This window comes from Oryx dammah, unplaced genomic scaffold (genome assembly GCF_014754425.2).
Source record: "Oryx dammah isolate SB20612 unplaced genomic scaffold, SCBI_Odam_1.1 HiC_scaffold_29, whole genome shotgun sequence".
Taxonomy (NCBI): Eukaryota; Metazoa; Chordata; class Mammalia; order Artiodactyla; family Bovidae; genus Oryx; species Oryx dammah.
This window is the reverse complement of record NW_024070213.1, coordinates 21,899,750-21,971,512: the sequence shown is the minus strand read 5'-3', so window position 1 is coordinate 21,971,512 and position 71,763 is coordinate 21,899,750. Positions and strand designations below refer to the sequence as shown.

The 71,763-nt window shown below is 46.2% G+C and overlaps 2 protein-coding genes across 3 annotated transcripts; one reads left to right on the top strand and one right to left on the bottom strand.

The window, feature by feature from the left end:
* The first annotated feature begins 20,617 nt into the window (after positions 1–20,617).
* GSG1 (germ cell associated 1) lies at positions 20,618–27,175 on the top strand. Its single transcript, XM_040235227.1, has 5 exons — positions 20,618–20,936; positions 22,354–22,524; positions 23,343–23,495; positions 24,308–24,419; positions 26,836–27,175. The coding sequence occupies exons 1-5, from the start codon at positions 20,618–20,620 to the stop codon at positions 27,173–27,175; spliced, it is 1,095 nt and encodes a 364-aa protein (XP_040091161.1).
* Positions 27,176–28,069: 894 nt separating this feature from the next.
* FAM234B (family with sequence similarity 234 member B) lies at positions 28,070–67,814 on the bottom strand. Of its 2 annotated transcripts, none has more exons than XM_040235226.1 (13): positions 67,711–67,814; positions 56,084–56,482; positions 52,182–52,280; positions 48,435–48,623; positions 47,256–47,386; positions 42,101–42,245; positions 41,633–41,774; positions 39,609–39,752; positions 39,384–39,465; positions 37,687–37,842; positions 34,552–34,669; positions 32,041–32,261; positions 28,070–31,151 (listed from the first exon to the last, which is right to left on the bottom strand). In XM_040235226.1, exons 1-13 carry the CDS (start codon positions 67,745–67,747, stop codon positions 31,146–31,148), a joined length of 1,869 nt encoding a protein of 622 aa, XP_040091160.1. In that variant the 5' UTR covers positions 67,748–67,814; the 3' UTR covers positions 28,070–31,145. The 2 variants fall into 2 exon arrangements, with proteins under 2 accessions (XP_040091160.1, XP_040091159.1); XM_040235225.1 differs by having other exon boundaries at positions 42,101–42,248; positions 67,711–67,813.
* Positions 67,815–71,763: the final 3,949 nt, after the last annotated feature.

Here is a 71,763-nt window from a genome sequence, read left to right as displayed (position 1 = left end):
CAGATCCAAAGGGGAGATCTTAGAGCTGCTGCTGACTAGACAACTCTGCTCGACCTTCAGGGGGTTTTGCTCCAGACCACTCCACAAAATTGTCAGATACTAATACTACTGGGTTGGCCAACAAGTCTGTTCAGACTGTCCCTAAGATGTTACAGAAAAACCCAAACGAACTTTTTGGCTAGCTCAATAGACCAGTATGGGCTCATTCAATTAATTTCAAGTCAGCAAATGATAATTGAATAAGTACACTGTGGGGATTTCAGAGACAACTAAGGTTTTGTTCTTTGCCCCCAAGAAGGTAAACTAGAAGGTAAACCAGGTAAACTAGAGGAAACCATGATTCCACTTTCCTTTGAACAATAACACGATAAATGAGAGATCAATAAGGATGAAGACCAGGAGTCACAGAGGGACAAATGCCCTCATTCCAAAGAGGTCTAATGGCAACTCTAGATGAATTCCCAAAGCATAGCCAAGAACTGTTTAGGAGTCTCTAGAACTTTTAATATTTTTTGGAGGGGTGAGAAGGGGACAGAAATAATTTAACATTCATGGGGAAACTGCAATATAAATAATACAAAAAATAGTCATCTTTCCCCAAATTTATCTATTGGTATAATTTTATCTTATTTGCTTTATCATGTGTCCTCTCTCTCATAGATAAATAAATTTTTCTAAACCTTCTGGTAATAAATTGCTTACATCAGGACCTGTTCCTCCTGAACACTTTATTGTTTATTTTGCAAGAACAGGAATATTTTTTCACACAACTGGCAATGCAATGAACAACTTTACTGCATTTAGCACTAATATAATACTTGTATTTAATCAGTTATCAGATTTTTCAATTATACTATTGGCTCAATAAAGTTGTTTATCATTAGTTTTTTTTTTTTTTTCCTCCTTCAGAATAGAATCCAGCCTAGGATCAGAGATTGCATTTGATTGTCATGTCTCTTTAATTCCCTTAATCTGAAATATTTCCCTAGATTTTCTTTCACTTTTGTTAACTCTGAAGTTTTTAAGGAACATACTCCAACTTTTTAAAATAGAATGTTCTTTTTTTTTTTTTTGGCCATGTCTTGCATCACGTGGGATGTTAGTTCCCCAACCAGGAATTGAACCCACATCCCATCCCATACACTGGAAGGCAAAGTCTTAACCACTGGACTGCCAAGGAAATCCGAAAATAGAATGTCATTTATTTATCTATTTGCCTATGTTTTTATCAGTGGGCACTTATTAATTCCTGTTTTTTCAATGGTTTATCATGCAATGCTATGCTTAAATCATTTTGGCCTCCAATTGTACCAGATTTAACTGGTAGGAATCCCTTCAAGGTCCTTCCTGTGTCCTTGTGAATACCCCTCATCATTTTTTGTTTTTCAAGAATTTCTTTGCTTTCTGGCAAAATGTTCCAAGTTCATCATGTACCTACCTTGTCCCAGCTCTGGAATTGGCCATTTCTTCGAGGAACTCTTGGAATCAGAGACCAAGGTTTGAGTGTCAGGCGCTCGTTGTTACCGGGGAGTCTTTGCTCCTAGGACATTTCAGTAGACAAAGCTAGAAAATATACATGTATTTACATACATACATGGGCTTCCCTGCTGGCTCAGAAGTAAAGAATCTGCCTGCCAATGAAGGAGACATGGGTTTGATCCCTGGGTCGGAAAGATCCCCTGGAGAAGGAAATGGCAACCCACTCCAGTATTCTTGCCTGGAAAATCCCATGGACAGAGAAGAATGCCCACGAGAATGGATAGGCTACAGTCCCTGGGGCCACAAAAGAGTTGGTCAAGACTTGACGACTAAACAACAAATGTACATACATACAAACGTAACACCCATATACCTAGTATATATACATATGTATGCGTGCATGTTCAGTCGCTTAGTTGTGTCCAACTCTTTGCAATCCCATGGACTGTAGCACTCTAGGCTCCTCTGTCCATGGAATTTTTCAGGCAAGAATACTGGAGTGCTTGCCATTTTCTCCTCCAGGGGATCTTCCCAACCTGGAGCTGGAACCTGCATCCCCCGCATTAGCAGGTGGATGCTTCACCACTGCACCACCTGACAAGCCTATACACACATGTACACAGATACATACACATGTGTGTATATTCATGCACACGTGCATATACATGTATGTGTATACATACGTGTGCATGTGTGTGTGGGTGCATAACATCATAAGTTAACCTGATGTCTCTAATTTCAATCCACCCCCGTAGGGTTCCTTCCTGACTTTCCCAGTTCACATTTTGATGTCTGTTGACTGAGCAGCATCCCTGGTAGCTCAGATGGTAAAGTGTTTGCCTAAAATGTGGGGGACCCGGGTTCGATCCCTAGGTCAGGAAGTTCCCCTGGAGAAGGAAATGGCAACCCACTCCAGTATTCTTGCCTGGAGAATCCCCATGGACAGAGGAACCTGGCGGGCTACAGTCCATGGGGTCACAAAGAGTCAGACACAACTGAGTGACTTCACTTTCCCGTATAGAATTTCTCACTCCCAACTACATTAGCACATTCCTTCATTTGCCCAACACCACAGAACATCTAAAATAGTTTCAAAATTGCTTGACATATCTTCCCACTAGATAATTAAGAAATATATACTAAAACAAGTTCAAGAGTTGGTTGCAGTTCTACCTCAGTCAAGATAGAAGGTAAATAGTCAAGCAACCTTTTCATGAATTACTAGATTCTTTCTTTCTTGTGCTTTTTTCCCCTTCAGTGTGATTGAAATACAACCGGATTCATTTGTTTTCAGTTTAGATTCTTCTTTCCCTTCCCGTCTTGCTCTAACTTTATTTTTTAATATGTAGAAGATTAGCATGCTTCCAGAAGTCAAACTATACAAACAATATTATTCACAGAGAAGTGTCTCTCCCTCCTGAATCACTTCCAACCCCACCCTCCAGTAAGTAATCAAGCTGATTGTTCTCTGATTTATCTTTCCTGCGTTTCTTTTGGTAACAATAAGGTATACGTATGTTTTATTTCCGCTCCCTTTTTACACAAAAGATGGTGTACTATGTATCCTCTATTGTACTTTCCATGCTTTCAGTTAGTATTTCCTAGAAATCATTTGATATTAATAGTTCAGAGTAATCGCCCTTATTTTGTGGGTTTTTTTTTTTTCAAATACAGATCACAGTATTTCATTGTGTGTATATACCATAGTTTATTCAACCCGTCTCCTATGCTTGGAGATATAGGTAGTTTCCAGTATTTTACAATTACAAATAACACTGCAGTGAACAACTTTGTGTATATTTATTTTCATACCTTTGAGGTGCAGCTTCAATGGGGAATTCCTAGAAGTTGAATTTCTGTGATCAAGGGAGGAAGCACTCATCAGTTCAGTTCAGTTCAGTCACTCAGTCGTGTCCAGCTCTTCGCAACCCTATGGATCGCAGCACACCAGGCCTCCCTGTCCATCACCAACTCCCAGAGTTCACTCACACTCATGTCCATCAAGTCGGTGATGCCATCCAGCCATCTCATTCTCTGTTGTCCCCTTCTCCTCCTGCCCCCAATCCCTCCCAGCATCAGAGTCTTTTCCAATGAGTCAACTCTTCGCATGAGGTGGCCAAAGTACTGGAGTTTCAGCTTTATCATCAGTCCTTCCAATGAACACCCAGGACTGATCTCCTTTAGGATGGACTGGTTGGATCTCCTTGCAGTCCAAGGGACTCTCAAGAGTCTTCTCCAACACCTCAGTTCAAAAGCATCAATTCTTTGGCGCTCAGCCTTCTTCACAGTCCAACTCTCACATCCATACATGACCACTGGAAAAACCATAGCCTTGACTAGACAGACCTTATTTGGCAAAGTAATGTCTCTGCTTTTGAATATGCTATCTAGGTTGGTCATAACTTTCCTTCCAAGGAGTAAGCATCTTTTAATTTCATGGCTGCAATCACCATCTGCAGTGATTTTGGAGCCTCCAAAATTAAAGTCTGACACTGTTTCCCCATCCATTTCCCATGAAGTGATGGCACCAGATGCCATGATCTTCGTTTTCTGAATGTTGAGCTTTAAGCCAACTTTTTCACTCTCCTCTTTCACTTTCATCAAGAGGCTTTTTAGTTCCTCTTCACTTTCTGCCATAAGGGTGGTGTCATCTGCAGATCTGAGGTTATTGATATTTCTCCCGGCAATCTTGATTCCAGCTTGTGCTTCTTCCAGCCCAGCATTTCTCATGATATACTCTGCATATAAGTTAAATAAGCAGGGTGACAATATACAGCCTTGACATACTCCTATTCCTATTTGGAACCAGTCTGTTGTTCCATGTCCAGTTCTAACTGTTGCTTCCTGACCTGCATATAGGTTTCTCAAGAGGCAGGTTAGGTGGTCTGGTATTCCCATCTCTTTCAGAATTTTCCACAGTTTATTGTGATTCACACAGTCAAAGGCTTTGGCATAGTCAATAAAGCAGAAATAGATGTTTTTCTGGAACTCTTGCTTTTTCAATGATCTAGCGGATGTTGGCAATTTGATCTCTGGTTCCTCTGCCTTTTCTAAATCCAGCTTAAACATCTGGAAGATCACAGTTCACATATTGCTGAAGCCTGGCTTGGAGAATTTTGAGCATTACTTTACTAGCATGTGAGATGAGTGCAATTGTGCGGTAGTTTGAGTATTCTTCGGAGAAGGCAATGGCACCCCACTCCAGTACTCTTGCCTGGCAAATCCCATGGACGGAGGAGCCTGGTAGGCTGCAGTCCATGAGGTTGCTAAGAGTCTGACACGACTGAGAGACTTCACTTTCACTTTTCACTTTCATGCATTGAAGAAGGAAATGGCAACCCACTCCAGTGTTCTTGCCTGGAGAACCCCAGGGATGGGGGAGCCTGGTGGGCTGCCGTCTATGGGGTCGCACGGAGTTGGACACGACTGAAGCGACTTAGCAGCAGTAGCAGCAGTTGAGCATTCTTTGGCATTGCCTTTCTTTGGGATTGGAATGAAACCTGACCTTTTCCAGTCCTGTGGCCACTACTGAGTTTTCCAAATTTGCTGGCATATTGACTGCAGCACTTTCACAGCATCATCTTTCAGGATTTGAAATAGCTCAACTGGAATTCCATCACCTCCACTAGCTTTGTTCGTAGTGATGCTTTCTAAGGCCCACTTGACTTCACATTCCAGGATATCTGGCTCTAGATGAGTGATCACACTATCGTGACTATTTGGGTCATGAAGATCTTCTTTGTATAGTTCTTCTGTGTATTCTTGCCACCTGTTCTTAATATCTTCTGCTTCTTTTAGGTCCATACCATCTCTGTCCTTTATTGAGCCCATCTTTGCATGAAATGTTCCCTTGGTATCTCTCATTTTCTTGAAGAGATCTCTGGTCTTTCCCATTGTGTTGTTTTCCTCTATTTCTTTGCATTGATCGCTGAAGAAGGCTTTCTTATCTCTCTTTGCTATTCTTTGGAACTCTGTATTCAGATGCTTATATCTTTCCTTTTCTCCTTTGCTTTTCACTTCTCTTCTTTTCACAGCTATTTGTAAGGCCTCCCCAGACAGCCATTTTGCTTTTTTGCATTTCTTTTCCATGGGGATGGTCTTGATCCCTGTCTCCTGTACAATGTCACAAACCTCCGTCCATAGTTCATCAGGCACTCTATCAGATCTAGTCCCTTAAATCTATTTCTCACTTCCACTGTATAATATAAGGGATTTATTGTCAGGCTTTTCAGTTTTGCCAATCTGACAAATAAGAAATGATTTTCTTGTCATTTTAATCTACATGACTCTCACAATAAATGAAGTTGGACATCTTTTCATGTATGTAGGGCCATTTATATGTCTCTTTTTGTGCCTTGCCTGTTTCTGAATTTTGCCAGTTTTTCTATAGGAATTTTGGCCATTTTCCTTCCTTAATTTTTATAAATTTTTCTATATATTAGGGTTATTAATCTCTTATCTGTCATATGTATTACAGATATCTTCTCCCAGTTTGTTTTTTATTTTGTTTATGGTGATTTTTGCCATGAAGTTTGTTTTGTTTTTCAGTGTAGTCAAATCCATCTTTTATCTAATAGCTGTATTTTTAGACATAGTTAGAAAGCCTGGTGGCTCAGGCAGTAAAGAATCTGTATGCAATGCAGGAGACCCAGGTTAGATCCCTGGGTCAAGAAGATTCCCCTGGAGGAGGAAATGGTAACCCACTCCAGTATTCTTTCCCAGAGAATCCATGGACAGAAGAGCCCGGTGGGTTCACAAAGTCCATGGAGTCACAAAGAGTCAGACAGGACTGAGCAACTAACACTTTCACTTTTCAGAAAGCCTTTATTTACATCTAAGTTGTAGAGAAATTTACCCATGCTTTCTTCTGGTATTTGTATAATTCATTTTTTGCATTCAGATTTCTAGTTCATTTGGAGTTTGTTTTTATATATGGTATAAAAATGGATATAATTTATATTTTTCTAAATGGCTATCAGTTTGTGGCAACACTATTTGTTAGAAGATCGTCTTTGCCCTGGTGATTACAGACATCAGCCTTGTCAGATGCTGGGTGTTTATTTGGAGCTGTGCTCATTTCTGGACTTTCTCTTCTCTTCCACTGGTCTGTTTATCTAGCCATGCACCAGTCAGTACCATGTTATTTTAAGTGTAGAAGCTTTATAGCATGCCATATGTTCGGGCTAATCCCCCTCTGACACATTAAAACATGCTATAAAGTCTAATGGCAAGGTAGTAGAGAATCCGCCTGCCACTGCGACGCAGGAGATGCAGAAGACATAGGTTCAGTCCTCGGTCAGGAAAATCCCCTGGAGGAGGAATTGGCAGCCCATCCCAATATTCTTGCCTGGAGAACTCCATGGACAGAGGAGGCTGGCGGGCTACCGTCTAAGGAGTCACAAAGAGTTGGACACAACTGAACACACACACACACAATCCCCCCCGCCACCACCGCCGAGCTCTTTCTTTCTAGTGTTTTCCTAGCTAGTCTCGTGTATTTATTTTTCAATAGGAATTTAATATCAATCTGTCTTGCTCTTTTTAAATGCTCCTTGGTATTTGTATCAGGGTTCCACTAAATTTATAAATTAACTTACGGTGACCTGACATCTTGATCAAACTGAGATGTGCCAAGAACAAGGCGTGTTATTCCTTTTGTTCAAGTTATTGCTACTTTTAGATCTGATGTTTTCTCTTGGACATTTCCTTAGGTATCAGTCCATTCAACAAAATAATATTTGTTGAGCAGCTATTACACCCTTAGCACTATATTAAGCACAATAGAAATAAAGAAGCAGGTTCTGTCCTCCAACAGCTTAGAATTTCATAAGCGAGATGGGCTAACATTCCTGAAACAAAGCAAGCAGTGTAAGAGCCCGTGGAAGAAAGCCCCCCACAGCACAGCGAGACCATCCATCCAGTGCAGGCGCAGAGGGCAGGCAGAGAAATGGCTAGAATAACAGGGCAAGACTTTGGATGGAATTTAGGGTGGAATCATATGCCCTGAAGGTCATGTAGGACTTAGGTGGGATGACAGGAAGAAGGAGGAATCTCAGTGAGGGGTACCTAGGTAAAAGCTCAGAGGTGGACTAAGCATGGCACTGCAAAGGGCAGAAAGCCCCCAGTCGGACCCTTGATTGGAAAACGCTCTTCAAACCTCAGTGTTAACAGCTCCAATCCTCATTATGTACTTATTAAAATAACATTAGTGAACATCTACTAGTTTCTTAGTTCTTTAGAGTGCTAATTTCTGTCCATCACGACCTTCTCTGGGGATGCTCCAGAGCTGAGCTGTCCAGTAGCTACCAAGCTCTTTAAGCCCTTGGAGGAGTGCAAATGAGGCACTGGATTTCTAATTGTATTTCATTTTAATTTACGTTTTAAAAATGGAAGCAGGACTTCCATGGAGGTCCAGTGGTTAAGAATCTGCTTGCCAATGGAGGGGACCCAGTTTCCACGCCTGGTCCCAGAAGATCCCACATGGCGCAGAGCACCTAAGCCTGTGCGACACAACTACCAAGCCGGAGCTCTGGAACCCACAAGCCACAGCTACTAAGCCATGTGTCCTAGAGCCTGTGCTCTGCAACAAGAGAAGCCATGGCAATGAGAAACCCACGTACTGCAACTAGAGAGGAGCCCTACTCGCCACAACTAGAGAAAGCCCACCAGCAGCAACAAACCCCCAACACAACCATAGATAAAATAATATTTTTTAATAAAAGCTCTTAAATCCTCATTATGTACTTATTAAAATAGCGAACTAGTCTAAATGAACTAGAACCTTTACTAGTGTAGATGACTTTTCCATTGGACTCAACTTTATTGTTTGAGGGAGGCCTGCGTTTGACATCAACAACAGCACTGCATAAAATATCATTGTTAGATTGCAGTGTGTGTCTCAATTTTACTTTGTTTTTTAATGTGGCTACTGGGAAAGTTTAAATTACATCTGTGGCTCATATCGCGTTTCTCTTGGACAGCACTGGTCTAGGGTCTTACAACCCTGTGAGGGCTGGTCAAGTGTCCCATGGGAGCCATTCCCGACGTTCAGAAGCTGATAGTTTACTAAGATGCCCAGGTGATTCTTACGCACAGCAATAAAAGCATAAGATCTGGAGGACACAAAAGACATGCTGGCCTCTGGGCAGTAACCCCAGAGTGGCCCCAGTCCTTCTGAGGGTGGGGGCAGGAGGCAGAGTGAGCGGCAGGGAGACCCCTGCCTGCCACTGTGATGTCACAGAAGCAGCCTCTTGGGTCAGCCAGCCCCACCCCAGCGTGTCCTGGTTATGAGAGGACACCCTCTCCAGCCTACCTCATACCACCTGACCCCTCTGCTGGCAAGAGGGGCTCTGATTCATCTTCACACTCAAGGCTCATCCCACGCAACCAATTAAGACAGAAGAAACACTGAAACCCCTCTGCCTCATAACTTCAAAAGTGAATGAGCAATTCCTCTCAGCTGATTCAAAATGTTTGTCTCACCCAGAAGGTAGGTACCTTAAATTCTGAAATCTCATGACTATCTCATGTGTAGTCCCCTTACTATTGGATGTGTAATATGGGTTATACAAACTCATCGTAAGGAGCTTGAGAACACTTGGTAGAATTATCCAAAATGGAGTAAAAATGTGTTACTTGAGCCCAGTTTTTATTGATAAACCCAGTGATGGCCCTACCTTGGCCTCTTGTTCTGTCATCATCTTCCATTAAAACTTCCATTTCTTCCTCCTTTGTCTCTTATCGCACCTTTCCTCTGCTCCCAGGGCAGCTTAATGTCTTCTAGGTCTTTTTTCCCTCTCCATCTGTATGATTTCTACTACAAAATCTAGTCCCTGGAAAAGGCCCAATGGCATGGAAGTGATAGCAGTGATAAACCGTCTATCACTCCAGTGAACTGAAAGAGATGCTGAGGCATTCCCATGACCAGCTCCAATCCGAAATCTGCTGGAACTAAGAAAGGACAGCAGAATCTTGGGCTCTTCCTGGTCTCAGAATCTGCAGAGACACTTCCAGACCCAGAAAGACACTCACAGCCAACAAAGACATCTTGGCTTGTTTAGCGGAGAAGGCACATCTGGAAGTGACTTGCCTTCCATTTTGAGAAAGTTGGCAGCTCCCAGCTCGCAGCTCACAGGGTTACTAAAAAGAAAAAAAAAAATGATGTTCATTCTCCTATATCTTACCTTTCCCAGGGGAGAAAAATGAAACTTTCGATTAGCTTGAGAAACAAAATACACACATACACACACACACACACACACACACACACACACACACACACACACATATGGGCTAGAAGTTAGAGATCTCAGAAAAAAAGGAGTTTCTAAAAAAAAAAAAAAGACACTTCTGGAGCCTCAGAGAAGAGCTCACAGTTCTGAAGAACCACCAGATTATTGAGTTCAGCCCACTTCCCTGGTTCAGAATCTCCCTAAGCGATAGATCATGAATAGGCCAACCCTCAGAAGTGAATACAGCTAGGACTAGCCGTAGTGAAAAAAATTTTTTTATTGGTTTACGAGGAGAGATACAGAGGAAATGATGGGAGAGTCCGTTTATCAGTATACACCCGTGAAGTTTAAAGGAGGCAATCTGTTGCCTCATTCTGAGTGCACTCTCATAACTGGGCCACGGGTAAGGGTAACCAGGCCCCGCCTTGACCGAGGGGCGGCCTGGTCTTGACTCAGGAGGTTTCCAAGTTGACTCTGCGTTTACGAGCGTGTGGCCTTGAGACACTGGGGTTCTGACTTCTCCGGGTAGGGAGGGACTGCCACGGGGACGGGGTAACCGGGGAGGACAAACTCTTTAATTCGCCTCTGAGAAAACAGTCGCTCAGGGAGGTTAGCGAACTTGGCCAAAATCTTTAGCACAGTCGTGGGGTGGGGCAGGGACTAGAACTCAGATCTGCTGTGGGTTGGTGGCCTCGAAGTTCCGTCTCTCGGACCCACGAAATGAGGCAGAGACAAGGCCTTTCTGCAGAACAGGAGCCGGGGCATAACTTTGTGGGAAGGGGGCAGGGTGCGCGGAGACCTTAGACTTGGGTTTCAGCTCCTCCCGACCCACCGGCTCGTGAGTGGAATTCAGTGGATGAACGGGGATCTCCCCACTCCCTCCGCCCACCCCGCCTGAGAGGACCCTCGGGACGCTGTCCCCTTCCCCCCCCAGGAAGATGGAGAGGCCCCGGGCGGGGAGCCCCACCCGCTCGGGACATCCCGGCGCTCCGCCGCAGGGCTGGGCCTTGCCAAATGATTCAAAACAGGCTCCAGCGCGTCACCTTGGCAACGCTCTCCCGTTGCTAGGCGACCGGGCGCCGTAGTAAACCGAGGGCGGGCGTGTTACTAGCGGATGGGAGGAGGCCCGCGGGAACTAGCCCGACGTTCCGGCCCTGCGACTGCGGGGGGAAGTCGGGGGAGAGGGCAGAGAAGGAAGGGACGGGGTAGGGGGCGCATGCCAGATGCAAACGGGGCACCCCTTTAGAGGCCACTCCCGTTAGGCCCCTGCCCCGCCAGCCTGTCCCTGACACCCCACCACCCCCGCCCCGCCCCAGCAGTCCCCGAGAGCTCCGTCACCCCCGCGTGAGCGATTGCCCCACAGGATGCCCAGATGGGACTGCCCCTCTGATTCACTCCAGCTGCTTGAGGCATGAAGGAAGGCGGCTTCCTCTCCTGGAAATGACTGCATTCGCAAAAGCCCTCAAACAATTCCATTAAAAAGAGGAACGGGAAAAGCCACAGAGAGGAGAGCCCCCGCAAATGATTTTCTTTGGCCCTCCCCACTGCACAGAAGTAGGTGTTCCCAGAACTCGGGACCCATGTTAGGAAAACTGGAGTCTTTTTCTTATTCTGAGTGTCTGGGGCCATGTGAACGTAAAGCATGATTACATTAGGAATTAACCTGAAGCTGGGAAACCCCAGAGCTCAATGCCCTGTAGTGGCTTCAGTATTTTGGACACTTGGCATGGGCGTTTTAGTGATGTTAGTCTTCCCATTGGGGCTGGGAAGTGGGTCTCAAAATGTCCTGAGAGAACGTTGCTAATCGTCCTTAGTAAATGTGTCATGTGTGAGGCACTGAAGTAACGATTGTAGTAAGGGCTAAAGAACCTCAGAACTTCGGACATTCGAGATCTACCATCCGAAAGGGCTCCAACCAGGAGGGATCACAGGGCTTGGGAAAGGATATAACATTTCCAGTCTGCCACTGGCTTCTGAGCAATCTGATTGTACCCTGGTCTCTGTGAACTGAAGATAATACTTGCTCATGAGATCACTGCTGTTTTCTGGGCTTGGCGCATCAAGCAGCAGGAATGTTTCCACAGGTGGGAGGAAGCATATTGGCACAGGGTCTGTTTGATGAAATTCAGGGTGCTTCTGTGTAGAAAGGCCTAGGGTGTGTCTGTGAACCCTCTTTGCAACTTCTCCCTGCTCTTTCCTTTGTGAAGCAGGAGGATTCCTGTCCCTTTCACCATAGGAGGCTATTTGGACACTTCAAGATCATATCTTCAGCCATGGTCTTCCTAATTGTATTTGTGAGCCGGGTTTCCATTACACGCTTCATTCATTCATTCCATTCATTTGTGGCTGTTGGGGCTAGGCTCTGAGGATCAACAATGGATAAGACATAGTTGCCACTGTGTCTAGAAAGTTAGTCACGTGAACAGACCAGCCAAGTAAACCATGTGATGAGTTACAGGAGAAGGCACACAGAACAGAGCAGTGTAGACCAGAGACAATAACAACTGCAACATTTACACTGTATTCCAACCTTTCGTCTACTTAGTAACAGAAAAGAATTAGTTAATAGGGCCTGGGTCAGAAATCTGACTCCTGGGAGGATAGAGAGTATACTGTCTGTGTCCCAAACTAATGGAAATCAACTCTGAATATTATTGGAAGGACTAATGCTGAAGCTGAAGCTCCAATTCTTTGGCCACCTGATGTGATGAGCCAATTAGTTGGAAAAGACCCTGATGCTGGGAAAGATGGAGGGCAAGAGAAGAAGGGGACAACAGAGGATGAGATGGGTGGCTAGCACCACCCACTCAATGGACATGAGTTTGAGCAAACTCCGGGAGATAGTAAAGGACGGGGAAGCCTGGTGTGCTGCAGTCCATGGGGTGGCAAAGAGTCGGACAGGAGTGAGTGAGTGAGTGAACAACGGTCCCAAACAAACCTTTCTCGGGACAACATGCCAGAATGGATATATGCGAGAATTTTTTTAAAACAAACTGGAATCCATAGCCCCAGGCTTGGACCTGAGGGAAGGGCTGTGCTTTACAATCTTTCCTGGTTCAGGGAAGCCTGGAGTTCAGTCTGTGGAGTCACAAAGAGTCGGACACATCTGAGCAACTGAACTGAACTGAACTGGTTCAGCATCTCAGCGTTCTAACCCATTGTTTTAATCACTTCTAATCTCCAGAGTAGTCACAAACCAAATTGAATTCCTGTTTACAAAGTATGTGTGGGTGTCCAAAGACCAATTTCTCTTTTTTTCATACCTAGTAAATGTGTTTTTGGACAGTGCAGGGCACAGTAACTGAGGACCTTAGCAGTGATAGGTTGGTCCCAGCCCTTGGCTTTGTGATGTCACAAACATTCAGTTGCACATACATCCCTGTGGAGGTGTCCTGAGGGGGTCAGAGTCCAACACACCAAAGTTCAGTAATGTTCTGAGACATGGAATCTTCTCGACTGTGTTGAGTCAGGAGCTTCTGAGCCTACTCAAATTATATTTATGTGACATTGACTAGCAATTACTTTAAGAGAAGAAAGAGAAGGAACAAAACCTTAACATGCTCAAATTACAATGAAAGGAAGTGAGTGGGATACTCAGCTCTGATTTCTGTGGTCAGGCAGAGAAACTCATGCTTTGTCAGAAAGAGGAAATTGAACATTGTGGCCCAGGGTCCTTGGGGAGGGGATTGGGGCGGGGGGCGCGGTCTCAACATTGATTGCAGCTAGGAGCCAGCCAGTCAAACAAGCACGCACACTAAATACACAGCTTCCTTCGGGTATGTGCATGTTAAGTCACTCATGTCCGACTTTTTATAATCCCATGGCCTCTAGCCCACCACGCTCCTCTCCCAGAGCTAAGCCTTAGTGTTAATCTCTCAGTCGTGTCCAGCTCTTTGCGACCCATGGACTGTAGCCCGCCAGGCTCCTCTGTCCATGAATTTCCCAGGCAAGAATACTGGATTGGGTTGCCATTTCCTTCTCCAGGGGATCTTCCCTATCCAGGGATTAAACCCAGGTCTCCTGCATTGCAGACCGATTCTTTACTGTCTGAGCCACCAGAGAAGCCCAGAGCTAGGCTTTGGGAAGGCTAAAATAATATAATTTGGAAGGCCCTCTTTAAAAAAAATAGTACAAAATGACAAGTACAAATTAAATAGTAAGTGTCTTGGAAGGGGCCTGAGTAAGTAGGGGACCACAAAGCTGAAGTTTCATCAGCTCCACTCTCTAAATCTACCTCTAGACTTCCTCACATAACCCATCCGAGACTCTCATCTCCTTGGTTACGGACTCTCGTCTCTCTCAATGGTTACGTGATTTCCTCCGTAACCCATCTGAAACTCTGCTGCTCCCATCTCCTTTTCCCTGGAGAAGGGGATATTTCGGGCTATTAAGGTACAGGGGGCGCGGTTTATGAGCAGAGGCAATAAAAACCAAAGACAGGACTGTGCCAAAGGGTGACTCAAGCGGGATATGAGAAGTGTCTCCAAGTATTTGCAGGGTGGAAGCAGAGAGAAGGGAAAAGAATTGGTCACTGTTCTGGGGTGGAAAGGGAATGAGGATACGATTAAGTCAAGAAAAATGTGCACAAAACTCATCAGGAAACATTGTCGAACAGTATTTTCTGATACCTCGGGGTTGTATTTCCCATGGGAAGTATTTGAGGACCTATTGAGTCACTGAAAACTAAAACTGGCCACAGGAAAATGTGCCACAGGAAACAATCTTACAAGATGTCCTCGAGGGAGCAGCTGGATGGCCCCAGAGTTCACTGTGAGCCCTGAATTCCAGAGAGCTGACACATTGCTTCTATAGCTTACTGTGTGGGGAGGAGGCCAAGGCAAGAAAAGAGAGCGCAAGCCTGCGGGGTGGGGCAGCCGCCTCCACCCACCTTTGCTGCTGGTGGGGGAAAGCATGTGATTGAAGAAGGAAAATATGGGAAGATAGTGCCACCCAGCGTTGAGATGAAAACTGCAGCCAGAAAACAACAGCCAATTCAATGGTGAACAGGAATCAGAAATTCCCCGCTCCCTTTTCTTGAAGGAGAGGAGGGAAATAAAGGGTTGTTTGGGTGATACAGACATCACCCCTGGACTGAAGCACACGTGCGTCAAACAGGGTGTTAAATAAGGCTGATAAATAAGGAGAAATATGGCATGATACCCCTTATATGTGGAATCGTATAGTGAGTAAGTGAAAGACACTCAGTCGTGTCTGACTCTTTGCTACCCCACGGACTATACAGTCCATGGAATTCTCCAGGCCAGAATACCAGAGTGGGTAGCCTTTCCCTTCTCCAGGGAATCTTCCCAACCCAGAGATCAAACCCAGGTCTCCTGCATTGCAGGCGGATTCTTTACCAGCTGAGCCACCAGGGAAGACCAAGAATACTGGAGTGGGTAGCCTGTCCCTTCTCCACAGACCTTCCTGACCCGGGAGGAATCATATATGTGGAATCTAAACAGAAATTATACAAATGAACTTATTTATAAAACAGAGACTCACAGTCCTCAAGGTGGATGGGGGAATGGAAGGATCAGGGGAAGGGATAGTGGGGAAGTTTGGGATCTACATGCACACACTGCTATATTTAAAATAGATAATCAACAAAACCATATACTGTACAGCACAGGGAACTCTGCTCAGTGTTACCTGGCAGCCTGGATGGAAGGGGAGTTTGGGGGGGAAATGGATACAAGTGTGGTTGAGTCCCTTTGCTGTCCACCTGAAACTATCACAACCTTGTTAATCGGCTATACCCCAATATGAAATTAAAAGTTTAAAAAAAAATAGAGTAGAGAATATATCGGGTGACAGGATCAAGATCAAAGGAGACTAATTGGGCCAGAATGTGGACTAACTCAAATGCTCCAAGGGGAGCCTGCCTTTGAGTCCCCAAACCAACTGCACAAACATAGGATGGGAGGATCATGACTCGGTTGGCGGCAGATCTGGTCGACGTGGCGGAAGGGCAGGGCAGGGCAGAGAGGCTTTCGCTAAATGCCAGCCCAAAGTGAGTCAAACAGGTGTGATTTTTATGGCACGTTAACTCCCTGATTATATAGTTTTCAGTCTGTTCAGTTTTTTTACTTGTGTGGTCAGAGTGGTGACTCCCAAGTTCCTCGCATGTGGAACCGGAAATTCAGAAGTCCAGCCCTGGGTGTATGCAAAAAGTTTTCTAAAATTACAGGTTCCTGGGCATCACCCCAGAACCACTATGGCAGCTCAGGATGGAGCCTAGGAACCTGCGTATCTTCCAAAGTTGCAAAGATGGTTCTGATGCTGGTCAGAATTGAGCCCTACTGCTCTCGAATGTGGAGCCAACTTTGAGGACTTTACAATCAAGACAGTTGGGATATAGAAAGCATCACGGGAGCGGACAAGGACAGAGAGGAGGGAACGGTCCTTAGGAAGAAGCATTTTCAAAGAATGAGTGACTTGAGTTCATCCTGACAAGAGGCAGATCCTTAGGTAAGAAGAGAAGACATTCCAGGAAGAAGGAAGGAAGAGCATCAGCCAGGACGAAGAGGATGAAGTCCTTGGGCATTCAGGGGAACATAGCAGTCTCCCCACCTTCTCAACCCAATTAATTGGCACAGCTTTTGAGGACAGAAAGCACCATTTGTATTTCTAGGGGACTGACGACAAAAGATATGCAGTCAAACCCCTATTAATTTGCCAGGTTCGTTTGCTTTTTGTTTAAGTTTTAGAAATGTACTTAAAAAAAAAAATTTATCCCTTTGCCCAAAGATTGGGAGAGACATGGTAGATAGCCACAGCACTGCTAACCCAGGGATTTATTTCTCTCCAATCCTCCTCCCTCTGCAGGCTTACCCCCAATACTACCTAACACAGATGGTCTCAGGATGTTATAATAATCCTTACTAATGTCACTCACTGGAGAGTGGAGACCACCCAAGACACCAGGAAGCCTTTCCATACCCATGGCTCTATGAGGCCCCTGACATTGCAGATCACAGGGCTTATGAAGGGGATGGAAAACCGGACACAAGGGAATGGGAACTGACAAAAGTTACTACAAAGCAATGGTGACTCTACAATGTTTTGTCTGCCATAAAATCAAGCCCAATCCATTCTCACCAGTTTCCTAGGGAGTGGCACTGAGATGGACACTCAATCACTATGCACTTTTTAATTTATTTTTTAATTGAAAGATAATTGCTTTTCAGAATTTTGTTGTTTCTTCAGTCTGCACATGTAGGTCCTTGCGTCTTTGTGCTGAATCCCAGACCCCCAATGGCAAGCTCTTCTGTGTAATCGCTCAGGACAACTGGACCATGAGTGCCTTGTCAATTTTTAAATGCCCAAGTTCCCTGCAAGGCAGCATTTAATCATCAAGCACTCCAAAATATATGACAGAGGGGAGGGCTGGGAGGAGTTGGGAGGGGAATGGAAAGGGAGTTTTCTTTCTTCCAACACTGAACCAAAGGGATTTGGAGCACAGATGGCATCTGCAGTCATTCTGGACAAGCTGGAGACAAGGACCATGGTCAAGGTAACCAGCTTCCCTCTCTTATTGTTTGGAACATGCATTTCATAGCTGTTTTGCTCCCAATTCTTTTGAGATATGCCAGTCTCATCCATTTGTGTCCTCACTAGTCTGTGTTAATCCTGAGGTTTTGCCATTAACCTATGTTGATGGAAGAATCACAGAAAATTGGTAGAAATTAATTATTGAAAAGTATAGGTTTTCAATCTGTATATTTCCTAGTGGTCTGAGCCTGTGTCTGAAGCCACACACTGTCCCTTTTTTAGAGACTGAAGAGTCCCCTCGGCTTGGGGCTTGTCAGTACATGCAAAGATAGAACGTGTCCGTGGCTTCTATTTCTTCTCTACTATCCCCTGAAGGAAACCACTGCCAAATTAAATTGTTCTTCTAAATCAAGAGAAAGGCATTTTTTAGGGGGAAGAATAAAATATATAGTGAAGGGTATGGCAGTGTGGGTGTTGAAGACAATTCTTGAAGATTCTTGAATGGATTCTCATTCAGTTATCAAGATAATCATTGAATGAGGTTCCCTGAGTCTGTCCTTGGTAGACACTCCTGGGAACAGCGTCTTTGGACTTCATTCCAAGCTCTTTTTCTTCTCTTTTCAAAACTTTTTATTTTATATTCGAGTATAACTGATTAACAATGCTGTCATAGTTTCAAGTGCATGGCAGAGCAACCCAGCCATTGTATACATGTATCCATTCTCCCCCAAACCCCTCTCCCATGAAGGCTGCCACATAACACGTAGCAGAGTTTCTCGTGCTATACAGTAGGTCCTTGTTCGTTATCCATTTTAAATATAGCAGAGTGTACATGTCCATCCCAAACTCCCTAACTATACCTTCCCCCTGCCCTTCCCCCTGGTAACCATAAGTTCATTCTCCCAAGCTCTTTTTCATTCTCTGCTTCTCAACTTCTTAAATTGGTTGTCACCTTAGTGCTGCTACAAAGTGGTTGTACTGTGGTGAGGGATTCATGACTCTTATTTTGGAATAACCTGATGAATAATTTGTGAATAGGTATGATTTTAAATGGATTGAGGGTAAAATTAAAATCTGATGTGATGGGATAGTGGCTAAATCTCCGAGTTATATGGGGTCGAAAATAAAGTTGTCGAAAATGTAGAATTGCCTGAATCCTTAGTTCCATCTTTATACAGAATAATGGATGAAGATGTTGTACCTTGAAGTCTATTTCTTATTCAAGCAATGGATATAATAATAGAAAGGGTAACTAATTAAGAGTAGCAGAACAATGACAAAAACAAATAGGATTTTCAAAACTAAAAAACAAGATGACAACGTTCTTTTGGGGGAGGAAAAGGGGCTCATAATGACTTCCTTATCTGTCAATATAAGATCAACCCATCTTCCAGGTATCGCGGCTTTTGAGTCCTCACCAAGGTCACCCAGAGTCAAACCAACAATTCTTGCTGGAGTTAATTTGTTGAGTGCTTTAAAAAAAAAAACTTATTAGCAAATTGCTTTACAGAAGCTGTTTTATCATACATTTTGCTTACTGGCTTCTATCTACATATGAATCTAGTATATTTCTTATTGCCATAAAAAAACTGCACTTTGTCTGTGGCATGTACTGTTTTAGTCCCTGAAAATTATAAAGAACAAACTGTTATGATTCTAAGATAAAGTTGCCTGTTTAATGTAGAAAATGTTCAGCTGGAGATGATGAGAGAGGCAGATTTATGGGCCTGTCTTATTTAGCTATGGTTTTATTTACATCTCTTAAACTAAGCAGATTTGGGGCTGATTAATTCTGATGTAAGTGATTCCCCTTAGAAAGCTCAAGATGGTTTACTTTAGGAAGTCTCTGTCAGCAACTAAGTATGGGCTTCTTTTCCGTTCAGTATATATTAATATAACAGTACAAACTGCTTCATAATACAAAGTGTGAGACCTGTCAGATCTCTTTATTTTTATTAATAAATCAATCTGGCTCCATGCCACCACGCCCCAGCACTGAAACATCTAACACTGGACATTTTCATCTCACCCTTCTTTGAGGTTAAAGATGACAAGGTTGAGAGCTCCAGCCAAAGCCACGGGGGCTGCATTCATTCTGCAGCCACCCACCAGGTCTCCCTGGGCAGTGCAACTGCACTGGGCTGTGGGGCTGCACCTGCAGGTTCCTTGTCCACCCGCCAAGGACACCCTCCCTGTGGCTCCAAGGCCAGAGCACTCAGTGTCCAGCCTCCATGGGTACCACGCAGCCACTTTGCATTTGAGATTCTCTCGGTTCAGGCATAGTGGTTGGAAGCTGCACTCAGATCTCCACCTCTCTCAAAACCCATCACTCTTATTTCCTCTCCAAAGGTTGCAGCATCCCAGTTGGTTCTCTGTCCTCCTACCCTCGAGAGCCCAGTGCTTCTATCTGCTCCCCTAGGGAGCATCCGCTATAACATTCATTAATAGGATAAATGGGCTTTCCTGGTGGCTCAGATGGTAAAGAATCTTCCTGCAATGTGGGAGACCCAGATTCGATCCTTGGGTCAGGAAGATCCCATGGAGAGGGAAATGGCTACCCATTCCACTATTCTTTCCTGGAGAATCCCATGGATATACACCTCTTTACTCCTCTCAGAGGAATCGAAAACAGGGAAAAGTGAAAGTGTTAGTCACTCACTCATGTCTGACTCTTTGAGACCCCATGGACTGTAGCCTCCCAGGCTCCTTTCTCCATGGAATTCTCTAGGTATGAATACTGGACTGGGTTGCCATTCCCTTCGCCAGGGGATCTTCCTGACCCAGGGGTTGAACCTGGGTCTCCTGCATCGCAGGTGGATTCTTTACCGTCTGAGCTACCAGGGAGGAAGACATCAAAACCTTATATTGGATAGTCATAAATTAAAACCTATTTATAACTAAAAGGAGTATAAATGTTTTTTGTTAGATTGGAGGAATGGGGAATTTAACATGTGAGCCATTATTATATGTCAGATAAGTGCCCAACATTTTGTTTGTATTATTTAAGTAAACCCTCGTAACAACAACAACAACAAATACCTCCCCACTACCTTTCCCTGACAGATTACCAGCAGGAACATCTGGTGATCGCCCAATCCTTTTTCTCAACCAGATGCACACTAGCTCAGTGGCTTAATCACATTACTATCTGATGCTTGTTCAGATTATCCACAATAAGCGTTTTAATATAATAAGGTCCGGCTGAAATAAACATCATCGCTTCAGCGCTTGCTCCAGGCCACTCCTGGAGCCGAGCTTGCCCAAGGCTACTTGGAGAAAACTCCTAAGGGCTGGTCGCGCCCATTGTGTTGGAGGAAAGCAGCTCCATGGAGTTTAGGGAGCCTCTGGGGAGGGCGCTGATCTCGGATCTCAGATGAGGCTCTAACATCAGGCTCCGCGCGTGTGTCTCATTACAGATGGGGCTCCCGAAGGGCTTCTCTAGCCAACGGACATGCCTATCTGCCGTCCTCAACATGCTATCACTCAGCCTCTCCACAGCATCCCTGCTCAGCAACCACTGGTTTGTGGGCACACAGAAGGTGCCCAAGCCCCTGTGCGGGAAAGGTCTACCAGCCAAGTGCTTTGACGTGCCGGTGCCCCTGGATGGGGGCGGCAGCAACGCATCTTCCCCGGAGGTGGTGCACTACAGCTGGGAGACCGGGGATGACCGGTTCACCTTCCATTCCTTCCGGAGCGGCATGTGGCTATCCTGCGCGGAGATCATGGAAGAGCCAGGTAGCTGCCTCGCCCCCGCCGCCTGATTTCTTGTCCTCCCCAGCAGAGGGAAGTGTGTAGCCCCCGTTCACACCGGCAGGGCTCACCCCTAGCCTCAGCATCTCCCCCTCTCCATTGTATCCCTTCCACATCAGACTCCTCTGTCATAAGGCCCAAATTCCATCCATCTGGCATTTCACCTCCAGACACTCGCTGGTTTCAAACAGCATCTCCCTTCAACAGTCTCACGCAGACTTTGAAGGTTATGAGACTTCCCATTCCTGCCAGCTAGAGTTGCCATTTAGAGACAAAACAAGGAGACTATCATAGAAAAAGCCTGGGCTCTGACCAGCTGTAACCTTACAGGAACAACTTCACTCCTACAGGCTTTGATTTTCTCATTAGTGATATGCAGGCATCAGAGTAGATGGCCCTTAAAGCATCCCAGAAGCATATTCTCATTCTAAGTGTTATTGTTACCACTGAAAAGGCAGGAAGTTCTCCCCAGAGGAGCCGCAGACAGACCCTCTCAGGTCTCAGGTCGCGGGGCGTACACTCGAAAAGCAGGTGCGATGCCATCATGTTAGGTAGGGGCTTGTCCTTGGGCGAATAGCAGAGGACGCTCCCTCGTCCCTGCTCAAAGCTTGCAAAGACCCCCCTGTGGTGAGGTTTTCCTAAAGCCCAGAACTGTGTACAATTTGCAGTCTAAAGCTTCTCGCAGTTTGGGCTAAGGTGAAAAGGAGATGGGAAAGGATTATAAACTCTTGGGTATTTCCATTTATTTTTAATTTTTAATTAATTTATTAATTTTAATTGGAAGATAATTACTTTACAATATTGTGATGGCTTTGGCCATACATCAATATGAATCAGTCACAGGCATACATGTGTCCCCCTAGCCTGAAGCCCCCACCTTTCTCCTCACCTCATCCCTCCAGGTTGTCACAGAGCATTGCTGCATCATATATCAAACTCCCACTAGCTATCTATTTTACATGTGGTAAAGTGTACGTTTCCACATACATGTAAAGTACAGACTTTTGGACTCAGTGGGAGAAGGAGGGAGTGGGATGATTTGAGAGAATTCCATTTATATTTATTATTGTGCCATTTAGCACTGCTGTGACTCCAGTCCAGGAAACAATTTAGAGCCACTCAAGCCAGCAGCAGGAGCAGAAGGAGCTGGTGAAACAACGCTGGAAACACCCCCTGGGTGACTCAGGGAGTGTCCTCTTCATAATCAGGACTTGAGGCAGAAATTAACCTTGGATGACTCTGGCCTATTTTGTTCATCCATCCTTGCATCCTTTCCTGCTTCCAAAGAGACATTTATGGCCTGCCTCCCATGTGCTGGGCAGGCCCCCAGGATGCAATTAGGAAAAGCCTGTGTCCCTCGACCAGGGCAGCAGCTCACCACCTTGTACCTTGTCTATTTCAGGGGAGAGGTGCCGAAGTTTCCTTGAACTCACACCACCAACCGAGAGAGGTGAGAAAGGACTACTGGAATTTGCCACGTTGCAAGGCCCACGTCACCCCACTCTCCGATTTGGAGGGAAGCGGTTGATGGAGAAGGCTTCCCTCTCCTACCCTCCCTTGGGGCTTGTGGCAAGTATGTGGGTTTGATGATAAATTTAGTTGCCATTGAGTTGGGCCTCTGGGGATCTAAACTGTACTGTGATCTCCTGCTTTTCTTTTCTTCTGAGCCTCACAGAGTGACACTAACTCCCACTAGGCTGATTCAAACTCCCACCTGGCTGACACTCATCCCTAGGCAGGAACGCAAAAAAGCAACAGCAGGGACAAATAAAGCTCCCAAACAGAAATCTACCAACAGCTCTAAACCTACTCCTGTTGCCAAGTAACCATGTAGAAAGCTTGAATTTTTCCTTTTCCAAATTTTTTTTTTTTTTTTTTTTTTTTGCATTTCAGTAACTTTATTGAAAGGTATATATCCCTTAGTACCAAAACATAATGATAGTTGGTTAGGTTACCTCTGCCAATGCAAAATTAACACTGATGTAATACATTTTTTTGTAACATAGAAAAAAAGGAGTCAAGGCGGGAGGGGAGGAAGAAGAGAAACAAAATAGATGGTTCCAGAATTAAATTTTTTTAAGAAAAGAAACAGAAATAAGTAGCAAATGTTACATCCCTAAAAGATTTGGTGGAAATTGGATGATTTCTTCTCCAGTCTCCCTAAGAGTACTTACAGTGAGTTAAGCATGGTTGATTGTGTATGGGATACTGAGTAGAGTGAGAGCTGATAGCCAAGAGCCCCCTGGTCAAGGACTGTCCCAGCTGCTTTCAACTCTGCCTTCTCCTCTGGTGCTAATGAGGCTCTCCACTCCTCATGGGCAGCAATTGTTCACCTCTCGTTCAGTTGTTTAATTGCCTGGGTGAGGGTTCTTCTTCCTCTGGTTTCTGCAGAGATCCTATGGTTATCACTGGGAGCCCAGTTTGCCTCCACTGGACTTGAACTCATCAGTTTCCTCCTGCTACTGATGGACTTGCTGTTCACGGGGAACCCTGGCTGCAGCCTCAAGCTGAGCGCCTTTGCTGCCATCTCCTCTGTCTTGTCGGGTGAGTAGTGTCTCAGGAGCTACAGAGGGGGTGGGTGTCCCCTGCTGCCTTTGAAGCCTAGCCGGCAGCTGGAATCTCTGTCCTAAGGGAAGGGAAGAGCCCCGAAGAAAGCTAAAGAATGGAGGCAGGAGATACAGCACAGGCGTCTTTAATTTTAAACTGAAACAGCAATGCAAAATGCTGGATTACATCATTACGTACTTCGCAAAATGATTTCTCTCTGGGTTCTTTCTACTTGCAAGTTTTCTCATTATGTACAATACGGTTTGGTTTATTACTTCTGAGTCATGCACACAGCTTTGCCAGACTCAGTTGGATCAAGTAAGAGATGCCTGTAGATCAGTGGTCCCCAAGCTTTTTGGCACCAGGGACCAGTTTTTTATGGAAGACAAATTTTCCACAGATGGAGGCAGGGGATGGTTTGGGGATGATTCAAGCACATTACATTTATTGTGCACTTTATTTCTTTTATTATGATATTAAATCCACCTCAGATCATCAAGCATTAGACCCCAGAGGTTGGAGCCCCTCGTGTAGATAATGAAGGAGAGGGTTCACGTTGGGGATGCAGATGGGAAAGACCTAAAGGGAGGAGCAGCCCAGCATGCAGCATTGACTAGAAATGTTCCTGTAGCTCAAAACCTGACATCTGGGGAACCAACAGCAAACACGCCTTCAGGGAGGGAGCCCCCAGCGCAGGGTAGCCCTGATGCCAGATAGGGAATACGATTTGCTCCCAAATCGTATTCCCTATAGATAGATGGCAGTGCCAGCCTTTCTCTAAGGGTGCTGCCTCCCTGTTTCTTTTGCAGGCCTTCTGGGGATGGTGGGCCATATGATGTACTCACAAGTTTTCCAGGCAACGGCCAACTTGGGTCCAGAAGACTGGAGGCCACACGCTTGGAACTACGGCTGGGCTTTCTAGTAAGTGCTTATCACCTCTGCCACCTTTCTCTTCTTCCCCGGCCCACCTCCATTAAATGGCAGCCCTCAACCAGGCACTTGCTGTCTGTCCTCCTTCCTTCTCTCCATCCCTCATCCCAGACACCTGTCAATCATCCAGAGGGCTGGACCAGCAGGCCATACCCATTCTCTCCCCCGCTTCCAAGGAGAGGTACAGAATGGATTCCTCTGGCTTATTTTTCGTGATGACATTGTCAAGTTTTTCTGCTGATAAAGCTATTAATAAGTGCTTCTACACCTGACATGTAGGACGTCCTAGGGAAATGAGACTGATTTTGCATGGTTTATGGAAATGAGGCTCTACATTTTATATATTCTGTTGCCCACAAAGTTCATTCAGATTTTTTTCATAAAAGCTTAGAGAGAACCCTGAACAAACTTTTTGGCCAACCCAATATTTTATGATTCAAAATACCTGGGAGACAGATAAATGAAGAAATAGCCTTGAAATCTGGATTCCATTTCTGTGAATGGCTGCCCACTCTCCTCCTATTATGAATAAGTTCATCCTGCCTCCATTCTTATTCCACCAAACTGTGTTAGAAATAAAACAGTCTCCCTCTAACCCTTAAAGAACTAAGGGTTCAGTTAGTTTAGACTTCTCTTATTATAAAGAAGGAAGCAGAGACCATGATGAAACATGGGTAACAATTCAAGGGTAACATCCCCTTTACGTGGGTTTCTCACCTTCTCCCTTGAGGGACACTCTCCATTCACTACACAGATGTCGACTTAGATCTTCATGAACCATCTGGGCTGAGTGCTAAGCACTTACCAGTGCTGGAAAGACAGTGCCAGGCTTGAATTTCTGTGCCGAAGAGGCACATGGAAGCCTATACCTGTCTGTCACAGGATCCCATCCCCTTTCCTCATGGTATAATAAGGGCTATTGGATTCGAGGGTCTCTGATCTTTCCATCAGCCACCCGATCACAGTTTAGCTCATTTTCCAGACTCATCATTTCTCAGCTTTTGTCCATTTTTTGAGCCATTCTTGGCATTTCAACTGCAAGGCTCAGACTTCAGAACTCCCAGCAAAGTATCTTTGTCCGTCGCAAGCAGCAGAGGGGAGCACACAGCAGCAGCGCGCGGCCTTCCACCGTCACGGCCTCATGAAATCCACCCCCCAACCATGACCCCCCAACTCCTGGTGTCCCGGGCTTCCCACGATTGTGAGACACTTAGGGGTTTGACTTTCCTGGTTCTTAGGAGTGTGTTTGATATGGTTCCCTGGTGTCTTTTTCTCTTTGTTGAATCCGTCCAGCTTCTCTCCCATCCTTTACAAATTTCTTTGATCCAAGAACCACACTGTTTGCATTGTAGGCCTTGTTTCCACTGGAGAAGTCTATACTAATGCCTCTGGATGTGTACTCAGGGTTTCCTGAATGCCTCCCAGAGGCTCAACTCTGGAGACTCTATGACAGCTAGGCTCAAAACTAAGGAAGACAGAAGAGGTATCTGAGTGCAGGAAAATCTTTGGCAGGAAATATGTGTGCGTCAGGCTTCCCTGGTGGCTCAGATGGTAAAGAATCTGCCTGCAATGCAGGAGACCCAGGTTCAATCCCTGGGTCAAGAAGATTCCCCTAGAGAAGGGAATGGCTACCCTCTCCAGTAGACTGGCAGACTATAGTCCATGGAATTGGACACGACTGGACTGGACTCACACACACACGTCAGGGGAAGGAAAGAGGTAGTGCATTGGGCTGCGTGTACTGTGTCAGCTGAGTACGGGTCTGTGGAATTGTTGAGATTATATGAGGGTAACTGCAGCTTGGGAAAGTGCAGTAGTCCGAAAAATTGTGTGTGGCGGGGCAGGGTGAGTGTGTGTATGTGTGTGTATGTATACACATATACACAGAGTTTCCCTGGTGGCTCAGACGGTAAAGAATCTGCCTGCCCATGCAGGCGATGCAAGTTTGATCCCTAAGTGGGGAAGAGCCTCTGGAGGAGGGAAATGGCAACCCACTCCCAGAGGGAAAATCCCATGGACAGAGGAGCCTGGCAGGTTACAGTTCATGGGATCGAAAAAGAGACAGACACAACTTAGTGACTAAACAACCACACACACAAACATATACACATATAAAACAGGCCTCCAGGTATAAAAGAACAAATCGGTGCAGTACTTAAACTCCTGACTTTAACACCGTATAAATCATGGTTTTTTACTACAAAACATTCAGAACTTACCCTAGGACAGACCAAATTCAGACCTCTTGCCCACTGCTCTTTATCTACATGTGAAAGGTGACACCCTCATGTTCCTAAATCCCTAAGAGGCATGCCCTAGTTGACTAGTAGGAAGGGACCTTGATATTTTTCTTTCAAACTCATAAGAAAGCATCTTACTTTCCCATTTTCCATGTCTGTGTCCCTAGCACGGCCTGGGTCTCCTTTACCTGTTGCATGGCATCGGCGGTCACCACCTTCAACACCTACACCCGGCTGGTGCTGGAGTTCAAGTGCAAGCACAGTAAGAGCTTCCGAGGAGCCCCAGGCTGCCAACCGCATCACCACCAGTGCTTCCGGCAGCAGCTGGCGGGCACAGCCCACCAGGGGGCCCCCGTGACCAGCTACCCCCAGTTCCACCGTCAGCCCATCCGCTCCATCTCCGAAGGGGTAGACTTCTACTCAGAACTACACGACAAGGAACTTCAACAAGGCACCAGCCAGGAGCCCAAGGCCAAAGCAGCTGGCTCATCTGTAGAAGAGTGTTAGGAGTTAGGGGGTTTGGAGAGCAGGCCGAAGCCCTACCTTACACGTTGCTCTGTGATCAACACGTGCTCAAGCCACAGTCTGTTTCCTGAGTGTGACTTCCAGAGGTTAAGAACAAGGGTATTGAAAGTCTAAGTCCAAGGGGTGCACATCAGTCCCACCGCCCCCACTCCACCGCCCCTACCCCACATCTCACTCATTCAGAAGTTCTTCTCGATTCGATTGGTCATTATGTGCTGGGTTCTGGGAGATTAAAAAAAGGAGTAGAGATTCTGCCCTTTAGGGGCAATCAGGCTGGTCAGGAGAACAGAGAAGGCTGGGTGATAGGGGCTCAGCTCAGCCATGGCGCACTTGACTTTAAAGCCACACACTGGGAGGCAGTACTAGCTAGGAGCTATGTATGCCGTGTAGAGCAGGGGTCCTCCACGCTGCCTGCCACGTGTGGTAAGGACCACATCACACTATGTTAATTACTGTGTTAATTACACATTATCCTTGGAGAGACCAGGAGACCAGGACACATGAGAAGGCTCCCACAGCCTGCCTGCAGGGACAGGCCACCCCCAAAACAAACCCCCTTAAGTCCCCTGGTGGCCTAATACTTAGGATGCCAGGCTTTCAGTGCCATGGCCTGGGTTCAGTCTCTGGTCAGGGAACTGAGATATCTGACAAGCAGTGGGTGCAGCAAAACAAAAACAAAAAACCAGCCCACTGAGGCCATGCGGACAGGACAGCGGTTCCCCAGTGGCGAACCCAAGGGATGCTTCCCCAGAGACCAGGCTGCAGCTGACACTCCTGAGACCCCGGCTCACATCCACTCCCTCGCCCCTTCTCTCTTCCATCACTGAGAACACACCGTCCTTGACGGCTGGAAAGAATGTAAGCAGCACACACGTATGCTCCTATACAGTGTTTATTTGTTCTGTAACAATTCACATTTTAAATAGTGCTTCCTGACAACGTACCAGCTGGCTCTCCTTAAACACGGGTACTAAGGATGGCCATTCACATTCGAAGGGCGGGGGGGGAGCCACCGACAACACGAGGAAAAGTGGCAGAGACCCTCTGGGAGGGGGATGGTGGGGAAGATGTTATCTAGGGTGGAGGGTTCATAAGGGATGTAAAAAGGAGATGCTGGGAGAAGGAACAGCCTTGTGTTCTCAGAAGTCAGTACCGTTTCTAAGTAGTGGTTGATGGGCTCTGCTGGCACCCCGAGTGGAGTGCAGGGGAGGAGAGGAGCCCTTCCTGTCTTAGACGTCTGGTCAGGGGGTTGCCTGAGAAGAAAAGGAAGTTCAGGGACATGTTTGACAACAGCCCAGCACCCACACCGGTCAGATGAAGCTTCCTCGATCTTCATCCACCATGTACACCCCACTGTACTGGCTGCGAGAGAAAGAGGAAACCTGTGTCCTGCTGTTTTAGCCAGAGATTCAAACTGATCAGGGTCAAAACAGCCTCTGTTAAGTTGGTTTGCAAACACACCACAAAGAACTTAGGGACTTTTTTCCCCCTGACTGCTACTGATGTATTTCTGGGACACGCCCAGCATAAATACACTCTCCTGCCCTCAACAGTCCCTCTCAAACCAGATCCTCAGTAAACAACTCTGCATTTGACTCTTGCCCAAAGTACGTGGCTTCCCAGGATCCTCCATGTGGCAGGGCCCCAGGTGGCCCAGCCCCGGGCCACAGGATGGCCACTCAGGCTTTAGGTATTCAGCTGACTGTGAATTAGTCCTCAGAATTCTCTCCTAGACCAAACTTGATCCTACACCCTTCTTGCCAGGCAGATTCAAACCCTAGAAGTGAATCTGGAATCAATCCCATGCTCCTGGATATCTTCTAATTGTTCCCCTAAGTTTACAATAAGCTGGACCCATACATGCCTTTCAAAGAGCTAGAACCAAATTTGCTTTCAGGGACTTAAGGCAGAGGGGATGGAAGGGTAGAAACCTGGTTAAAAGACCAGTCTACAGGCTGGGTACCATGGTTGCTTAGAGCTCTGGCTACCAACCTTCTGTTAGGTCACAATGCCTACCAGTGGGCAATTCAGACAGATCCCTTTAAATCTGGCATCCCAATTTTCTGTAGTCTCTAAAGTCGAGTAACCTATTAACACAAGCTAAAAAGACACAGGTCTAAGTCAAGAGAGAACCTGAGTGTACTCAGGGATGACTTATCAAAATTATTCCAGAACAAAAGTGGTTCTCCTCCAACTCATGTGGGATTCCCTGCTGTATGAACAATGGTCTAGACATTTAACAGAGAACCTGATAAAGTAACGTAATCATACAGAAGAAGGAAGAAGGAAGCGCTAGAGATAACTCTAAAGAATTTCATCACCTATAAAAGCTATAGTATTTACAGAGACATTTTCTCAAAATACTCTGCTTCAAGGGCTCTACAAGGAAGAGGAGTGTACATGGCAGAATGTATGCATGCTGGGCTCAAGGAGCCAGAGTCAAAGTCCAGAAACAGCTTGGCTCTCGTGCAAGCAAAGCAGAAATTTCCCTGAATAAAAGAGCAGAAAGGAAGATGCCCATGAGGAAAAGATGCTGAGAAAGCAGAGTGGAGATGAAAGGGGGCTGAGGCTGCCTGCCTCAGTCGTTCCTGACTTGAGTTTTCCTCTAAGCTGAGGATGGCATACACATAAGCACATCCGCAGTAAACACGATAAAAATGACCATGACTGGCAGAACGATATCAACCGAGACATAACCTCTGGACCTTGCTGGGGGAGGGGGTGGGGGGAGGGCGGTATTTAAACCACTTTTGCTCCCTTCCAATAGTCAGAATGGGAGAAGATTATTGCAAACAAAGCAACTGACAAAGGATTAATCTCCAAAATCTATAAGCAGCTCACAGCTCAACAGCACAAAAACAACCCAATCAAAAAACGGGCAGAAGACCCAGACAGACATTTCTCCAAAGAAGATATGTTATTGTTGTTCAGTTGCTAAGTCGTGTCTGACTCTTTGCAATCCCATGGATTACAGCACACCAGTCTTCTCTGTCCTCCACTATCTCCTTGCTCAAATTCATGTCCATTGAGTTGGTGATGCTATCTAACCATCTCATCCTTTGCTGCTCCCTTCTCCTTTTGCCTTCAGTCTTTCTCAGGAAGAAGACATACAGATGGCCTATAAACACATGAAAAGATGCTAAACAACCTCTGAGCCACCAGGAAGCCCTCACTCATTATTAGAGAAATGCAAACCAAAACTACAATGAGGTGTCACCTCACACCAATCAGGGTTAATCGTTATGGTCACTACATCTAGAGAGAAGAAATATGTGAGGAGATGAGACAGGAGGCCTAAGATGAGGAAGGAATGAGAATTCTGACTGGCTTGTGCTATCCCCATGTCAGTCTTTCTTGCTGCTGCCAAGGTCAGGGGCCAGGCGAGGTACCAGCAGTGGGGAATAGGGGAGAGACCAGCAGGGGGGAATAGGGGAGAGAGGCTGAGATGCCCTCCAAGTCAGAGGTGGGCTACCTGTCTCAAGAGGACCCACATCAACAAGATGTGTTTCAGGCGGATGAGAACCTGGGAGCTTAGGATGTGCGTATCTAGAGAAGGCTTCATCACCACATGAACAGACAGATACATGCTCAGGGCATTAGGCACAGCAAAACGTTCCAGGGAAGGACTTCACTGGAATTTCCCAGCCAGGGTTCATACATTAGACAAACAAAAAATAAAACAGTAAGATTCACAGTTTCAAACTATCCACACACAGTGCCTAGGAGAAGGGGTTAATTCAGGGGTCAGGCGGGCAGGTAAGATACCCCAGCCGAACAGGTGGTGCTGTTATTGAAGAATTCCAAGTGCCTTTCCAAGTGCCTGGCGACGGTCACGCAGAGGAGGTGGAAGGGGGTGACAGAAGTCCTCCTCTCCAAAGAACTATGTTTACACCCGCTGGGGAGGGACAGTGCCACTCCGTTCACTTCTTCTGGGACTGAAGAGTCCAGCAGCCTAGATCTAGGGAGAAAAGGGCACGAATCAGTGACTTTAATTTTTTTCATGGTAGAGACATGGAAGGACTCTCAAGGTCAGAATATCCCTCTATTTCCCTATGCTTTTGTTTTAGCCTCCAAAGTTTACAAGTGTCCCTCCAGAAAGGCCCAGAGACTTTATCTTTTTCCACAATTCATTCTTGAATATTGAACTAGGCTGTCGTATTGGCTAGGGCAGGGGGTGCATTTTGAGCAAGACAACCAGTCCATCCTACAGGAGATTAACCCTGAATATTCACTGGGAGGACTGATGCTGAAGGTGAAGCTCCAATACTTTGGCCACATGATGCGAAGAGCTGACTCATTGGAAAAGACCCTGATGCTGGGAAAGACTTCAGGGCAGGAGGAGAAGAGGCCAGCAGAGGATGAGATGGTTGGATGGCACCGTTGACTCAATGGACATGGGTTTGAGCAAACTCCAGGAGATGGTGAAGGCCAGGGAAGCCTGGCATGCTGCAGTTCATGCGGTCAAAGAGTCAAACACAACTTAGCAATTCAACAACAACACTAAGAGTTCTTCACAGTCGGTAACTGCCACAAGCCCTGCACGAGGCTGGCATCACCAGCCTTACCCAGGAAAGACCTGGAGTAACAGTAAAAGCTATGACCCCACACTTCCAAATGTCTCCTCTAAGAGAGAGGGTACCATTTCCAGCTCAGAACAACCAAGCAATAGTTCAAGGTCATCACTCACCCCTACGAAATAATGCTGGTCCAAAACAGCTGTTTCCTGATACCCAGCAACTCAAGAAGGTGCCCACCCGCACCCCTGACCTTCTAAAGAGCAGACGGAGTTGGCTGTGTTTGCCCTTCACCCTCAAGAGTAACCACACTTTCTTTCCCAAGCTCGTCACCTGGTAGGGAGAGTCGACGAACTTTATCCTCGAGAGGAATCTGCGCAGCTCCCCGCGGCCAATTTTGGGGGTGGTCTCCTCCAGCTGGACCATTTGGCCTTCCATCAGCGCCCACCGCAGACTAAGCTTGCTGACCACCAGGGGTGCCGGGTGCCCTTCAGAGCTGGGCCCTGTTGTCCTGGTAACGTAAAAGGCATCTTTCCACAGGTCGTTGATCCCAACTGAGGAAGGATACAAAGGAGAGCAGTCAATGAGGACAGAAGACTTGGGCTCACAGGAGAGTGGTTGGGCTCAAGACTCATTCACTCATTTCCCCCTCTGCTGATTCATGCAAGACGTTTACTGAGCGCTAATCAACACAAGGTACCGACTAGACTGGGTGCACACTAGTGAGCAGCTGGTGGCCAGCAAAGCAGCAAATTCTGTCTCGATACCTGTGCTTCTCCACAGCGGCTACCTTTTTTCACTTAACAACTTCTTTATTTTGGCTGCGTTGGATCTTCATTGCATCTTGTGGGATCTTTCACTGCGGCACACAGACTCTCTGGTTGTGGCGCACAGATTTCAGTAGCTGTGGCACAGGCTTAGTTGCTCTGTGGCATGTGGAGTCTTAGTTCCCTGACCAGGGGTCAAACCCATGTCCCTTGCATTTCAAGGCGGACTCTTTACACTGAGCTACCAGGTAAGTCCCAAAGCTGCTTCTGAGAAAGCCCAAGATCAGGAAGTGAGGGCACTGGCCAACTGTGGTAGAAAAGGGAGCACAACAAACTAGAAATTCTGGTAACTCCTATTGTCAGTACCTCGTGACCTAAGCTATGTACCAAGTTAGTGTTTATTCTGCCTCATCTATAAACCAGGTGTTGCAATAAAAATGGTCTTGATTCTTAATTACCATTATGTAATGTTCATTGGAACAATGATTGGTTCAAAATTGGGAAAGGAGTACAATAAGGCTGTATACTGTCACCTTACTTATTTAACTTATATGCAGAGTACATTATGCAAAATGCCCAGCTGGATGAATCATAATCTGTAACCAAGACTGCTGGGAGGAATATCAATAACCTGAGATATGCAGATGACACCCTAATGACAAAAAGCAAGGAGAAGCTAAAGAGCCTCTTGATGAGGTTGAAAGAAGAGACTGAAAAAGTTGGCTTGAAACTCAACATTAAAAAAACTAAGATCATGGCATCTGGTCCCATCACTTCATGGCAAAAAGAAGGGGAAAAAGTAGAAGCAGTGACATTTGATTTTCCAGGGCTCCAAAATCACTGTGGACAATGACTGCAGCCATGAAATTAAAAGATCCTTGCTCCTTGGAAGGAAAGCTATGACAAACCTAGACAGTGTATTAAAAAGCACAGACATAATTTTGCTGACAAAGGTCAGCACTGTCAAAGCTATGGTTTTTCCTGTGGTCATGTATGGATGTGAGAGCTGGACCATAAAGAAGGCTTGAACACCAAAGAACTGATGCTTTTGAATTGTGGTACTGGAGAAGACTCTTGGGAGTCCCTTGGACTGCAAGGAGATCAAACCAGTCAATCTTAAATGAAATCAGTCCTCAATATTCATTGGAAGGACTGATGCTAAAGCCGAAGCTCCAATATTTTGACCACCTGATGCCAAGAGCTGACTCACTGGAAAAGACCCTGATGCTGGGAACGATTGAGGGTAGAAGAAGAGGGCAGCAGAGGATGAGATGGTTGCATAGCATCACTGACTCAGTGGGCATGAATTTGAGCAAACTCTGGGAGTTGATGATGGACAGGGAGGCCTGGTGTGCTGCAGTCCATCGGGTCACAAAGAGTTGGACACAACTTGGCAACTGAACAACAACATGAAATGAAACACTTGCCAATATTAGTGGTTATGAGTGGTCAGACTGCAGGTGACTTTTCTTCTTCCCTTTTCCTCTTGGCTCCAGTTTCCATGCACTGTGCAGTAAGAAAGTCTCTACTGAGCCTAACCCACTCCAGTATTCTTGCCTGGCAAATCTCATAGAGGAGCCTGGAGGGCTACAATCCACAAGGTTGCAAAGAATCGGACATGACTGAGCCTAAACAAATGCCCTGAGAAAATATCCTGCCTCTGTTTTACCCTTGGCAGTGAGTTCTGGCTCCTAAGCTCCTACAGGGTTGAGAAACTACTCTGATTTGTATTCCCAGCACTAGGCGCAGTGCCTCGCCCATGGCTGACAATAGGTAAATGGCTGCTGAAACACTAGCTCCCTGAATGCTTGGGGATGGGATAGCACTGCCCCGTGGCTTCTAGCATTCTAGCATGTTCGGGGACTGTGGGTCCTCAGCCTGTGAGCCAGGTATAGCCCCAGAGGGGGTCTTGGGCGGTGGCCCCAGGCACCATGGTACCAAGGGAAATGCAAGGAGCTGCTCAATGCAGGGAGCCGCTCAGGGCACACGTTCTGCTCTCATCCACAGCACACACCTCCTCCCCCTCACCCGGCCAGCACGTCCCATCCCCTCCTCTGCATCACCCCCAGGGACTTACCCTCTGAAGCTGTCACAGTGCCAGTGGCATTGGCCAGATCCAGGAGGATGGAGGGGAAGGTGGGATGCAGGAGGTATAGGTGGTGAAGGCTGGGTGGCTCGGTTCCCAGGACGACATCCTGACGATGAGAAACAGGGAGAGCAAAGGTCAGTCCACACTCCCTTGTACAACGTTGCTCAGATGAAAGGACGGCAGAGACGGTGGGGTTACTCATCCGCTATGAGGCCAAGCCCCGATCCCACTCCAGGGCATGTGTGAGAGAAACTCCACGTACGAGAGACATGTCATTTCAAATCTCAAAACACTGACTAAACACTAACTTCATCAAACCACCAGAGCTGGAAAATGCTTTCTCCCTCTTAGGAAAAAGGAAAGAAGAAAGAAAATAGGCATGCCCCAGGAGAGAAAATGATGGAGCCCTCACAGTCTGGTGCCCCTGGGAGTATCAGGAACGGTTCTTCCCTGGCAGCAGGAAGGGCTTTGTCAAGGGAAAGCCTGCTTATAAAAACATGGTGAGCCAAAGACGCCTGCTTTCACTGGACAGCAAAGCCAACTGCAAGTGTCAAGCTAAAAGAAAAATAATAAAAATCTTATCTATTCCTGAAATAACTAAGACATGGATCAGACACTCATTAATTACAAAAACAAAAATCCCAAGATTTCAGTGTCAGTCTCCTGACCCCCTAAGGCAGAAGCAATGCACACTGGAACTTTCTTCACCATTTGACTCCATGCAAGGTTGATATTCTGCAGACACAACGCTGTAGAGCATAGGAACCCCATGAATGGGTACCCAGTGCCTCCCCTCCCAGGAGTGAGTGTCAGCCCTGCTCCTCCACAGTCAGCAGGGGAGGGGTCACTTGGGCGGGAAGCTCACAACCCCGCTCCCACCAGTACCCACAGAGCATAAGAGGGACTTCCCATAGCCAGGATCCCAGCACCATGGGCAGCTCACATGACAAGAAAATAGCTTATTCATGTCACAGACACCTAAGTTACCAGGGGAGAAGGCTAGGGGGAAGGGATAGTTAGGGAGTTTGGGACTGACATGTACACACTGCAATATTTAAAACAGATAACCACGTGTGGCTGAGTCCCTTTGCGGTCCACCTGAAACTATCACAACATTGCTAATTGGCTATACTCCAATATAAAAAGTTATTTAAAAAAAAAAACAGGATAACCAACAAGGGTGTACAGTATAGCACAGGGAACTCTGTTCAACATTCTGTAACAACCTAAATGGGAAAAGAATTTGAAAAAGAAGAGATGCATGTATATATATATAACTGAATCTCTCTGTTGTACATCTGATACTAACACATTATTAATCAACTATGTGAAAGTGAAAGTGTTAGCTGCTCAGTTGAATCCCACTCTCTGCAACCCCATGGATTATAGTCTGCCAGGCTCCTTCCTCTCTGTCCATGGGACTCTCCAGGCAAGAATACTGGAGTGGGTTGCTGTGCCCTTCTCCAGGGGATCTTCTCGACCCAGGGATCGAACCTGGGTCTCTCATATCTCCTGCATTAGCAGCTGGGTTCTTTACCACTAGTGCCACTCCAATATAAAATTAAAAGTTTAAAAAAAAGAAAGGATGGACATAGCCAAAGTCCCTCCTCACTGCCTACAGAATGGAGCCCAAACTCCTTCGCGTGAAAACCAAGATCTTACACCATATAACCTAAACCAGCCTTTCCCAGCCTCCTATGATTACTGTCTGCACATCCATGCCCCAAGAAGGTCTGTGAAACAAGCTCACACTTCCCCAGGCTTTACCTGTCCTTGGCCAATTTCATTTCCCCTTGGACAGCATCCTCAAGAGCCCCTTCCACATTAAACACTTGTCACGAGGTCTTCAACTCGATGCCACCTCTTGCGTGAAAAGCTCCCTAATCGCCGCCCCCCCTCCACAAAATGAAGACCCTCCTCCTTTGGTGCTTCCATCTCAACTTTGTATCTGCACCCCCTTAGAACATCTGTAGCCTGCTTTTGTTTTGTGCTTATTTGTAGACGCTTACATTTGACAGTCATCTGGTCCGAGTCCCTCGTTTTTTTAAATGAGGAAACCAGGAAGTTAAATGTTAGGTAGAATGTCCACGGTCATACATCAGGGAACTTCAGTTAGGACAATCATCATTGGAAATCTGATCCTAAAGCAAGGGACTATATTAGCATCTGCCTTAACAGATAAAGAGCGTGAGACTCAGAAAAGGCAAGTTCTAGAGTGCACGGCTGATGAACTCAGGACTCCCCCTCCATCAGGCTCCCCATCACCCAGGATCATCTGCTTGTCCTCCAGACGGCAGCACTGTCCCCAGTTTACCCTGAAGTCCCTGGCACACAGTAGGTGCTGGTCAACTTGGGTTTAACTGAACTAAATCAGAGTGAGTCTTACTCAAAACCCCCTGGCACCCGGCAGGGGCAGCACCCCCATCTCCTCAACCCCATTAAAGCCCCTCAGGATAGTACTGAAGATGTTCTCAGGGCTTCCCTGGAGGCGCAGTAGTGAAGAATCTGCTTGTCGGTGCAGGAGATGTAGGTTCGATCCCTAGTCTGGGAAGATCCCGCGTGCCAGAGTACAGTAACTGCTGAGCCCATGCACCACATCTACTGAATCTGTGCTCTCGAGCCTGAGAACCACAACTACGGAGTCCACGTGCTGCAGCTACTCAAGCCCGTACACCCTAGAGCCCATGGGAAACCACTGCAACTGAGAGCAGCGCCCACTCACCCCAACTGGAGAAAAGCCCGCACAGAGACGAAGACTGGCACAGCCAAAAATTAAGAAGCAATTGAATCGAAAAGAAATCTGTTCTCGAATCTGCCTTCTGCACATCAGAACGTCTCTCCCGTGAGCCCCCAGGGGAACCTTCATCTTCAGCCGATGGAGAGAGTCAGAGATGACTTAGCAACTAGAAACAACAACGTGGTTTCCTCACAACACTGAGATGTTTCTGCTGCACAGTGAAGCAAATCAGCCTTATGCACACACACACACCCTCCCTTCTGGGTTTCCCACCCATCCAGGTCACTGTCTCTACCCACAACCGCTCCGAAGACAGCAGGTCTAATAAGACCTCCAGACCCGGTCAGCCTCAAGAGCAGGTGCCATCTGACATTAGGCTCACTCACGGGATTGGGCGATGCAGCTGACAGCCCTTCAGCCCAGAAGAGGAAGACAGATTTCTGCTCCACAGTGGCTGCTGACGTGGCCGGAGTTTCTTTCATGTGACACGGGATGCTGTAACTCCATGTGACCAGGCCCGAGTCTCCGTCCACCACCATCACCTGCAGAAGAGAAGGCGATGAGTACGACCCATCCTCAGAGAGACAGCAAAACGCACAAACACAAAACCAGACAAAAACCCACAGACACGCAAACACCACACACATTAACGGAGCTTAAACCAGATGCAAACAATGGGGTGTTCAGGGAGCATTACATAACAACTAGGTCCAGGAGTCTGGGCAAGGACATGAACTTGGGCAAACTCTGGAAGACAGAGAGGGACATGGGCGCCTGGTGTGCTGCAGTCCGTGGGGTCACAAAGATTCGGACATGACTTAGCAACTGAACAACAACAACCAGAAGTCTAGACAGAGCCTAAAGGACTGAAGAATTCCCGGTGGGAGGGGACATTACAAATCATCAAGGCCTCCTCTCATCGTGAGATGAGGAAACAGAGGCTCAGAGACAGGAAGTGACGCCGATTACTCTGTACTTGGGGCGGTCCTGGGCGGAGCAGCCATTCTGCTGTGGAAGAGCTAAAACCCACACCTCGTCTCCGTCCCTTCCTGCTGGTGACCGTGGCCAACCACAGTTAGGGGAACACGATCAGGTGACAGCTCAGTCCTGTCCCCTGTGCTTTAGAGCCTGACTCTGCCATGTGCAACCTGGCAGGTGCAGCTCAGACCAAGGGGAGCCTCAAATTTAAAAGAGCAAACTCTGAATGGGTGAAAAATACATAAATTAAGAGAAAATTCACTCAGCTGTATCTCTCAAAAGATAATTAAGGGGAATTCAAAATCCCTGGCTGCATGCATATTTCCTCATCACCCCAAATCCCTCATATTGCACAGTTCTAGAACAAAACAGCTTCCCAGGTGCCAAAATTCCAGGGACTTCCCTGATGGCTGAGGATGGCTGAGAATCTGCCTGCAAGGCAGGAGGTGCAGGAGACTTGGGTTCAATCCCTGGGTCGGGAAGATGCCCTACAGGAGAACAAGGCAACCCACTCCAGTATTCCTGACTGGGAAATCCTATGGCCAGAGGCGCCCGGCAGGCTACAGTCCATGGGGTCGCAGAGTCAGACACGACTTAGCGACCAGATGACGACACTGGTGACCGTGTAATACACTCCACCATCCGTCTCAGGGCCTCCGGAGCTCCTGAGTGGATCTGCCCCTCTTCTAGAAATGCGATCCAACTGCCAGGCCCTGATAACCTTTCCCTCCTTCATGAAGTCTTCCATGACAACCCACTGCCCCAGCTGGCCCACCTCCTCTGAAATCTCAGTATATAAACTGAAGTGGTACATTTACTGGTACCAGCCTTTCCCCAGCAAGAGACTTCAGAAAACACGTGGACCCTGAGAATCCACAAGGAACTGCTACACAAGGACGAGGGCAGCGAGAAAAGCGGCTGCTGCTGTAGATGTTAGCACTGCCTTGTCACTGTTCATTTTACCTATCCAGCTACACTTGGAGTTCTTGGAAGGAAGGGACCGTGTTTTAAGGTACTTTCTATCTTTCACGATGCCAAGTGCAGGCCTGGACACCAAGTTCATTCTGGATATATGTTCTGACTGATCTTCATCCCCAGGTTTTACCTTTTTCATCCCAACTCCATTTGGTATCTGCAGAAGGAAATCTATCGTCTCATCATCCGTGAAATACCCCGGAGTAGGCTGGCTGCAAGTGAAAGCAATGTGAGTGATGGGAAGTGAAGGACCAAAAGGGGAGAATGGGACCCCCCTCCCCTTGCACCGGCTCCAGATATTAACATCAAGCAATGGTTCCGCACGGTTTTGAGTGAGTAGGAGCACATCACTAACCTGTGCGGGCCTTGGAGGCCCAAGACCCAGGAAGGGGTGAGGTTCTGCCCCCGAAGCAGGACGAGGCCTTGTCTGGTTGTGATCAGGAGGTTGCTGCTGTTGGAATCCGGCGCCTTCACCATCTGGAGGAGCTCCACCCCATCGCTGAGTTAAACGAGAGACCCCGACAGTCTTAGCCTGGGGTGAAATTCCTGCCCATATATTCTGGCTAATCCTCTAAGTGCAGATGTCTGTACAGACCCTTGCATTAGTCTCCTACCAGGATCTTGTCTTGGGACTTTCCTGGTGGTCCAGTGGTTAAGACTCCATGCTTAAATTGCAGGTGACATGTGTTTGCTCCCTGGTAGGGGGAGTGAGATCCCACATGCTACATGGTGTAGCCAAAAAAATTTTGTTAAAAAGAGGGGCACTCTTGCTGTTTCATTTGAATCTCTTCTTCCTGGTTTCTTTAGAAATCAAGGAGCCCTAGAAAATTTATGCAATTGCAGAAGGAAAAGACAAGAAAAGTGCCCCTCACATTGGATGCTCTAGAAAGATAACAGAGCTGAGAACAATCACAGGGAAGGAGCCAGAGGTCAGAATAGGATGCCTGAAACTGTCATTACGCTTGGACAGCAGCTTATACTCTCGTCGTCATTATTGTTCAGTCACTAAGTTGTATCCGACTCTGTGATCCCATGGACTGTAGCACACTAGGCTTCCCTGTCCTTCAGCATCTCCCGGAGTTTGCTCAAACTCATGTCCATTGAGTCAGTGATGCTATCTAACCATTTCATTCTCTGTCACCCGCTTCTCCTCCTGCCCTCAATCTCTCCCAGCATCAGGGTCTTTTTTAATGAGTTGGCTTCTCCCTTCAAGGGGCTAAAATATTGGAGCTTCAGCACCAGCTCACACTCGACACTTCATCAAATTACTGGGTTGGTCAAAAAGTTCATTTGGGTTTTTCTGTAAGATCTTAAGGGAAAACTCGAATGAACTGTTTGACCAGCCCAATATTTCTTCCTTTGTACAGCTGCTGCTAAGTCATTTCAGTCGTGTCCAACTCTGTGCGACCTCAGAGATGGCAGCCTATCAGGCTCCACCGTCCCTGGGATTCTCCAGGCAAGAACACTGGAGTGCGTTGCCATTTCTTTCTCCAATGCGTGAAAGTGAAGTTGCTAGGACCACTCTATTTAACATCTGTCAAATGCACTGACACAATATGATACTGCCTAAGAAAATGCTGGGTTTCCCCAGTGGCTCAGCAGTGAGAAATCCACCTGCAATGCAAGTGACATGGGTTCAATCCCTGGGTGGAGAAGATGCCCTAGAGAAGAAAATGGCAACCCACTCCAGTATTCTTACCTGGGAAATACCATGGACAGAGGAGCCTGGTGGGCTATAGTCCATGGGGTTGCAAGGAGTTGGATAGGACTGAGTCAGACACAACTTAGCACTGAACAACAACAAAGAAAATGCTAGAAGCTGATCTGAAGCTTCTGGTAGAAAAATAACAAAGATAATTATTACCCAGGCCCAGGGTGAAATGGATAACAATCACTGCATATGACAAATAACAAGCTTTTAGTTAAGAAAAAAATGAGGCAAAAAAACAAACAAAAAATAGATTTCATGGATGTTATTTTTTTCCTCTGCCACAATGATTCTTTAAGAGAAAAACACAGGAATGCAGCAGGGCTGATCCTTCAGCAGAGTTTTACAAGCAGTTCTGTTAAATAAATCCCATTTCCCTACCTGAGGTTCCCCAGTCTCAACTGCCCTGCTCTGACTCCCACTCCAAACAAATACCCTTCTCTGCCTGCTGTGTGCAAAGTGATCACCTACATACAGACATCAACACATTATGTTGCCAGGAGAAGAGCATTTCTAATTCCCTGCAACCAGATTAGGAGGTGGTCCACGAAGGCCAGGCACCATTTTTACCCCCAAACCTCTGCCCACGTGTCTGCCAGCCCACCAGACACCGAGATTCCAGGCAAGCGTGGGCTCAGGTCTCACCATGGCAGGACCAGACGGCTGCCCACCTGTAAACATCAATGAGCTCAGACAGGTTGACGGATCTCTGCTTCTCCCACTCAGGTTCCTCTATCTGCAGGGAAGGTGGTAAGCTGTCTCGATTTTGGGCCTGGATGAAAATATCCCGCAGGGCAACAGCCTGGATATTACCTAACAGCACAGAAGAACCAACATGGAGAAGCTGAACTCAATAGAACTTTCCCAGGGGGAAGACAGGAGTGGGAGACCCAGACCCAGTGGGAGGAGGGATGGATTCACATAGGGAGCCAGTAGGGAAGTGGCTAAGCAGATGCTGGGCAGTCTTCTCATTGGAGAAGGCGGCCAGGGAGAGCAGAGTGAATACCCTGTGGCAGGGGGTCCCCGGCAGAGGAGGTGACAGAGGACTGGTGTCAGAGACTCCAGGCTTTCTCCCCATCATCCAGGGAGACCACCACACACCCATGGGGACAGCAGCAAAAACGAGCCTCACTTCTTACCAAAGCCAAACAGGATGTAGGCGGCCCCGCTGGTGGTGATGTAAACCTGAGGGCCAATCAGGTTGCCCACTCCCACGATGTTGTACTTCACAGGTCGGCCCACGGGGCTCCCTGTCCGGCCAGACACCAGCAGAAAACACAGATCCTGCTGATAAAGTGAAAGACTGGGGTTGAGTCCATAGAAACCCTGTTGTTACCGAATCAAGTCATGTCTCCACAGTCATTCCTTCTCGTTAGCTAAGAGGTCAGAAACACCTCCCAAAGTTGAAAAGCCCAAGGCCACACCTGCTTTGCCGTATTTCCCAGGAAGTTAGAAAGTGAAGCAAATGCCCCATTCCCTTGTTAGATACAAGCCAAGGGCACCTGCATGGTGGTTTGGGCAATTTCTCCAAAGTACAGTTGTTGCTGAGGAGCAGTCTTCTGAAGCACTGAACTCTAGCCTAGAGCTACATACAGGACCCACCAGTCACTACCCACCCCTATCCCCATAAATCCCCAGCAATATTTGGTCCCACAAGAATCGGTGCAGGCCATGTGCTCCCATTATAACACACGTCTGGCCTGGCCACTATCAACCTCACTCACAAGCAGACATCAGCAAACCTTTTCTGGGAAGGGCAAGACAGTAAACATTTTATGTTTTTCCAGCCAGGTAGTTTCTGCAGCAACTACTCTACTCCACCACTCTAGTGAAAAAGCAGCCATAGACAATATGTGAATGAATAGGTATGACAATAAAACTTTATTTACAAAAAACAAACAGTGGGCCCAACTTGGCCTGCATGCCATGGTTTGCCAACCCCTGCACGAGAGGGTTTTCTTTTGGGAATAGAGGCACTGGTTGAGAAATACAAGGACTACATTGCTGTCTTGATTTCAGTAAAGCTTTTGACTGAGTTTATTGTCATGAATACTTATGGACAAGATAAAGAGATATGGTTCTCAGTGTACCCCAAGAAGGGGCCAATGCCAACCCAGAGGGAGTTTTGGTGGAATGTCACTTCACCTAGCTATTATCTTATTCCTATTATTCATTCTTTTATCAAAGACATGAATGAACAGAATTCAGGTTTATCACAAAGCTGAGAGAGATAGCTAATATGCTGTATGACAAACTGAAAATTCCAAAAAGTCTTAGGCCGGAAGATGGGTCAAAATCTGGAAGAAAAAAATTGGCCCGTTAATTAAGACATGGATATTTCATGGTAACAAGACTTACTGTGGTGATCATTTTGAAATATATATCGAATCGGTATGATGTACACCAGGAATGAACACAGTATCGCAGGTTAATTATATTATACTTCAAAACCAAATTCATAGAAAAAGAAATCAGATTCATGGTTCTAGAGGCAGGGCGTGCCCCCCCCCGGCATTGAAGGAAGGTAATCGAAACTGACAAACTCCAGCTATAAGATAAATAAGTATCAGAGATGTAATGTACAACATAATAAATATAATTAACAGTTATAAGTCATATATCCTAAGAGTTTTCATCACAAGGAAAAATTTTTTCTATTTCTTTAATTTTGCATCAGTATGAGATAACGGACGTTCGCTAAACTTATTGTGGTCATCGTTTCATGATGTATGTAAGTCAAATCATTTTGCTGTAACACCTTAAACAGTGCTGTATGTCAGTTATACAGTGCTATTATGTCAGCTATATCTCAATAAAACTGGAAGGAAAAAAGAATGGGAGGAGTGGGAAAGATATGGGTGTTTTACCTGATTATAAACAAAAACAGAAAGGGTATCACCATCTTTGGCTGCATTTATACATATATGGAGTCAATATCAGAAGAAGTGACAATTCCTTTATTTTATATAACTGGTTATATTACAAACAGAATACTGTTTTCATTTATGGGTACCACATAAAAGAAATAAAGACAAAGTGGAGTGAAAAAAGAAAGAAATCAAGAAAGAAGGGGTCTGGATCATGTTGCATGAGGAACAGTATGAGAAACTAGCTATTCAGGCTTCCCGGGTAGCTCAGGCGGTAAAGAATCTGCCTGAAATGTAGGAGACCTGGATTCGATCCCTGGGTCAGGAAGGATTCCCTAGAGGAGGGAATGGCTGTCCACTCCAGTATCCTTGCCGGAAGAATTCCACGGACAGACGACCCTGGTGGGCTACAGTCCATGGGGTCACAAAGATTCAGACGCGATTGAGAGACTAACACTTCCTCTTTTTTTGGAGCCTTGACAGTAGCAGCCTTTAGAGGGACCAGGCTTCCAGCAAAAGAGCGTTCATGTAGAAGAGGATTAGATTCATTCAGAGTGCTCTACGGGGCTGACGGGGGCACAGTGAATGGAAGCTAGGAGAAAGCAGATTTCTCACCCATAAGACAGAAATTTCTCGAGCGAACCAAGAATGAAAGATACTATGTCACAAATCAGTGCTATTGCCATCAGCCTGAGGACTCAGAGGGTATGGCTGCCCACGTGTCTGGAAGAGTGCATCAGTGACGGCAGCGCAGTGTGACAGCGTTAATGTCACGGCTTCCAAGGTCTACTCCCTCTGACGTGCTGGCCCAGATGCGCTCTCTAACCCCAGCCGGGTCCCGACGTCCCAAGGCCGCCTCACTCTAAGCCCAGATCTAAGAATGCTAACCCCTCGAAATCGAAGACCTGACACGCCTCCTTCCTGCTTCCATGCCTACAGCGGACAGCAAGCGTGTTCCTCGGGTTCTTTGTCGCTGGTACAGAAGTCAGAAAGGTCAGTAAGAAGATGAAGTGATGGCTCGGAACCCACCACTTCTCCAAGACTTTACTACTCCTGCCTGTCACCTTCCAGACAGAATGGAGACTGGTCCACATCCACATCCCTACCCCCACCACCAAAAAAAAAAAAATAGGCACAGAGTAGGACTAGGTGAGAAGTCAACTCTTCTAACAGAGCCTCCCCAGCATGGAGGGCCTCTCAGTCAGGTACCAACCTTCGTCCCGTCCCCCGCTGCTGGCCAGCAAGAAGCCAGAGGGAGGAGTCAAGGCCAAGATTTATAACCTTGTTCAGGACATGTAAATCTGTCTGATGTTTTGCTGTGCTTTTAAGGAACAACCGTAGTTCCTTAAAACAACAAAAAAACAAAAACTAAACTCCCCACACTTCCCACTCCATAACAGATGAACCTTCTGAGACTCACTCCCTGATGAATGGAATTGTTAAAATGTTCCCGACTCCTCAGTCTCTTTATTCACAGCGACCAGAATGAAAAAAGATTATGTGCAGAATTCTACACATTTTGGTTCAATCTTCTCTGAGACCAACTGGCCAACTGAAGAAAAACAAACAGAAAGGACCCCTAAAAGTGACTCATCTTTGGAAATTTCCCTCACGATCTGTCTTCTTTTCTCTCATCTCATGAACATAAAGTATCATCTGAAGTACTAGGGCAGGGCTCCTGAAACTTGTGACTGGTAAGGCACTCTGAGTTAGTTTATGGTTCTCTTGACAAAAAAACATAAAGCACTGACAAGTTTAATTCCATTCTAAATAATTTCATTTGCATGTTTTGTACTAATAACTCCATTCCACGTATGCATTACAAAAACCATGAGGTCTCGTCAAATTACAGTAAGCTACAATGTTCTATAGACACATTTGTCCACAAATATTCTTGGCCAATTGTTTAATTCTTCTGTCCATGAGCCTTTTCTGGCAGATTCAGGCTAGACAGTCCAAGAAAAAGTCTAAGAGAAAGTCTGACAGAAGTTCTGAGAAAAGCTTCAGGAACGAAAACTTAAGACTGAGACAATTCTGGCCATTAATATATTCTTTCCTGTGATTTAGGGAACATACTATTATTTTATCTGTGCAGAGAATAGCTAGTTCCCAGGCACTTGAATTCCAACAAAACAAAAATTGAGGAGCAAAATTTAGGGACTACTGTACCAGAATCAGTCTGCAGTCACAACCTAAACAACAACCTTTTTTTCCTGGTCCCTGTTGTTACTACTTGTTTCACTCACAATTTTATATATATATATATATATATCCTATGGACTTTCTATCAGTCTGTCTCACTGGTTTATAGTTGCAATAAAAGTTAAACATATTAATATATTCCCATTCCTTTTGTCACTTATGTCTGAATGCGATAAGATGATAAGAGGCCAAACCAACATGCCTCCACAAACCTTAGTTTCTTCACTGACACATTTTTAACTGGTTAATGCCCAAGTTCACATGTCAACCCTTGTATGTCAAATACGAAGAGACAAAGCTCCACTGTAAAATCAACAATACAATACATAATCTTGGTGAAAAATAGGTACCACTCCAGGCATTTGAAATGTGTTAGTTCTAATTTTCATAACAATCCTGCAAGTCGAGTAACATCCCCACTTTACATACGATGTAACCAGAGCTGGGACAGGCTCTGTGGTTTACCAAGAGCACAGAGCAGTAGAGCGGGAATTCAAACACAGACCTATTTGGCTCCCAAGCTCCACCATGTACGTCAATGGAACCAAGTGAATGGGTTCATACTGGCAATTTATTCACCTGAATTCACAAAGAGAATTTATTGAAAGCTAGTAGCATATTCAAAAGCAGAGACATTACTTTGCCGACTAAGGTCCGTCTAGTCAAGGCTATGGTTTTACCTGTGGTCATGTATGGATGTGAGAGTTGGACTGTGAAGAAAGCTGAGCACCGAAGAATCGATGCTTTTGAACTGTGCTGTTGGAGAAGACTCTTGAGAGTCCCTTGGACTGCAAGGAGATCCAACCAGTCCATTCTGAAGGAGATCAGCCCTGGGTGTTCTTTGGAAGGAATGATGCTAAAGCTGAAACTCCAGTACTTTGGCCACCTCATGCGAAGAGTGGACTCATTGGAAAAGACTCTGATGCTGGGAGGGACTGGGGGCAGGAGGAGAAGGGGATGACAGAGGATGAGACGGCTGGATGGCATCACTGACTCGATGGATGTGACTTTGAGTGAACTCCGGGAGATGGTGATGGACAGGGAGGCCTGGAGTGCTGTGATTCATGGGGTCGCAAAGAGTTGGACACAACTGAGCAACTGAACTGAACTGAACTGAAGCCCTTGTAATGAGGTGGTTTCAAGCAGTGTTTCTAATAATGATACTAGGAAGTGACCAACGTTGCCTTCCCTGTAAGAGACAAGGACAGCTGAGCATGGCACATACCTGCAACTCCCCAAAGGCCAGAACCGCGAGGTCTCTAACACCATCTTCATCCACGTCTGGCAGCACCACGGCCGGGGCAGCCAGGGTCCCATTGGATAAGTAGTTTGGGTTTAAAGTCCACATGGCTTTCCCTGGGGAAGGATCAATATGCTGATCACAATGAGTGCTTTCTGCCTCTACAAAAGGCAGATGCTAGGCTCCCAGGCCAGAAAAGAGACTCAAAAGGGCTGAGTGACAGACAGAAACTCCTACACACTTTTCCCTTTAGTTTGTATCTTGCTGGGGAGAAAGGTAGCAGGGAGTGTGAACTGAAATCTGCAAGTATCTGGCATCAAGTCCATGTAATAACCCAACACCTGGGTTTTTTAGGTAATAGGGACATAATGAAGTTTGTTCAAGAAAGAAAAGCCCCCTGGTCTGGAATGGAGTAATTGATCTGTTAAAGATGATTCCAACTACTAAGGAACTATCCAAGGACGGCCAAACAGAAGCCCAACCCACTCCCTCTGGCACATGTTCAGAGTAGAGAAACCGTAAAAGGTGACTTCAGTCTGGAGTTAATTCACATGCAAAATTTTTCCTTCACTCAGAAGAACCCCATTCCCAGACTCCAATCTTTACACCTAGGAAGGAGGCCACTTATCCAGCTTTATTTGGTCCAAGGTTAAGAGCACACTGGAAGTGTAAGACTCTGTAAGGAGCCTTCATAATACTTGATTTTTTTCTATCTCTTTTGTCACATATGTCTGAATGCGATAAGATGAGAAGAGGCCAAACCAACACGCCTCCACAAACCTTAAGTTTTTTCACTGGCCTGCTTTTAACTGGTTAATGCCCAAGTTTACATGTGAACCCTTATATATCAAATACAAAGAGACAAAGCTCCACTGTCTTCTGTACAAAGAACACAGCAGGGAGATTATTTCAAAACCGAAAGCCCTGGGGCAGTTTCTGTTTGGATAACTCAGTTTAGCCCTATCCTATCACCAAACAGGTTGAACCATGGATGTGCTACTCTACTTAAACCCTTTCTCTTATTTCCCTCAATATCCACCTTCCAGAGGAGGAGATCAGACCTCCCACCATGGGAGAGTAGAACGGTCCCTTCCCTACCAGACTGCTCTAATCGAAGATGAGGGCTCCCAGGAGCAGGGCCCTCTCGTGGCCAGCGATCTTTACCTGACGTCCCGTTGAATGCACTGAGCATCTTGTGTGTCCCCGTCACCAGGCAGACAGTTTTGGCCATGTCCCCTGGTGTCAGATCCAAACAGGTAATATCTCGGGCTTCCTCGGGGAGGGGACTAGACCACAGTGTGCTGCCGTTCATCCCCGAAAGGCACACGAGGACAGCAGGGGGTCTGGAGACACCTAAAAGCACACAAGAGACGGCAAAGGGAGGAAGCCGAGGAGATGAGAGGGAGATATGAGCAGGGGACCAGGAAAGCTAAAGGACCTGTGTGCTCAGCTCCCCGCCCCCATATTTCTGGGAAAAAGGTTTGCGAACGGGGCACCTGTCACATCCGTTCAACACCTCTGTCATGTAAGGTGAGCTGCCAGGACCTCCTCCAGGCGACCCGTGTGCACCTTCACTCTCACAACCTGTCTACTGACAAGTCTGTGACCTTAGTCCGGCTAAGCAGGGGTATCCTTAAGGCTGAAGCCTGTCACATTCATTTTCGCATCCTCGGTGCTTTGCAAAGCGCCTGGCACATAAAGCGGCCAACTGCTTTCTGAATAAAAGGAGCAAACTCAAGAATAAAGGAGTGGCTGGAAACAAACAAACAAAAAACCCAGAAGGCAAGGTGATGCTCAAAAATTCAAGAACGATCTAGGGACCTCCCTGGTGCCCCAGTGGTTAAGACTCCGAACTTCCAATGCAGGTGGTGCAGGTTCAGTCCCTGGTTGGGCAACTAAGATCCCACATGCTGCATGGTGTGGCCCAAAAAACATGAAAATTAAGACTGATGTAGAATATGTGGAGAGAGGGGAGCAAAGTGCCTGAACTGTAATCACTGCTAGCAAATGCTGTGAGCAGAAAAGAATCTTTTTTAAAACTAAACCGGAAGACGACACACAGCGATGATATCAGGAGGTCCCCTGGTCTGGAGTTCCATGGACTCAGCTGATCTGGTCCCAAGAATACTTGGGGAAACTTAGTACTGAGGTCCAAGGACAGCTGATAAAGGATAAATGCAGCCCACTTCTTTAACAAACAATCCTCTACGTCACGCAGCAACCCTATCAGAAGCATCATGTTCGCTCTCGCCAGTTTCATACTCACTTTCAGGACGGGCAGACGGCCCAACTCATTTCCCCACTTCTAGCAACAGCTAATAAGGACTGGACATGTAGGTTTTACAGCTTCACTGTGCCTGGTCCTTGAAACTGTTAATTAAATATATACAACCAGGGGGACTTACTGGGGGCGTGGAGTGGTTAAGACTCCAAGTTCCACTGCAGGGAACACGGGTTCAATGCCTGCTCAGGGAACGAAGATCCCACATGCCACATAATGTGCTCAAAAAATTGAAACAAACAAACAAGCTAAAAGCAAGTAACAAACCGGCTCACTCTTTCAGACCTTGTTGCCAGAGCAGCAATTTACATGGTAAATCGTGGCAATACATGTCATCTTCCAGACTTCCCAGGGATGCTCTCATTAACAGACTTGGCTGTCCTTCCCTCTTCACGTCCGTACCAACTCCACATCAACTGTGTGACTCATCTTTTTCTGGGTGGTGATGGGTAATCCCTTCTCTACCAGACCACGACTCCTTGAGGCAGAGACCACTCTCCTTGTTAGTTCAACAGAACCAGTGCAGCTCTATGTAAAGAGCACAGCAGGTCATATAAGAAAGGCAGTCCTCCTCACATCCAGAGGCACAGATCTTTGAACCCACTGGCTGGGGTTATGGGCACAGCAGTCTGACATAAGGGTCAAGGTCACGAATTCCCCAGAATCTCCAAGCTGTACAATCTGGATCCCAGTTTTACCACTGCCACTGTGGGGCTTCAGGCAAGTTCTTTCACCTCACTCACTATGCCTCAGTTTTCCCCATCTGCAAATAGGGATAATAACATTAGTCTGTCTTATAGGAACACTGAGGGATAAATCCAGTCATAATATGTATATACAACAGTACATAGCACATACAAAATACCATGTGTTCACTTTATTATTATTTTTTATAATCTATAACCAAATCAGGCTGGTCCATCTTATGTCCAAACTCATGGCTTTACCACTGAATCCTGATATATAGCAAACCATGCAAAATACCAAATGACTAAAAAAAAAAAAAAAATCTCTAAAAAGTGAATGGGGGTAGTTTTTACTTCAAAAACTGATCAGTCATAAGCGGAAAAAATATATAAGTATAATTAAAGTTCAATCATATAGGTCAATTTCTAGGCTAGAGGTTCTTCCCATGAAAAAAAAAATTATACCTAAATTGCTTCCACATATTGCACAAGATATGGGAAGATATTTCTAATGCTCTCTACAATGTACCTAAACTTTTATTTCAGGGCCTGAATGATTAAAAAGTAGCTAGGAGGTTGTGCATGCATGCTCACTCACTCAGTTGTGTCCGACTCTTTGTGACCCCATGGACTATAGTGGGGCCAAGCTCCTCTGCCATGGAATTTTCCAGGCAAGAAAATTTCTAGGCAATTTTCTCCTACTGAAGAGGGTTGCCATTTCCTCCTCCAGGGGATCTTCCCAACCCAGGGATCAAACCGGCATCTCCTGAACTGGCATCTCCTGTGTCTCGTGCATTAGTAGGCGGACTCCTGGGAAGCCCTAGGAGGGCGTTCTCTGCCTCCAACCATAGCTACTGTATCAGTTTACAGACTGCAGTTCAAACCCACTTAAATGAAGACTGCAGGACAAACCCAAACCCATGTACCTATACTGAAAATGTAACTTTTTTGTTTCTGCAGTTGACATGTATCAGCTAGGGTCCCCCTAAAACACAGCCCACTCAAGTAGGGTAAGTTGTGAAGGTTTAATAAAGACATAAAGATGTGGTTAGGGTGTAGAGAAATCACAAGAGACAGTACAGTCCCTCAGAACTGTGACCACTCCCAGGGCCCAAGAGACAGGGGAGGAAGGGAGGAGTCTCAGAAGCCAGAAAAAGAAGGTCCGTGGGAGGACCACCTTGAGACAGACTGTGACCTCTGATCAAGGAGACCCAGTGGGGAAAGCCCGGGAAATAAATACCCTCTGGTTACTCTGCCTCTCCTCCAGCTTCTGGCCTGTGCTCCCCACTGGCCAAACCTAATGGAAGCCTGCAGACCGGGGAGCCTGCTGACTTTATGCACACAGGTCCGCTTCTCATCCCTCAGGGAGCAGGATGGGGAGCAGAGACAGAGGAGCAAACAGATGGCGTCAGAAGAAAACACCCAGGCAAGACGTACATGTGTAAGGATATGTTAGAACGTCAGTAAAAGCTTTCTGCCAGAGATGAGAGCCTATGTTTATTGTCATCTAAGAGGCCGGGGAGGACTGACTCAGGGAAAATTCAAGCAACCTAAGTGCTGGTGCTATTCAGGGCAGGCGTGTGGCCAAGAAACCTTGTCTCTGGATCTCAGGGTCGTCGCTGAACAGGGCGGCCACTGAAAGTGCCCTGCAGCTCTCACTTGCCGTGACTTCTTCAAACAGGCATTATGTACAAGCTCCTGCATGAACCTGACTTACGTTTAATACCCAGGGATTCTAGCTGCCCTTAATGAGAGGCACAGGCAGAAGTAGGTCTGTGTATCATATCTTATCTAGGGATGACCAGGTTCATCGGGTACGAGGGATTGCCAAGGGCTTTCTCCTCACTGTAGGCTCATCAGCTCACAACCCCAATGCCTCCCTTATCTCATACCCTCCAATCAACCAGCTCCTCCCACCCAGGCCTCCAAAAGCCACCCTCTTACCGGCCGCACTCCCGTTCCCTGACGGCACGAAGGAGAGGAGCACGTCTCGCAGGCCGTCTCCATTTACATCCGCCAGGTCCAATGGCGACAGGTCCCCACCTGATGGACACAAGAGACACAGAGCCCTCAGCAAGTGACACAGACCAGCTCCCTGCTCCAGGCTGGACAGGGAACCTCCATAAAAACTAGGCAGATCTCAGCTCCTAGATGAGATACACAGACCCAGTTCTGCCTGTGCCTCTCACTAAGGACAGCTAGAATCCCTGGGCATTAACCATAAGTCAAACATGAGAAGATTCTGGAAGGTGGAGAGAAGGCAGATCGGCTGGGGATAGTAAGCCCCGAGGAGGGACAATCTGAGGGTTCCCCTGGGCTTTCTTTGACCTCACATATCCCAGGGAGGGTGCTGCAGAAGCTGGCATCCCAGAAATGCCAACAGGGACACACAGGAAGGCCCCAGAAAAGCTGGTCTCCAGCCAAAGGATAGGAAAGGCGCAGCCCAGCAAGATGAAGAAGTTTTCAACAATAACCATTCTACTCCAAGCAAAAACCACAGATAAAACTGTGGCCCCACCGGGGCCGACAGGACAAGCAAAGTGGAAACCCTTTCCAGGCAACAAGGCCCCTCTCGCCCCAGGGTCACGTCAGAGAAGTTGGGTGAGGAGGCTGGACTCTCATCCTCACCCAGCAGCACTCAGGCCTCCACACACAAGGGAAGCCTAGAGTCCTACCTCCACCAAGCATTCACAGGGCAGCCCCCCGCCCCTGGTGTCCTCAGAGGCCTGGACTTCCTCCTCCACCGAGCAGTGACAAGGTAGGCGGCATCACCCCTCCACACACACACACACACACATACACACACACGCACAAAGTGTGCAATCAGAGGATGACTGTCAAATTTCAGAGAGAATTCACACGTGGCTGGTGGAAGTGTAAACTGGTACAACCACTATGGAAAATGATTTAATATAAACTCCTAGACGTGTGGGCTTCCCAGGTGGCTCAGTGGTAAAGAACCTGCCTGCAAAGCAGGAGACACAGGTTTGATCCCTGGGTCAGGAAGATCCCCTGGAAAAGGGAATGGCTACCCACTCCAGTATTTTTTTGTTTTTTCCACTCCAGTATTCTTGCCTGGAGAATCCCATGGACAGAGAAGAGTGGCAGGCTATAGGCCATAGAGTTGCGAAACAGTCTGACACAACTGAAGCAACTTAGCATGCACACATGTCTAGACATACAACACGCCCTGCCAACCAGCAATTTCACTCTCAGGTTTACGCTCAAGGGAAATTCTTACATACTCCATCAGGAAGCACAGTCAAGAATCTTCTTAGTGGCACTGCTGCTGCTGCTTAGTGGCTAAGTCGTGTCCAACCTCTTGTGCAACCCCATGGACTGTAGCCCGCCAGACTCCGCTGTCCATGGGATTTCCCAGGCAAGAATACTGGAGTGGGTTGCCATTTCCTTCTCCAGGGTAGTCGTACTACTTAATTTTTTTTTTTTGTATTATTTACTTTTAAAAAATAGAAGCTACCTAAATGCTTGCCAACAGTAAAATGGATTGCTAAATCACGGGATATTCACACCATGGAAAATTACTGGTGAAAATAAAGAAACTCTAGTGACAGTACATTGATAACAGATAAACCTCAAACATTTTCTTTAAATATGCTGAACAAAAAAGCAAGTCACAGAATACTGTATGATTATGTTTATATGACATTCAAAAACAGGAAAAATTAAAGGATGGATCATTTAGGGATACAAATCTATGTGGTAGAACTTTAAACACAAGTAAAGGAATACCAACAGGACACTCAGGACAGCAGAACCCTTTGGTGGACGGAGGGGGATAAGGTGAGGAGCTGAAGGACACGTGGGGAATTAGAAGGTCTATGTACTCAGATTTTTCTCAGCCTCAACCTCAGGTGATAAGATTGTTCTTTCTCCTGCTATAGGGAGAGCATCTTTCACCTGGGAGTTTCATCTCCTGCTTTTAGGAAGGCTCGAAGGTCAGCAGCCCTCTTGCACCTGCTGTTGTTCAAACGCCTTCAACACGCAACAGCCAATCCGCCAAAGTGCCACAGTTGGGCTTGTGTGTTCTGAGCCCCTTCTGCCTGGTACAGTTTACAAGAGACAGGACCACTCAACACTAACAGTTAGATGGGATCTCCAGACCTGATTCAGAGTAAGCTGTGTTAAAGAAACCTGCTTTACCACCTAAGTGTCCATCGACAGGAATGGATAAAGTTAAGATGTGGTACGCTGCTGTATTCAAAGTGCATAACCAGCAAGGATCTCAATAAAGATACAGCACATGGAACTCTACTCAAATTATGTGGCAGCCTGGATGGGAGGAGGGTGTGGGAGAGAATGGATACATCTGTAGGTATGGCTGAGTCCCTTGGCTGTTCACCTGAAACTGTTACAACATTAATTGGTTATATACCCTGATACATAATAAGAAGTTTAAAAAGAAAAGATATATACCCTGTATACAAATATGCATACATATATACAATGGAATACTACTCAGTCATAAATAAAATGAAATTTGCTATTTGCAGCAATATGGATGGACTTGGAGTGTATTATGCTAAATGAAATGAGGCAGACGAAAGACAAATACTGTACAGGATCACTTGTATGTAGAATCTCAAAAATACAACAAAACAGTGACTATAACAAAAAAGAAGCAGACTCACAGTTACAGGGAACAAACTAAAAGTTACCAGTGGCTAAGAGGAAAGATGGGCAGAGCAACATAGAGGATTTTTTTTAAAGCGGTTATTATGGGATTATAAGAAACTACAGGTGAGAAACTTCTGAAAACTGTAAAGCACTGTAAAATTTAAAGAATCTTTCCTTCAATAAAAAATATAATAAAAATAAGAAATAAAGAAACCTGCTCCAAAATGAGTGAAAATAGCCAGAATTACTTGGGTAGCACCATTCCAACCATTAAGAGCAGGAAAAAAAAGTTACTGCAACAAAGCAACTCTCTTTTTCTGGAAAAGAAATTATTTCATAAACAACAGTGTCCTACTGTAGAGCACATGGAACTATGTTCAATATCCTATGATAGCTCATAGTGGAAAGAATCCAAAAAAGAAGTTATACAGATAAAACTGAATCACTTTGCTGTACAGCAGGAACTAATACAACATTGTAAATCAACTATGAAGGTGAAACTGTTATTCCTTTTGTCATGCCCAACTCTCTGTGACCCCATGGACTGTAGCCCACCAGGCTCCTCTGTCCACGGGATTCTCCAGACAAGAATACTGGAGTGGGCTGCCATTTCCTCCTCCAGGGGATCTTCCCCACCCAGGGATTGAATCCAGGTCTCCTGCACTGCAAGCAGATTCTTTACCCTCTGAGCCACCAGGGAAGCCCCCCAAATCAACTGTATTTCAATAAAAATTAAATTTTAAAAAATTATTCGAAAATTCAATTTAGGCTAGGCTTCCACAATCAGCGACCGCCCAAGTGCCCTACAGGAGCCCTACATGGCCTCTGGCCTTGCCAGGACGGGAGCTTCACTTTCTCTGTGAATCTTCCTTCCCCCGGCTCTGCCCTCCCCTGATCCAGCCTCAGCTGCACATCTGGAGCCCAGCAAACCAGGTCTTTCTCCTCTCTGCATCCAAATAAGACCTTCCCCAGTAGAAACACAGCCAGCCATCCTCCCAAGATTTTGGAACCGTACCAATCCATCTTTTTGTCTTATGTCCAACCTTAACTTCCAAACCGTCTCTGCACACAGCAAGAGAAATGGTAGGTGACATGCATTAACATGTAAAGACTTGAAGGAAATTTTCAATGTCATCAGGCACTTTCCAGAATGACATGCGATGGAGTTTTACAGACTGAACCCCCCCACCCTACTCCCTCCAGCCGCTTACCTCCCTGGGGACCCAGGTGGCGGCTCCACGTGCTGTGCAAGTCTCGGGGGGGACAGGGGATCAGGAAAGCACACACGAGCACTAGGACCATGGAGACCACCAGCATCAGCAGAAAGACGGATGTGCGCACGTAGGACACAACGGAGGAGGCCGCCTTCTGCTCCAGGGCCCCCAGGGGCTCCAAGGGGTACCCCTCAGGGGTGACCTCGGAGAGACGTGGCTTGCCAGCCCCTGCAACCTCGGCATCCGAGTCGGGCTCTGGTGCCTCCCCCAGTGGGCTCTTCCCATTCTTGACCCCTCCGTTCTTCTGCTGCAGGTTAAGCACCAGATCATCTTCACTCTCATCGCTGTCGGCCTGTGTGAGGGGGTCATACTCCCCCAGGTCCGGGCTTTTCTTCCCTGAAAAGACAGAAAGCCAGATGGTTAAGGGGTACTTTCAAGAAAGAACCCTCAGTCAACACATGGAAACTGGAAACACCTAGAACACACAGAACAGAACAGGTCTAGGCTGATAAGCCTGGACCGTGGAGCCATCTATAAAAACAGATGCCAGTGAAAGGGGGGAAAGGATGGGTGGGGAGGAGAAAGAAAATCACAGTGCTCTGGAACAGGGCTCCCCAACAGGAAACTGGGTCACACAGCAGCCGCTAAGAGGTGGGTGATCAAGTAAAGCTCCATCTGTATTTATAGCCATTTCCCATCACTCAGCTACCCCCATGGCTCAGCTGGTAAAGAACCTGCCTGTCAATGCAAGAGATAAGGAATCCCTGGGTTACGAAGATCCCCTGGAGAAGGGAATGGCAACCTGCTCTAGTACTCTTGCCTGGGAAATCCTATGGACAGAGGAGCCTGGCAGGCTACAGTCCACGGGGTTGCAAAGAGTCAGACATGACTGGGCGTTCGTGCACACACGCACATACACAACTCCATCACTCACATCACTGTCTGAGCTCTGCCTTCTGTCATTCAGAGGTGGCATTAGATTCTCATAAGTGTGCGAACCCTACCATAAACAGCCCATGAGAGGGATCTAGTATTCCACCAAGCCAGTCCCTGGTGCCAAAAAGGTTGGGCACTGCTGTTCTAGAATTATCACTTTTATGAGTTTAAGAACATTCAAAAAGAAACAGAAAATAGCTAACTTCAAATACTAGTTTTTTTTAAAAAGTGACGTGCGGGGATGACCCAGAGAGATGTTGTGGGGAGGGGGGTGGGCGGGGGGTTCATGTTTGGGAACGCATGTACACCTGTGGTGGATTCATGTCAATCTATGCCAAAACCAATACAGAATTGTAAAGTAAAAATTAAAAATAAATAAATAAAAATAAAAAATAAAAAAGTTCTGTTAGTTTGTGTGATTCTCAGTAACGAAAAGACCATGGCTCTTCCATGGGCCTTCAGTTCAGTTCAGTTCAGTTCAGTTCAGTTCAGTCGCTCAGTCGTGTCCAACTCTTTGCGACCCCATGAATCGCAGCACGCTAGACTTCCCTGTCCATCACCAACTCCTGGAGTTCACTCAAACTCACGTCCATCAAGTCGGTGATGCCATCCAGCTATCTCATCCTCTGTCGTCCCCTTCTCCTCCTGCCCACAATCCCTCCCAGCATCAGAGTCTTTTCCAATGAGTCAACTCTTCCCATGAGGTGGCCAAAATATTGGAGTTTAAGCTTTAGCAGCAGTCCTTCCAAAGAACACCTTGCATACACCTGATGTGTATATTTCCTTTGATTTTCTTAGAGTGGTGATGTTCCAATCTGTCCCATGACTCCTAAACTTTCAGAACCATTGTCCTCTGCACACCGCTCCTCACAGGCCAATATGTGCGACTTCGCAGTTGCTTCAGGGCTTTGCAGGTGGCACTGGTGGTAAAGAACCCTCCTGCCAACGCAGCAGACGCAAGAGACTCGGGTTCGATCCCTGGGTCGGGAGGATACCTTCTAGGAGGAAATGGCAACCCACTCCAGTATTCTTGCCTAGAGAAGTCCATGGACAGAGGAGCCTGGTGAGCTACAGTTCATGGGGTCCCAAAGAGTCAGACACAACTGAAGCGACTTAGCACACAACTGTTTCTACGGAAACCACGAAGAAAGTCAAATGCTGAAAGCCACCTGGAGACATCTTACCAAAAACTTAGTTTTGAGAACCTTCCTGAGAGTCTAACACCCTTTCAGTACATGTTTCAATAAACAGTCGTTACCTGAAAACTGCTATTCTGATCCTGCAGGCTGGGAGTGGTGGAATCTAGCAGGCATGTGGAGATGGAGGACTTGTCTTGACACTGCTTTACACAATAAGCACCCCAGTTTTATTTGGACCATATCTTTGCTGGGGTGGCAGGAGGCGGACATTTACGGGGGTTGGGGGGGGTTAAACCTTCCTCCTCCCAAGCCGCCCCCTGCCCTAAGTGCCAGCAACTGGAGGAGTTTATGCCTTTATTTCAGGCTTATTATGGTTGTTTAGTCACTAAGTCGTGTCCAGTTCTTTTGCGACCCCATGGACTGTAGCCCACCAGGCTCCTCTGTCCATGGAATTTCCAAAGCAAGAATACTGGAGTGGGTTGCCATTTCCTTCTCCAAGGGATCTTCCCCACCCAGGGACTGAAACTGTGTCCCTTGCATTGCATCTCCTGCACTGGCAGGCAGATTCTTTACCAATGAGTCATGAGGATTAAATAATACACGCATGGTTCTCAGTGCCGACGTAAGAGTCAAGCTCAATAAATTTCCGCTTCTGTTACTACTGTTGGTATTCTATCTCTTCTCTGCCCTCACCCCTTCTCCTCATCCCCAGGTTAAATATCTCTACCTCTTCAACCCATTACTTGAGGAAGCATTATTTCAGGTGTCCACGACACTCTGGTCCCTCTCCTCTGGAACAACATGTCCATGCTCTTCAAAGGACAGTTCCCAGACCTGAATATGGTCCCAGGGGTGCGATCTGACCAGGGGAGGGCAGAGGGGCCACTACAATTCAAAACCTGTAACTAGGATCAAACCAGTCAATCCTAAAGGAAATCTATCCTAAATATTCATTGGAAAGACTGACACTGAAGCTGAAGCTCCAATACTTAGGCCACCTGATGCAAAGAGCTGACTCACCGGAAAAGACTCTGATGCTGGGAAAGACTGAAGGCAGGAGGATAAGGGGGCGACAGAGGATGAGATGGTTAGATAGAATCACTGACTCAATGGACATGAATCTGAGCAAACTCCAGACATAGTGGAAAACAGGGAAGGCTTGCGTGCTGTAGTCCATGGCGTCACAAAGAGTCACAACTTAGCGGCTGAACCACCACCACCACCACCTAGGATCAGGCCAGCTTTCTTGGTCGTCCCATCACTGATTCAGCTAAAACTGATTCAACAACTGATTCAACTAAAACTCCAAAGCACTTTCTACATATGCTCAAGCCATCCTACAATTACATGATTTTTAGCATCAAGTGAAAAATTCAGCATGGACACTAACTGAATTCCATCTTCCTAGTCAGTTTCCAGCCCGCAACAAATACAGCCTAAAACAGCATCTCTGCCCAAAGTGAAATTATGACTGTAATACTAGTGAAAAAAACAGTTTAAAGGAAATCCATTTTCATTTTATGATATACTATCACAGGGAAGAAGAGAACTTGACTGCAAATGCTGCAGAGACTTGTAAATTCTTTAATAAATCTATAAATTACAAGCATTCTTTGAAAATCAAAGCCTCTGTCGAACTGGTCCCTCTAAAAAGTTTATGTGCTGCTAGTTAACGATGGCAAAGGATGGCCTTTCTGTCAGTCTCTCCCTAAAACCAGAGGGGAAGAAAAAGAAACAAAAATAGAAAAAGAATAAAAGAGGAAACAGCCACATCCCCAAACTGTAATTTATGAAAAGTCGTTGCCAAAGGCAGTGAAACTTGCATCCAACTGAGGAAGTATAGTAAGAATAGGGACATACATCTCAGGTCTCCAGCAAGGAGCCGAGTTCACGGAATTAATAATAGTGATGACATGGATGACCAATGGAAATGTACTAAGAGCTACTACGCCAGGCACTGGTCCACGCGCTTATAGAGGTTAACGCATTTAATCCTCACAACCACCCCAGGAGGTAGGTGCCATTATTATCTCCATTTTATCAACAAGAAGATTAAAATATAAAGAGGTCAGTTGCCTGAGATCACAGAATTAACAAGAAAAGCCAGGATTCAACCTCAGGCAATTTGATTAGAATCCACGGCTCTAACCAATCAGTTGTGCTGCCTCCCTTGCTCCCCAGATATAAAGCCAAACCAAAGAATCTTCTGCTCAGAAAGACAAAGCTTGGGGGTCCCAGAAGCATCAATGAGCCTCATTCAACACCACGGCGTGAACAGCCAAGATAAGACTGAAGAAGAAAGAGCACGAGCTTTTCTCTTTACAAGAAGCAGGCTGGCAGCGCGGCAGGTTAGAAAAGGTAACATTGGCAGTTCTCAAGGGGCGGATTTTTTTGGACAGTGTGGGTCCAATCAGGAGACAGAAACGAGCCACTAATTCAAACAGGACATTTTCATGCAAAGAATGATTAAACAGTGAAAGGAAAGTAAATATAAATCTGAGAAGAGAAATCTAAAAGGTATCCTAGAATGGGGAGACTGTAGCCCAGAAGGATAAATGTGGTATTTAAAGGGTCCAGATCCACGTTTACAGGTCAGACAACAAAAGTGAACGTGGAGCTCAGGGTCAATAAACTGATAGCTGGCACAAGTAACAAGGGACTTCCCCAAGGGCTTACAGTGTAAAGAATCTGCCTGCAATGCAGGAGACACAGGAGATGCGGGTTTGATCCTTGGGTCAGGAAGATCTCCTGGAGGAGAAAATGGCAACCCACTCCACTATCCTTGCCTGAAAAACCCATGGACAGAGGAGTCTGGTGGGCTACCATCCATGAGGTCGCAGAATCGGACATGACTGATCATGCACGCACAATAAGAAACAAAGAAATAAATGCTAAACCAGCACTCTGAGGCCCTGTGACAAATGCCAGCCTGTGACGAAAGCAACATCCACAAAGGAAGAGCACTGGTGGGAAAGGGATTTGAGTTGACAGCCTAGGTTTGGTTCCAGCCTCAGCTGCCCAAATTCATTCAGCCTCTGCCCACCAGTCAGCCAATAGCTGGCTGTAAAACAGCCGCCCATCTAAATACGAATAGAAATCAGAACACAGCCATCATTAGTACTCAGTCCATAAACTACTGCAAAGCTCTACAAACATTCAAGAAAGAAATTACAACAAAACCCAGCAAACAAAAACCCAGCTACAGAACAAATGCTGAACAAGTGATACCACGAAATGGAAGAAATAGTGAACAGATACTTCCCCCTAGAATCCAAGAAATTCAAGCAATTATCTTCTCTGAAATAAGGGTTCATGGAAAAACAGAACATTTCTAAGAAGAAATGATGATTCAACAGAGAAGATGAAAAGTAAACAAGGAGGACTCGGGAAAATGATTGAAGAAAAGAATAAAACAATCTTACAATAAAACAATCCCCTTTTTGGGATTGGCAAAAAGAACCTAAATGGCTGAAAAGAGCATCAGAGATGTAAAGGTTAGACTGTGAAAATCAAGCAAGATGAAACGGAAATAACCAAGGCTGGCAGTTTTGAGCATTTACTATACTCTCTTTCAAGCCCTTTAACTGTCTTAGCTCAGTAAATTATCACAGCAACTCTTTGAGGCAGACACAATATTATCTCCATTTTAAAGATGAGGAAACTGAGGTTTGGAAGTATAAGTAACCGGCCCATAGTTAAACAGCAAATAAGTGATAATCCAAGGATACAATCCCAGGCAGTCTGGCTTGAAGGCTGTACTATTGCAGCACTTCATAAGAAAAATAGCAAGGTATTTAAAAGGACTAGAAAGAAAAGGACAGATACAGAGGACAAAAGTGATCCAATCTACACGTAACTGAAGAAGAAAATATAAAAGAGAATGGAACCAAAAATGATTTAAAAGACATACAAATAAAGCTCCTGCAGTTAAGTGTTAGTTGCTCAGTCATGTCCAACTCTCTGGGACCCCGTGGACTGTAGCCCATCAGGCTCCTCTGCCCATGGGATTTTCCAGGGAAGAATACCGGAGTGGGTTGCCGTGCCCTTCTCCAGGAGATCCTCCCAACCCAGGGCTCGAACCCAGGTCTCCTGCATTGCAGGTGGATTCTTGATAATCTGAGCCACCAGGGAAGTCCATACGAAAAAGGTTCCTGCAGTAGAGCAAGACCTGAAACTGCAGAATAAGGTGCCCACTGAGTCTCAAGAAAAACTGATACAGAGCAATCAATGCTGAAATATATCCCAGTAAAGGCAAAGAACTTCAAGGACAAAGACAGACTCTTATGAGCGGCAGCCAGCCCAAGAGAAAAAGAAGCAAGTCACGAACGGTGGGAACAAAAATCAGGCTGACTTCGCCACAGCAAAACACACTGCTAAATGACAGTGTGGCAATATGGAAAAATCCTCAAAGAAAGAAAATGAGACCGCAAAATCCAAGAACTGACCCAGACATGATATTTCTGAAATACAGAGGCAAGCACAAAAGATCACATATGCTTTCTTTAAGGGATCACAGATTACAACCAGTGCTTGGCCAAATTACAGAGGAAAATAAATATTGACTTTTTCACTATTAATATGTATTTTTCCAGAACATGCAAAAGCAACCTTCCACTTAATTGTTCCAGCAAGTTTCAATTACAGAAGTCCTAAGTAAAATATGTTTTCTATCTATTCACGGAAAAAGAGTGAAATATATAGTACATCACTTGCCTAAAGTTATACTCAGGCTGAGGAGTAACATCCAATCCATGCTTCAAAGCTCAGGGAATTTTACCAACCTCTTGTCTGCTGATTTCAGCCACCACCCACATTTTTAGTCAATGAAAGGTTTTCAGAAAATAAAGAGAGGACACTGATTTCAGAATGTGCTTATACACTCAGTTGTGTCCGACTCTTTGCAACCCCATGGACTGTGGCCTGCCAGGCTCCTCTGTCCGAGTGGGTTGCCATTTCCTTCTCCAGGGAATCTTCCTGACCCAGGAATAAAACCCGTGTCTCTTACCTCTCCTGCATTGCCAGGTGGATTCTTTACCGCTAGTTCCACCTGGGAAGCCCGATTTCAGAACACATCAGTGTAAATAAGCTTCCCACGACTGTCACTTTTAGAAAGACAGAGGATGCTGGGCAAACAGCAATCCCAAAATGAGACAGAGGAAAATATCAATAGGAAAGAGATGCAACTGTACCAGCCTCAAGTGTTTTCAGGAAAACATACTATAATGTATCCTACTCTGTGACATGCACTATACTTTACACAGACTATCGCCTACACTCTACTGCAACTAAAGGTAAATCACTCCCATCATGAATTAGTTTATCCAAGGGCACAGAATCATTCCAAGTTACACATAATAAAACAAACCATTACAATAACATTATGCTCTTCTATTCCCTTCAGTGTTTGACCTTTAAACTTTTAAATGAACTAAAAATATATATTCTTAAGAGAGAAGTTGCCCCACCAGCTGCTTTATGAATCTCACATTGTCCTTCTGTTACTAATTAACCGCATTCTACGCATGTCAGCCAAACGTCTTTCCATCTTGAGCTTGATGAAAGGATATGCAACTGAAAGACATCCCAGGGACTGTTCTTTCTTCACCAGGTTGATGGACACTGGCCATGAGCACATTACATCAGGCCTCCCTCCAGTTACCACATTTGCAAAGGTCATAGTGCTGCTGCTGCTGCTGCTGCTAAGTCGCTTCAGTCGTGTCCGACTCCGCGCAACCCCATAGACAGCAGCCGATGAAGCTCCCCCGTTCCTGGGATTCTCCAGGCAAGAACACTGGAGTGGGTTGCTATTTCCCTGCCCAATGCAGGAAAGTGAAAAGTGAGAGTGAAGTCCCTCAGTCGTGTCCGACTCTTAGCGACCCCATGGACTGCAGCCCACCAGGCTCCTCCGTCCATGGGATTTTCCAGGCAAGAGTACTGGAGTGGGGTGCCATTGCCTTCTCCAGATCATGGTGCTAATGATGAAGATAATAATGGCTGACACTTACTGAATAACTGACATATATCAAAGGTCAACAAACTTCTTCAGAACATCCATCTCTTACTATGCCAAATAACCCTACTGTGTGGCTAACAGTGAAAGGTTCCATAATAATATTATTACTACATATGAAGAAACTAAAGGTTAAAGAGAATCTGATAAAGAGTGGATTAATCCAAGAGCTCTCATGCTCTTCACCACCATTCTATTCTGCGTCCTTACACATAAAAACAGTGACGATGTCATTGTAATGATTTTGCAATATCTACAAATATCAAATTATTAGTACACCTGAAACTAATACAATGTTATATGTCAATGATACTCAATGTAAAAAATAAACAAATAAATAGTGAGGACGTTAACTAAAGTAACATGATACAGTAGCCAAAACAGGATAGAAGCTTCACAGACCCAATTACAGAGTACCCAAAAAGGGCTCTCAGAAAGCAACTTCTATCTAATATAAAAGCTAACAGTTGTATTTGTGGTAGAAGGGAGAAAGGGCAAGAGGCAAGAGGGAGAAAAGTAAAAGCATGAGGAAAAAACCTAAAAGACCCACATCACCTAAAAAAAAACATACAGCCTTTGTTCCTGGGCCTAAACTCAACATTCAAAAAAGGAACATCATGGCATCTGGTCCCATCACTTCATGGCAAACAGATGGGGAAAAAGTGGAAACAGCGTCAGATTTCATTTTGGGGGGGGCTCCAAAATCACTGTGGACAGTGACTGTAATCATGGAATTAAAAGACACTTGCTCCTTGGAAGAAAAACTATGACAGCATATTAAAAAGTTGAGACATCACTTTGCTGACAAAGGTCTGTGTGGTCAAAGCTATGGTTTTTCCAGTAGTCATGTATGGATGTGAGAGTTGAGCCATAAAGAAGGCTGAGCACCCCAGAATTGATGCTTTTGAACTGTGGTGTTTGAGAAGACTCTTGAGAATCCCTTGGACTGCAAGGAGATCCAACCAGTCCATCCTAAAGGAAATCACTCCTGAATATTCATTGGAAGGACTGATGATGATCCAATACTATGGCCACCTGATGCGAAGAACTGACACATTGGAAAAGACCCTGATGCTGAGAAAGACTGAAGGCAGGAGGAGCAAGGCGACAACAGAGGATGAGACAGTTGGATGGCATCACCAACTCAATGAACATGAGTTTGGGTAAGCTCGGGGAGTTGGTTATGGACGGAAGCCTGGCATGCTGCATTCCATGGGTCACAAAGAGTCGGACGTGACTTAGCGACTGAATAACAACCACCTGGACCTAAAAGTATCAAGAGAACCTGAGTGCTCAGGGCCCTACTGCCGTCCACACACACAGGTCCAGGACCAGACTGTGCTTCCCCTACCCGGTCAGCTGACACACTTACTGCATCTGAATAGTCCAGGAGTAACGATGAAGCCTCAGCATACAAAAGAGCTCAAGAGTTTCAAAAGCAAGATTTTTTGTTTTGCATTTCCAGCCTTTGAGAATGACAATTAGCTATATGTGAGGGGGTGAGGGGCTTCCCTTGTGGCTCAGCTAGTAGAGAATCTGCCAGCAATGCAGAAGACCTGGGTATGATCCCTGTGTTGGGAAGATCCCCTAGAGAAGGGAAAGGCTACCCACTCCAGTATTCTGGCCTGGAGAATTCCATGGACTGTACAGTCCATGGGGTCGAAAAGAGTCAGACACGACTGAGCAACTTTCACTTCACTTCACTTCAGAGGGGGTGCGAAGGGGGAAAGAATCTAAAAGAAAAGGAGAAACAAAGCTAAATACGTCTGACATCCCATTACCCCTTGGGAGGATATCTATGCTATGCTATGTAGGCGTGCTCAGCCATGTCTGACTCTTTGTGACCCCATGGACTACAGCCTGCCAGGTGCCTCTATCTATGGGATTCTCCAGGCAAGAATACTGGAGTGGGTTGTCATTTCCTTCTGCAGGGGATCTTCCCAACACAGCGATCAAAGCCAAGTCTCCTGAGTGGAGTCTTTATCACTGAGTCCCCTGAGAAGCCCATGGGAGGACACTATCCTACACTAAAGGATATACACAGCTACTCTCTTCAAAATAAATCCTGCAGGTAAAGGGTTATCCCCATTCTATTCCAGTGTTACATACACACTCCAACAGAGAGATCAGCATTCCTTCCAAAGTTATAATGAGGCCATGTGCAAAGAAAAAGTGTCTAAAGTCATGAAATCTGGGGACAGAAATGCAAATTCATATCAAATTCACAACCAACCCAGTGTCAGTCGTGGCACAATATAGCAGACTGGAAACTCCTTGAGAACAGGGACCTTCCACTGGGTATCTGCCAGACACCAAATCAGCCCTTTCTACCCATGCTAGGGAAGCAACTGTGTTTCTCACTAACAACTTACCAGCAAACAAACAGTTTATAGTTTATGTTTAAAATGTATTTAGGTGGGACTTCCTTGGTAGTCCAATGGTTAAGACTGCCTTCCAACGTAGGGGATGGTTTGATCCCTGGTCAGGGAGCTAAGATCCCCCATGCCTCACAGCCAAAAAAACAAAACAAAACAAAACATAAAACAGAAGCAATACTGTAACAAATTCAATAAAGACTTTAAAAATGGTCCACATCAAAAACAACAACAAACAAATTTATTTAGATAAAAGCATAAATTTTTCTAAAGCCTTAAAATCTAAAATTTATTTGAGCAGAATAAATATACTTTTATTAAAATAGCAAGTTTCTAGCAGGACAGTTCCATTCTGGAGGTTTAAAAGGAAAAACAAAAACTTGGAGCTATTGCGCCCAAGTACTGAATTAGCTCTGACTTCACCACTAGTGCCTCCTTAAGAGAATATTCCATCCATTATCTGCAACTTACCGGTGCAAATAAATTATCCTCATAAATGCTCAGGCTTGGGAGCCCGAGGCTGAACAAGTGGAACCCAAGGCCCAGAATCTAAAGTCAGAAGACCCCGCATGTTCAAGTCCAGGCTTTTCCTATGCTGTTTGTGCGACCCTGGACAAGTCAATTTGACAATTTATTTTTTAGGAGGGGAAATACCTGTTCCACCTACCTCACCGCATCAATGTTGTCATTAAATGGAGAAGCTGCTCCAAAGGGGTCACTCGCCATCCTGCCGCCCCCGTGCCCCCAACCCCCAGTCCAGCCCAAGACGGAAAGAGTTGGAGACCCTCCTGTAGGTCCTTCGCGGCGCTCGGGAAAGGATGCTAACCTCATCGCCCTCCCCTGGGGACAGCGGCGACGCGCGCCCTGACATCCGCCGCCGCCGCCGCAGCGCCAGGCCACCATCCCGGCGCGCCTTCGGGCTCCTTCCCCCCGCGTTTCCCAGGTTCGCCCCGCGCCCGCAACCCCCGACCCGCCGGGCGCTTCTTTTGCCCCCTGGTGGCGCGTGGACCCCAGCCCGCGGGGGGGCTGCACCGTCTCGCCTCCGCGCGCCTGCAGCTCCGCTCGGGTTGGGGCCAGACTCCGATAGGCTTCGCCCCCGGGAGCCTGGAGTCCTCACCTCCCCAAGTCCGGCGGGGGCGAGGTGGTCGCGAGGTTGCAGCTTACCGGGGAGCTTGAGCGCCCTGGACAGCACGGTCGCCATGGTGGAGGCCCCGGTGCGCGTGCGCGCGCTCGCGTCCTGCCGGGAAGTGTAGTTCGCAGTCGAGGTGCGCGGGGCCGGGACCTGAAAAGGTGGGAGCCGGGCGGCGTGGCAGGGCCTGGAGGAGGCCCCCGCTGCCGCCTCCGCGCCCACGTGCGCCCTCCTGCCCCTCCACCCCGCCCCCTCCGGGACAGATGCCTTACTGGGCAGGTCACGTCACCGCTCTGAGCCTCCCTCTCCTTCCCTGTGAAATGGGGATCTGATACAGCCCGCGGGCTTGCCGTGAGCACGGAATGAGATAATAGATAGAAGGCAAGGGTTGTGAAATACGCCTGGGCTTTGGAGTCAGACGGGTTTGAATTCCGCCCGCATCCCTCGCTGGGCCATCTAGGGCAAGTCACTTGTATGACTAAGCTTCGGCTTAGATATGGAGATAATAGCACCTACTTCAGGAGCATACTGTGAGGGTGATATTACATAATCTATTTAAAACGCGTAGCACACAGCAGGCACCTAGTAAGTGTGTTTTCTCTACGTTTCTTAGGTTAAAGGCGAGGTTTCCCCTGGAGCTCTAAGCTTCATCTCTGGTTACCAGTTCTTTACAGGGATCCACTCAGCACCCTACCCCGCAGCCTCCAGCTTGAAGGGTCTAAGGACGCAAGACCAGTCCTGTTTCTTCCCCTCAGGCAGCAAGAGGTAAGCATTTTAGTCCAGGAATGCTGAAGACATTATTTATCTTAGAACTGAAGCAGACCTTAGAGGCTCCATGTTTTACTGAAGAGAAAACTAAGATCTATAAAGGTGATGTGACTTCTTAGTGGCAAACAAAAGTTCTAAGAGATCTCTCACTTGGACTGCCTTATTTGCATGAGAAACAGTCCTAGGAATGTCCTGTGGGGGCAGTCCCAGCATTCTAACAGTTATCTCCACTGCACTTTACCCCACACAAAAATATAATATCACTCATGTCGACATAGGGAAGATTCTGGAGCCAGGCCATGCTTGCATGAGCATGAATGCTGAGTCACTTCAATCTTGTTCCACTCTTTTCAATCCCATGGACTGTAGCCCAGCAGGCTCCTCTAACCATGGGATTCTCCAGGCAAGAATACTGGAGTGGGTTGCCATGCCCTTCTTCAGGGGATCTTCCCCACCCAGGGATCAAACCTGGGTCCTCCATATTACAGGTGAAGTCTTTACCTTCTGAGCCAACAAGGAAGCCCTCCTGAGAATTAAATGGACACATGCAAAGCACACAGAACCATGTGTGGCACTGCATGTTTTGTGTTAGCTCTCCTTTTTGTTAATAATTTATTACTTTTTGACAATGAAATAACTTAATAATAAATTTAATAATACTTTAATTAGTTAAGTTGCTCAGTCGTGTCCAACTCTTTGCAACCCCGTGGACTGTAGCCCACCAGGCCCCTCCATCCATGGGATTCTCCAGGCAAGAATACTGGAGTGGGTTGCCATTTCCTTCTCCAGGGGATCTTCCTGACCCAGGGATCGAACCCAGGTCTCCCACAATGCAGGCAGACACTTTAACCTCTGAGCCACCAGGGAAGCCCCCTAATAATAATAAATTTAATAATACTTTAACAGATTAGTAAAATTAGTTGTTTATTCTTTGTGTGTACTACCATTCCCAAAATGTCCACTGACACTTCTCTGGAGGTATGATTAAAAACCACGTTTGACATCTATGTGGGTCATCTAAGAAAAGCACCATGACAGGTCACAGTAAACTAGTAGAGGCTTACCTGATATCAGATTAGCTAACTGGAACACATTCTTGAGATCTAAAGACTGAGAAAAATAACCTTTAAGCTGAGTAGAATCAGTTTCTGCTGTAGGATAGGAACTTGGGTTTCTAGGAGAGGATACCTGTGAACTGAAATAGCCAGAAACGCAGGAGAGCAAGGAAGGAGAAAATCTGTCCATTTTTCTTTTCATCACATCCCTTTTTATGTGATGAAAGTAAAATAAATTGTACAAGGGAATTTCCTGGTGGTCCAATGGTGAAGACTCAGGCTTTCATTGCCTTGGACTGAGGTTCAATCCCCGGCCAGGTAACTAAGATCCCAAAAGCCACACAGTATGGCGAAAAAATTTTTTTTTTAATTTTTAATTAAATTGTACAAAATTTGATTAAAACTTTGCTTAAAACTATACTGTTGGGATATCCCTGGGGGTCTAGTGGCTAAGAATCCACACTTCCATTGCAAGGGGCACAGATTTGATCCCTGGGTCAGGGACCTAAGGGTAAACACACCACCTGTAATGCAGAAGACCTAGGTACGATCCCCAGGTGGGGAAGATCCCCTGGAGAAGGAAATGGCAACCCACTCCAGTATTCTTGCCTGGAGAATCCCATGGACAGAGGAGCCTGGCGGGCTGCAGTCCATGCAGAGGCAATGAGCCGCTAACACCTTCACTTTCACTTTTTAGGAAACTAAGGTTTTACACAGGTGTGGCCCCCAAAATAAATCAAATAAATAAAAATAAAATTCTAAAAAAGAATAGAGAATAATAGCATGCATTAAAAAAAAAAACTATCATCACCCATAGCACTTGCATTTGTGCAGCACATAAATGTGTGTAATTGTATGTGCGTCCCACAGATACGGCATCTCTAGCCCTTTTTATGCCTAATCTTTTGGGCATTCCCCCTTTCCTCATCATCACCCCAGCTCTGCCAAAATGATTTTCAGGGGGACACAGATGCCAAGGAGTCCCTCCCTCTTGGCTCCCTGACCTTACCTCCTCTTTGGCTCTCTTAACTCCAGAAATCTCTCCCATCCCCTCCACTTTTCCCCCTCATTTTAACACAGGAACCACAGCTTAAAACAGTGTTTCTCACATTTAATGTACTTTCGTTCAATTACAAGGAAAAATTCAAAGCAGCCACCGAACAAATCAAAATCCTCGACTTTTACCTAAAGAAAACCTGTGACATGCTCTTCAGTCACCTGGCGGACTTAAGTGCCTTGCTGTGCAAACTGCCCCCCCCCCCCGCCCCCAACACTGAGGGCACCCTGGAAAATGCAAACACCTGGGCTTCCTGGCTTTCTTACCTGACCTCTCTAGGAGGAGTGAAACTGGGGTGCTGGGGAGACAAGCCTGAGGACAGCCCACCCTGTCTGACCACTGTGCCTGCCGTGAAGAGAAGAAATGCTATATATGACAGTCACAGCTGAAACCGCAGAACCTATTCTGGTCTCCCTACAAGGATCTGCAGTGGGACTGTTCTTCCTCACCTTCTAAGCTTCCAATACTTTGTGGTGGAAAACAGTATTTGCTGATTTTTATGACCATTGTGATACCCAATGTGTTAGTCCTTCAGTTGTGTCCAGCTCTATGACCCCATGGCCTGTGGCCCACTAGGCTCCTCTGTCCAGGGGATTCTCCAGGCAAGAATACTGGAGTGAGTAGCCATTCTCTTCTCCAGGGAATCTTCCTGACCCAGGGATTGAACCAGGGTCTCGAACACTGCATGCAGATTCTTTACTGTCAGAGCCCCAGGGAAGCCCTGCTGCTGCTGCTAAATCGCTTCAGTCGTGTCCAACTCTGTGCGACCCCATAGATGGCAGCCCACCAGGCCCTCCCGTCCCTGGGATTCTCCAGGCAAGAACATTGGAGTGGGTTACCATTTCCTTCTCCAATGCAGGAAAGTGAAAAGTGAAAAGTGAAAGTGAAGTCGCTCAGTCGTGTCCGACTCTCAGCGACCCCATGGACTGCAGCCCACCAGGCTCCTCCGCCCATGGGATTTTCCAGGCAAGAGTACTGGAGTGGGGTGCCATCGCCTTCTCCGCCAGGGAAGCCCTAGTATTGCTCACAAATCTTCAAGCGTCCTACATGGGCTCACAAGCAAATCTGATCATCTGGTACTTTCCCATTCTCTAGACAGTACGTTCTGTTCTGCTGGTCATGACTCTCCTGCAAGCTTTTACCACTTCCTCTTGAAATCGGTACCTCACAGCAGCTGCCACCCCTCCCTTCTGGCACTGCTGGAGCCG

Coding starts and splice junctions, on each gene's coding strand:
- GSG1 (XM_040235227.1), top strand. CDS start 20,618: ATGGGGCTCCCGAAGGGCTTCTCTAGCCAACGGACATGCCTATCTGCC. Junction 20,937..22,353: donor GGAGATCATGGAAGAGCCAG/GTAGCTGCCTCG, acceptor TGTCTATTTCAG/GGGAGAGGTGCCGAAGTTTC. Junction 22,525..23,342: donor TCCCTTGGGGCTTGTGGCAA/GTATGTGGGTTT, acceptor TGGTTTCTGCAG/AGATCCTATGGTTATCACTG.
- FAM234B (XM_040235225.1), bottom strand. CDS start 67,747: ATGGCGACCGTGCTGTCCAGGGCGCTCAAGCTCCCCG. Junction 52,281..56,083: donor CCACCTGGGTCCCCAGGGAG/GTAAGCGGCTGG, acceptor TGTGTCCATCAG/GTGGGGACCTGTCGCCATTG. Junction 34,670..37,686: donor CAGCTGCATCGCCCAATCCC/GTGAGTGAGCCT, acceptor TCTCATCGTCAG/GATGTCGTCCTGGGAACCGA.